We start from the raw sequence: 62,975 nt of genomic DNA on the forward strand, positions 1-62,975 counted from the left end.
CCGCCGTGTCGGCCTTCATCGCCGCTCGCTAACGGCACTTCATCCCAACCTGTGTGTTGCCTCTCTGTGTGAGTCGTCGAGAGGAGCTTCTGTTTGAGGATTATCGCACTGGCTGATCGAGCCGGCGGAGTCTCGAGGACGACGACGAGCTCAGAAGGCGTCGCGCGATGCGGCAGCGGCAGCAGCAGCGAGACGAACACCGCCACGGGCACGGGGGGCAACGCGTGGTGCTCGGTGGCCCTGAGCGGGCCTCCAACTCGGGTCGCCGGGTTCGTAGCGCAGCGTAGCGCTAACCACTGCGCCACCCACCAAAAGACACACACACACATATAGATACATCCAATTAACCACACCTACACCCCCCCCCCCCCCCCCATACGTGCTGACATACAAAGACAAAGATCCCCCGTATAGCCTGTAACAGACTGGTTGGGGCAAGTGCTGTTAGCGAGCACCTATGAAGGCCGGCTAGGCACACGAAGGGGTGGGTGGCCAGCACCACGCCCGGCCGCATTTGTCTCCCCAGTGGCGACGTTCACACACCGCGCCAGGTGCTCATTTGAAGCTGAGTCGACCTAGGGTGAGGCCCAGGACCGGTTCAGATAATCGTCACCGGTGTTGGCCGTGAGCGGCAATCGAACTCGGGTCGCCGGGTTCGTAGCGCAGCGTAGCGCTAACCGCTACACCACAAACAAGACAGGCGAAGGAGAGAGAGGGGAGGGGGAGAGACACAATGAAGAGACGCAGAGGCACACAGAGAGAAAGAGAGACGGGGATGGGGGGGAGATGAACAGACAGACAGAGATAGACGCAGAGAGTCACCATCGCGTGACACAGCGACACAATTAATTCATTGCCACTTCTTTGTCGAGGGGAGCCACACCAAGCCGCACGGCTATTGCTCGAGCGGGTCCTGCTGTTGTCGCATTGGAGTTGGTATTGTAAGACGTTTTTCAACCCCTCCACCCCAATTAGCGACGAGTAGCGATGTTCGTATCGCCGTCTCATCTCGACTGCGCCCTCCTCCCCGCTCGTCTGTGGTTTCTCTCTCCCCTCCCTCTCCCCTCCCTCTCCCCTCCCTCTCTCTCTCTCGATGAGAGCGAGCGAACACACTGCGGTAGCCGCGCGTGACAAGAAGATGACGTTCCTTGTATTGTTCTCATTTTAATTGAGGTTCTGCGTTGGCGAGGAAGACAAGATGAGGGAGGGAGGAGGATCGTTTGTAGGAGCCAGGAGCCGCGGTCCGAGTTCACGTGGGAGGTTGTGAGCCCAACAGACCAACGTCGGCCCAACGTCGGTCCCCAACGTTGGCCCCGACGTTCACATTGTTCACTGGAGGCTGGCTCAGGCTTTGCATTGAGCGTCAGCAGCCTCCGGTGAGGTTCACGTCCATCGGTGGAGCAGAGGAGCAGGGATCTCCCTGTGATGGTGAGGTCGAGGATGCTGCTGCTGGTGGTGGTGGTAGGGGGCGGTACGAGGGGGGGGGGGAATCCTCGTTGCCTCTGTCGCCATGGGAACCGTGCAAACGCCGGTAGAGGGGGGGGGGGGTTCATTTAAACAACAAATTTAAAAAAGGGAGCCACACAACATCGCGTCACGTGACGACGCCGCGGGGCGATTACCCCGGAGAGGGCCGCAGAGATCAACACCGAGATTCGGATGATTACTCCGCGACCCCAGCCCCTCCCCTCCTGACCCCCTCATTCCCCTGTCCCCCCCCGCCCCCCGAAGCCCTCCTACCCCCCCATCTCACCCACCAAAGACAAAGCCCCCCCCCCACCCCGTGTAGCCTTAACAGACGGTTGAGGGCAAGTGCGGTTAGCGAGTAGCGCCTACGAAGGCCGGCAACGACCACACCACGCCCGGCCGCCTTTGTCTCCCGAGTGGCGATGTTGTCTACAACCCCGACGCACCGAATACTCATTTGAGGCTGAGGCGACCTAGGGGAGGCCCAGAACCGGTTCAGATAATCACATTTATACCCCCACCACCTCCTCCCCCCTAACCCCTCCCCCATAACCCCCCCCCCCCCCCCCTTGACGCCTCCGCCTCTGCTCCTCGAGTGGCCTCACGTGGACGAGTTGACAGAACCCCAAGGGGCGGGGGTGGTGGGGGGAGGGCGAAGGGGGCGGAGGGGCACAATAGTGGGGGAAGGGACATGAGAGGAGTAAAGGGAGGGGTGGGGGTGGTGATGTCACTGTGGGGGTGGTGATGTCACTGTGGGGGCGGGAGGGGGAGGAGGGGGTGGGGGCTATGTAAGGGTTGACCCGCGCCCATCCTGGCCACCTGTGAAAAAGAGCTTCATAGCTCATCGGATTCCTCCTCCAGTCTAAATTAAAATGTTGATTCTGATCAAATGTCCACGTTGGTGGCTTTTGATTTTATTCGAGTTGTTTTGTCAAAGCGTCTGCGAGACAGGGTAGTCTATAGGGGGCGCGGGGGGGTTCCGGGCCCGGGGCGACCCACCGTGCCCCCCCCCACCCCCCCGGCACCTTCATACCGTGACATCGAAGCGCGCCCCCCCCCCCCGCCCAAAGCACGGGGCCCGGGGCGGTCACCCCGATTCGTAACTTCTTTTTCGAAAGCCGCGCTTAGCCAGAGGTCGGCAAACCAAAACAGCAACAAGAAGAGCATTTTTTTTTATTCTGTACAAATAATACTCAGTACGACTTATCAAGAGCCCGCTATGCACTGTCGTGGATACGAGACGGCGGTCCTTGATAAATCACATCCCGAGGCAGTTCATGAAAGAGCCGGTGATGGAATAAATTGCATAAACTGTGTTTCGATTTAAAGCTTTCGTGACTGCAGGGATTCATCTTCTTGGTTCTTTCAGACGCTGTCTTTCTGACAGACCTGTTCTTCACCTGAGGACGGCTGCTTGCGTTGTAGCCGAAACGTCGTGAGAATTGTATTTTATTATGTTGTATTTTTATTATTTTATTATTTCCCTTCTACGTGACTTTACCGAAAGAACCAAGAAGAAGATAAACTGTGTTTATTCCATCCCCTGCGCTAGGGCGGTGAATTCTGGGGGTAGATTCTCGGATGGTGTTTAACGGGAGCTTTCGCGGACCCTACAGCTCCCCCGCGAATAAATCGGAGTCGGCGGGCAGGTGACGGGGCGAGGGGTATGGGCAGTTACCCGCGCCACGGCGTTCGTTATCTCATTACGGTCAAGTGGTGACATCCATTCCACCGCTTGCGTGCCTCTGGGGATGAGAATCCGCTGATGGGGATCGATCGATCGGGTCGATGGGTTGGTTCGTCTCCGTCCTCCCGCGTGAATTGGCCACCGTGGACGGTTGAACGACTTTTTGGAGGGTTTGTTGTTGTTGTTGTTTTTCTTTGGCTGCCCGCCCTCTTGCGTACCAACGTCGCAGGGCAAAGGCTGGGGATGGCCTCCCGTGGTTCAAGTTCAAGTTCATTTATTAGGTATAGCCCTGTGAGCCATTCGGCTCTTGAATCGAGTGCAACCGCAACAAACAAAAACAAAAACATGAACAAGAAAACATCTTAAAGTGACTATGTGCAAACAGAAAATCTAAGAAAAGACAGCAAAATATTGCAGAAAAAGCACCGTACACCAACACTGTGTGCAAAAATCCCAGTGGGATGCAAGTCAAACAACAACAACCACAAGACAACTTAGATTAAGGCCATCAGTCTAACTCTGTACTACAACAAACAAACATGGCCAAACCGAATTTTTTTTCGAAAATCACCAAAATAAAGCCATAAAAGCAATGAAACAGTGATCATAGGAACTGTGACCGAATTTTCACAATAAACGACGTAAACAACATGTACTACCAAACTCTGCAGCGATAGCTGGCTGCATGAGTCACTCTACAACAGCAGGAGCATCAGTCGGAGTGTCAACATTTGTCAATGCACCTTTAAGATCAGCACACTAAATCAAAACACAGATCATACTTTGCAGCGATCATCCGGAGCGAAACACTGTATGTTCGTGTTGCCACCAATTTTATCCATAATACAGATTTTTCTTATTAGGGTTAGATCGTGTAAATCTATAAATGTGTCTCTATTTAAAGCTTTCGTGACTGCTGGGATTCATATTATTGGTTATTTCGGTATGACTGCTGGGATTCATATTATTGGTTATACTGGTAGGAACGAAGTGGACCAGACCACCAATAGATTAATGTGTCCGTCCGTCCGTCCGTGTATCAACATCGCCCCCTACTGCAAACACTTGGCATGACCCTGTCCGACAAGATGGCCGCCCGCTCCCCCTGCGATGTGAATTAAACAAGATGGCCGTCGCTTCCGGTGCATCACGGCAAAACTTTAAACTTCGCTTCAAAATTACTTTACTGAAACGCAGCACGTTTTTTTAACACAGAGACAAGAAACATTTATTAACACAGAGATGACATACATTTAATCGCCTTATTTGTGCACGAAAAGCACGGCGCGAGGCCTAGTGCGGCAGGCTTCGCGAGGCCTAGTGCGGCAGGCTTATTAACACAGAGATGAAACACAGCACGTTTATTAAAAAAAATTACTTTACTGAAACGCAGCACGTTTTTTAACACAGAGACAAGAAACATTTATTAACACAGAAACGAGATACATTTAATCGCCTTATTTGTGCACAAAAAGCACGGCGCGAGGCCTAGTGCGGCAGGCTTCGCGAGGCCTAGTGCCGCAGGCTTATTGACACAGAGATGAAACGCAGCACGTTTATTAAAAAAAATTACTTTACTGAAACGCAGCACGTTTTTTTTAACACAGAGACAAGAAACATTTATTAACACAGAGACGAGATACATTTAATCGCCTTATTTGTGCACGAAAAGCACGGCGCGAGGCCTAGTGCGGCAGGCTTCGCAAGGCCTAGTGCGGCAGGCTTCGCGAGGCCTAGTGCAGAAGGTGGTGGTGGGGGCTGGTGGTGGGGGGTCTTTAAATCTCACAGCATTTCTTGTCAAAACAAACACTTTTAATTAACGTTACACTAGAATACAGTAATTTTGTCTTTAACTCCTCTATACCCGGTCGATATCCCTGTACCGGTACTAAGTATTATTCCTACCAGCCCACCCCGCAGGGTCCTGTTTTCGGTAAAGTCACGTAGAAGGGAAATAACAAAATAATAAAAATAAAACAATAAAATTCTCACGACGTTTCGATTGCAACACAAACAATCATCGCCAGGTGTGAAAACCACAGCAAGAAAATTTGAAAAAAGTATTTTTCACACCTGATGATGATTGCTTGTGTTGCAATCGAAACGTCGTGATAATTTTATTGTTTTATTTTTATTATGTATTATTATTTCCCTTCTACGTGACTTTACCGAAAGAACCAATAATATATAAATGTGCCGTTAAATCCATTACCACCCGACACAGCCAATTAGTAAGGTTTGTCACGTAAACAGAACATGCCAATTGGTTACTAATACATCACATCGGTGTGTTGGAGAGAAAATCTACAACATTTACAATCTGAGTCATCTGAGTTTGCAATCTGAGTACTTAGATTACACCCCCCCCCCGCCGCCCCCTCCTGTATTGTTAAAGAATAACTTCGGTGGGGCGTGGAACTAAAGCGGCGCAGTTAATTCCATCACCTATTTTGTTTATTCAAGTCAGAATGTGTTTGACATCTGCTGCCTAGCTGCTGCTGCTGCTGTATGTTGTGCACATGTAGCCCTGCGACGACGAGTCGTGCGGCTCTCCAACTATTTTGATCAAAAACAAAAACTAAAATAATAATTGCTGCTCTCTTCTTCTTCTTCTTTGAAAGGGTCGCCGACCCCTGTCATCGGCTGGCCGGCATTTCTGCACCACAGTGTGTCTGTCCGTGTGTTTGTTTGTCTGTGTGTCTGTCTGTGTGTCTGTCTGTATGTCTGTCCGTGTGTTTGTCTGTCTGTCTGTGTGTTTGTGTGTGTCTGTGCGTCTGTCAGTGTGTCTGTCAGTGTGTGTGTCAGTGTGTGTGTGTGAGTGTGTATGTCAGTGTGTCTGTCTGTGTGTGTGTCTGTGTGTGTCTGTGTGTCTGTCTGTGTGTCTGTGTGTCTGTCTGTCTGTGTGTCTGTCCGTGTGTCTGTCCGTGTGTCTGTCCGTATGTCTGTGTGTCTGTCTGTCTGTGTGTATGTCAGTGTGTGTGACCGTGTGTCTGTCTGTGTGTCTGTCCGTGTGTCTGTCAGTGTGTCTGTCCGTATGTCTGTGTGTCTGTCTGTGTGTCTGGCTGTGTGTCTGTCCGTGTGTCTGTCAGTGTGTCTGTCTGTGTGTCTGTCCGTGTGTCTGTCCGTGTGTCTGTCTCTCTGTGTGTAGTCAGTTGGGAGCACAGGTTTATGCATCTGCCAGTCATCTCAGTTGGTCTGTTGTCTGTGTGTTTGTCTGTGTGTCTGTGTGTGTCTGTGTGTCTGTGTGTCTGTCTGTGTGTGTCTGTGTGTCTGTCTGTGTGGAGTCACAGGTTTATGCATCTGCCAGTCGTCCCAGGCAGCCAATCCACGGCACCCCCTGGGTCTGTTCCCTGACCTCCTGCCAACGTCGGGACTTGTGTCAGTGTGTGTGTCAGTCGGTCTGTGTGTGTAGCCGGTCTGTAGGTATGCAAGTGTAAATCTATCTGTGTATCAGTCGGTCTGTCTGTGTGTATGTGTCAGTCGGTCTGTGTGTGTATCAGTCGGGTTGTGTGTGCGTGTCTGTGTCAATCTGTCTGTCTATATGTGTGTTAGTCGGTCTGTCTGTGTCAGTCATCGTGATTTATAGGCTTCCTGTATTTTGCAAGATAGAGTCACAATTTTTATTTGGGGCAAATTACTTCCCCACCCCCCACCCGTTCGCCCCCCCCCGCCCCCTCCCGGTCCATCTCCCCCACGTCCTCATCCCCCCCTCCCCCCTCCCACCATCCCCTCCCTTCCCCTCCCATCCACGCGTCCTCTCAGTTATTTCGGGACTAAAAACGGGCTCTGCGATTGTTTCCATGGAGACCAGATTTGTCTCTTGCTTGCTTCCCCCGCTGGGGCTGGCGGGGGGGGGGGGAGACAGAGGTGAGGGTGGCGAGTGAGGGGAGGGAGGGAGGGAGAGCGAACGAGGGAGGGAGAGCGAAGCGTGGTGAGTATGGTGAGTCGCGTGAGTTAGGGTGAGCGGAGTTCGACAATGAGAGGAGTGAGTGAGGGGGGTGAGCGGCGGCTGATGTAGATGCAGAGCAAAGACTACAATGTCACACTCACGTGGCCAAGCCCAGGTAACCGCGTCAGGTGTGGCGGAGTTGTCGTGTATCATCATCGCTGTGATGTCTCCTTCGTATTTGCACCTTATGGCGGGACCCCGGGGTCCCAGAATAAACGGAAGTCAAAATCGTAATCCATTAATTCATTTTTGGCGACTCCGTCCCACCGCGCACATAAACGCCGCGAGACCCACCAGAAATCAATCCTCTCGTTCTTCGCCAAGCGCCCGTCGTTGCCAGAATTGCCGTAGTCATAAACAAAACGTTGAAACTTTGATTAGCGCATCATGTAGAGCTAGTCGAGAGGAATAGATCTCCGTGTCGTTCGCCTTCAACAGACATAAAATGACGTCGCAACGCAGTTTACGCGAGACCCGGCGGATTATGGGACCCGCCATAAGGTTCAGTTGTGGATCGGGGCATTGCGTCGTCCCACGTGTAACTGCGGTCTGTTCTGGATGACCACAGTCGCACACCACTGCGAGAGTTTGTGTTTAATTCTCCACGTGTTGCGTCGTCAGGTATCCGCATTCACTGCCGCCGTGGTTTGTGCAGCGGATGCGGTTTAGGGTGGACCGTGAGCAGCTTCGTGGGAGATCAAACCCCAGGCATCTTCTGCGTTGGGTCCATCACGACAGGGAGTGCGCATTGTGAGTTATTTTGAACTCCATTCCCCTCTCCACGCTTCATCGGCGTTGAAATCGCATTAAGTGGCGAGTGGTGAGAGTGGTGAGTGAGATTGGAGTCAACGGAGTGAGAGTGGTGAGTGAGTGAGTGAGAGGTGAGCGCGGTTAGGTCAGTGGGAGTGGTGAGTGAGCGAGCGGTGAAATAAAAAAAAAATTCAAGAGCAAAGACAGAGCGAGAGAGCGAGCGATGGGACATTTCATCTCAACTGTAACGCGTTGACCCAGTCCGCAACCATACCCTTACCATCCGTAGTGGGGGATACAAAGACGGTCGGGCGTGGTGCTAGTCCCACCGTCACCTCGTGCACCGGGGCGGCCTTAAATAGGTGCTCGCTAACAATACAGCACTTGCCCCAATCGTCTGTGTAAAGGCTATCCGGGGGATCTTTGTCTTGTGTGACTGCGGTGCTGCGTGTGTTTGTCTGGCCAGTGACAAAGTCCATGATGCGATATATAATCAGCCATGACGAATCCACTGCTGGATGAAAAGTATAAATATGTCATACTCTTTGGTTCTTTCGGTAAAGTCACGTGGGTATAAAATAAAATAAATGACGACGTTTCGATCGCAACACAAGCGGCCGTCCTCCAGCAGCTCCACTGCTGGATGATATTTTTTCCACCTGAGGACGACCAGTTGTGTTGCGATCGAAACGTCGTCATTTATTTTATTTTATACCTACGTGTAACTTTACCGAAAGAACCAAAGAGTATGGATTCCTGCAGTTACGAAAGCTTCAAATCAAGATATAAAAATTTCATCCATCCAACGAAACGTCCAGGAGACGATTAAGGCACGGCGCTCGGTTTACAGCCGGAGTCAATTACGACGGTGGGGTTATGACGTCATACGCCACGGGGATTGTGACGTCATCTCGCCAGCCGAGTGCACGTGGCCGTCAGGACCCGGGGTTTCAATTCGAGGGCTTCTGGCTCCTTAAATCCGTGGTGGCGCTTAATCACGCGACGTGGAATTCCGGTCACACAGCAGCACAGCGCAGGATGTGTGACGTGGATTGACATTATTTAGATTATTGCGGTGCTAGAAATGTCCAAATGATGGACCACTTTGTTGAGCTTTCAATTTGTGGCCGCTTCTGTAAAAATAAGTTAATACCTCAGTGGGCTCCGCCTGGTAGGATGGGGATGATTTAGTTTTACTTGAATGTGTTCGGGTGATTTGGTTAACTTTCTTGTACTTTTCACTCCTATCGTGTTTTCTACTCTTTGTTGTTGTAACGTTATCACCCGAGCCGACTGGACATCTGTGAAAAAGAGCTTTATAGCTCATCGGATTTCTCCAGGATACATAAATATTCTGATTCTATTTATTCTCACCAGAAGGAGCATCATCAGCAGTATTATCAGCAGCAAAAAACATCATCAACATTTGCAGTTATAATCAGCAGCAGCAGCATCAGTATCAGCACTGTAGTTGTCATGCACCCATAATTGTTTTTTTTTATTCAGCCACGTGGTAGTTTTATACCCCAAATTCTCGTTATTAACCCCTCCACCAAGCGACACGATGGAGACCTCTACAGTCAATACGTAGCAGCGACGATCTTGTCGGGTGGTGGAGGGTTTTAACGACACAAATGTTGGCATATCCTCGCCCAAAAACAACGACGGTTCTCAGTAGTAGTTGCTGCTGCGAAAACCTCGACTTTAGTTGTCATTATCACGCTGATCGGCAGCAGAATCATAATCGTCATCAGCAGCGTAATCATCATCGTCATCAGCAGCATAATCAGCATCATAACAATCGCCATCAGCAGCAGCTCGCAACGCCGCTGCTGATGGCTCTCCCGCTGGGACCGGTGACCTCACGCCCCCACGTGGCGCGCCTCACGCTCTGCCCGTGTGTCGTCTGTGCCGTCTGCGGCTCCGTCTGTAGCCGCCTCTCTCTGGTGAACTGTCTCCGTCTGTGGGGTCGTCCATAAATGACGTCACACGATTTTTTACCCCCCCCCCCCCTAGTCACACGGCGTCACAAAAAGTCAGACCCCCCCTCAAATATAACGTCACAAAGCTCTGCCCCACCCCCCCCCCCCAAATAAAACATGCTTCAAATCGCTTTAAACTATTGTCATTGTAGTGCGTATTTAATGTGGCGCTGCACTCTGATGTTGTAGGAGAAAACATTTATTAAAAAGTCTATTTAATTAAGTAGAACGTGTTGTCTATATTCATTTAAAGTTAAGCATTTTGATGTGACGTCACATTTCTCAAACCCCCCCCCCCCCCCCCCTTCGTCACACACGCTGTCTTTCCGACAGACCTGTTCTTCACCTGAGGACGGCTGCTTGCGTTGTGGCCGAAACGTCGTGAGAATTGTATTTTATTATGTTTTATTTTTATTATTTTATTATTTCCCTTCTACGTGACTTTACCGAAAGAACCAAGAAGAAGCGTTCATAGGTAAAGTGACAGCCGTTGTTCAGTCGTCGTGTAGAGTAGAATGATCGACATCAAGTCACGTGGGGTTGCCCGCCAAAAGGCATTTGGAAATGCTATGCGGTCCTATGGAAAGGGATGCATTCCACGACCCTGCCCTCAAGGTGAAACAGACTTCAGTACTCGCTTATATCGTGAGGGTGAGAATATAATGATGTAGTTTGACGTTTAATACAGGCTTGCCTCGATTGGACACGGGTTCGGTTTGTGTGATTTCGCGCTGTGCATGCGGCTCACCAAATTCTACACAGAATTCGCTATTGTATGTGGTTTGAAATCACTCTACATGCGGTGACTTTGCGCTCGAATTGTGTGTGTGCTGTATGCGCTACTAAGCTGGTGTCACACCCAGATGTTACATACAGAGACACAACATTGTGTGTGGTGTGTGCTGTATGCGCTTCTAAGCTGGCAGCTGTGTCACACCCAGATGTTACATACAGAGACACAACATTGTGTGTGTGTGCTGTGTGTGGACTGTGTGTGTGCTGTATGCGCTACTAAGCTGGCAGCTGTGTCACACCCAGATGTTACATACAGAGACACAACATTGTGTGTGGTGTGTGCTGTATGCGCTTCTAAGCTGGCAGCTGTGTCACACCCAGATGTTACATACAGAGACACAACATTGTGTGTGTGTGCTGTGTGTGGACTGTGTGTGTGCTGTATGCGCTACTAAGCTGGCAGCTGTGTCACACCCCGATGTTACATACAGAGACACCACATTGTGTAGTGTGTGTGCTGTGTGTGGACTCTGTGTGGTGTGCTGTATGCGCTACTTGGCAGGCAGCTATCTCCTCGTGTGGTGCATTGTGGGTTGGCAATTTCGCTTTGTGCGCCCCCCCCCCCCCGGTTTTGTTTTTTAGAACGCATCTACTACTGTCCCGCACGAAGCGTGGGGGGACAACCTGTCGATTGCGTCTGCGATGTCCTCGTTGTTGTAAGAGAGGCGAGGAGTTGTGCCCCGTGCATCCGGCGGGGGGCGCCACTGCTCAAGCGAGACCACCTCGCGCACTGCCTCGGGGAAGATTTGTGGAGAATTCCACATTCGTATGCCGGAGACCGGGTGGAGATCCGACCCGTTAATCATGCCGTCGTCAGAATTGCTTTGTTGTCGTCATTAGCATCGACAGCCGCGGTCGATCCACTTCTGGACGAAAAAAACGTCCTCCGCAAATGGCGCCTCCATCTTCATTCAGCAGTGGAGAGATCACAGCCGCATCATCTGGCTGACGATGATCGCTGTCATCAAAGTGATTCAGCGTTTAACCAACTGAAGTCATTTAAGCTCGTGAGCCGCACTGCTTGAAATGTCAAACTCAGCGCGTCCTTTTGTGATCAAATCACGTGAGGCACGTGAAGCTGTCCAGCTTGAGACACCTGGCGGTAATTGTGAGTAATTGCAAGCAGTGGCTAGGAGATATTAACTACCTCGCCTGGTATACAGGAGGTCGTGGGTTCGATCCCGACCCTGACGCCTGCTGCTGTATATTTGGAGTTTGCGTGTTCTCCGCGTAGTCGCTAGGATTTTTCTCCGGGTCCTCCACGTGAGAAGCCACTTCGTTGAGCTGATCATTTGTGGCCAGGTCGCTTCTGAAAAAGAAATATATAGCTGAGTGGGACTTATTTGGTAAAATGCAACATAGTTTTAGTAGTTTTAGTTTAAAGTTCAATTGCCGGCCAGCTCCCATCATGGGTGGAAAAAACTCGATTTTTCCAGCGGAAGGCATCGTTTTGTTTTTTTAACCAATTAAACCGGATTTCTCCCAATCTCAGATGATCGGGTTTAATATAAAAGACAATTAAACCCGATTGTAAAAAACCCAACTGTGCCACCCTTGGCTCCCATCACCACCAACCCGCAATCATCATCATCAGCCTTGGCCAATGCACTGCTGGATGAAAAAGGCCTACGCAAATTCGCCTCCCTCTCTGGCAATGTATGTACAGTATACAGTGTGTAATAGACGACGTTTTGGGCCATGGCCCTTCTACGTAGCACTCAAATAGAGAGGCCAGAGAGAGAGAGAGAAAGTGGATGTGCATTGCAGACGGTTTGGGGAGGCCTCCTTCATCCAGCAGTGGATCGACCAAGGCTGCTGTTGATGATGAATAAGCCACACTGCTTTTTGCGTCTAGTTTGTTGTCCTTTCCCCGCACCTCCAATGAGCGCGGTGGGCTACGTACGGTGCGAAAGAGGTTCGACACACGTGCACTGCATGAATAACCACTCCACCCCACACCACCCCACCCCACACCACCCCACTCCACACCACCCCTACCACACCACCTATCACCCCGAGGTCAGTGACGGGCGCCACAGCGGCGCCCGTCTGCCTGGTGGACCACAGCAATAGAAGGGAGGCTTCGTTATTTGTCAATGAAATGTGGGTAACGTGGGGGGGGAGGGAGGGGACGGAAATGACTTTAATGTGGCTTAAACGCTGAATCACGTTGATAGCCATCGTCGTCGTCGTCGTCAGCTGTGATCTTTCCACTGCAGGATGACGACCTCCATCCACTTCCTCCGCAAAGCCGTCGCCATCGCATTCGCAGGGTTGGGGTTGGGGAGCGGCTCCGTAGCGCCGTGCGCTAACCGTTGCGCCACCGCTCCACCCGTCTTGTTACGCGGTCTTAAGGAAGTTGATTTTGAAATGAATAAATAAAAGTGGGACGATGCTCACACCAATCCGGCGGCGATGAGTCAGCGGTGGAAATTCCACATTTGCGTGCGAGTACATCTGTAGTGGCATAGCGCTGGCTGCTGTCTCTCTCTCACCATCTTTATAATCACGGTGGCTAGGAGATGTTAACTACCTCGCCTGGTTTACAGGAGGTATTGGGTTTGATCCCGATTCTTACGCCTGCTGTATATGTGGAGTTTGCGGTCTCTCTCTCTCGGCCCGTGGCCACGTGGATTTTTCTCCGGATCCCCTGTTTATCCCTCCACATTTAGAATCAACGTGTCTTTTTTTGGAGTGTATCGTTGCTATAAATATTGACACGATAAGCCAATTCCTTGATCTATCATTTGTGTCCCAGGTCGCTTCTAAAAAACAGCTACATAGCTCGGTGGGCCTTACCTGGTGAAATAAAACAAATTCTTCTTGGTTCTTTCGGTAAAGTCACGTAGAAGGGAAGTAATAAAATAATAAAAATAAAACATAGCAAAATAATTCTCACGACGTTTCGGCCACAACGCAAGCAGCCGTCTTCAGGTAGAGAACAGGTCTGTTACCGAAAGACCCAAGAAGATGAATCCCTGCAGTCACGAAAGCTTTAAATCGAAATAAAACAAAATGTTTGTTGAACTTCTCTCGCACGTAGCCAACCGTGCTAATCGGAAGTGTTTGGTGGGTGAGTGGGGGCCGTGGAGGGGGGCTGTGGAGGCAGGTGGAGGGTGGAGGTAGGGGGGGGGCGCGTGGGCTGCTGGCTGGGATGTCGTGGAGCGGGTGGAGAGGTGTGATGCAGTGCAAGGCGGGGTGATGAGGCTAGTTGCCATGGTAATGGGGGATGAGAAGAGGAGGAAGGGGCTGATGGCTGGTGGAGGAGGAGGACGAGGGACACGGGAGGGACTTTGTATGGCTGAGCGGGGGCGGGAGTGGTGATGATTGGGGGGGTCGTTGTCAAGGCGACGGTGGATGGATGAAGGAGGGAGGGTGGCAGCGAGAGAGGGAGGGGGTGGGTGAGCCGTTACCATGGATACGCGGTCCCCCTCCCCCCGTCCAGCCGCGTGCTGTTGACTCAGCGTGACTTGGCACCTTTGCGCTGAGTCGCGTCATCAGCTGCAGCACCGCATGGGCACGGCCGGTGATGATGGTGATCACGAGCCACTGGAGCAGCAGCAGCAGCTGATTAGCGCTGTTAATATGTAGCCCAAATCAATGTCACGTTGCCTTCCTGGCCCAGACAAACCTTATCTGGTGGTGTTACTTCCACATTCCTATGGCGGGGTCAGTTTAAGTATATATGTTGAGCTTACTTCGCACCGTACGTAGCCAACCGTGCTAATCGGAGGCACAATCTGTACTTATGTATGGCTCTGGGATAAGCAACCACTGTGTTGATTTTTTCATAGGCTGCTCAGCGCATCGCTACAGACCCCCCTCCCCCCAAAACGCCAACAGGCCAGCAATAAACAGTACTCTTAAGAGTAGTACGCTTAGGTGTGTAACAGAGAATAAAAACCCAACGCATTCGTAACTAACACTCCCCTTAAAGAGGTAACATTGTATATTTGCAGGATCTTAAAAGGGGGATTCCAACTTCTTCCAACATTTACCCAGCGTTAAAATGTGTGTTGATTGACTTTATGTTATCGCTTTAAAGAGTTGATGACCTGGCACTAAAGCTAAATACGGTGCTGAACTTCTCACGTAGCAAAGTGAAATCGTCACAGATCCCAATGCAGGAATCGTCCACGAAGTACGAATGCGTAGCTGGGAAACTCCTGTCACTCTATAAACTCAACGACTAAAACAAATGTTTTACCAGGTCCTTACCTGAGCTGTAAAGCTGTTTGAGAAACGACCTGGCCACAATGATAGCTCAACGAAGTGGCTCATGAATCAGCAATTTCTTGCTGTGGTTGTTCCACCTGATGAAGATCGCTTGTGTCGCAATCCAAACGTTGTGATTTGTTTAATTTTATTTTATTTTATTCCTACCTACGTGACTTTACCGAAGAAACCAAAGAGTATGAAGTGGCTAATCATTGGGAAATTTATAGCAGCCAAATACTGTAAACCAGTGGTTGCTTAACCTTTACTGCAGCCTTGCATCCATTCTCAATCGTTAAATTTGTTTTATAATGTTAATAAATACACATGGTTTGATGAAACAAAGTAGTTGTACTTACCTGCCCGTGCTTAATTTGTGTTTCGATTATTTACCGACTGAAACAATCTGGAATGTCTCGCACCCCCAGAAAGGGCATCTGCACCCCCCCCCCGCCCCAGGGGTTGCGTGCACCCCAGATTAAGAAGAGCCGCTGCTCTAAGCGCATCGTTCATTCTACATGTGGAGGGAACCACGGATAAGAAGCCACGTGACCACGGGGGAAAAAAAGAGAGCGAGACACGCATACTCCAAACATACAGCGGGCGTCACGGTAGGAATCGAACCCACGACCTCGTGCATACCAGGCGATTACCTCCTGCAATTACCGAACCACATTCTGGGTCGAGCCTTGACGTTTCGTAAATATTTAATCCCCAGTAACCAACACACAAACTACAAACACGAATCCTCTCTCCTCCCTCCCTCCCGTGTTCTTTATCTGTTGTGCAATTATGGGAGGAGCAAGTGACTCCACCTGTTGGCTCAGCCCGCTGCGAAGCCGTCGGCTAACATCAGTCACAGCGCGACATCTGATCCGGTAGCTGGACAAAGCAAACAACACTGACCCAGAATGGTAAAGTATGGTCAAGCAGCACCCCCCACGCGCCCACCTCCGCCCACCATACCCAATAGGGCGTGGGGGAGCGGGGCGCTTTCCTTCATCCAGCAGTGGACTGACACAGAACTGACTATTATTCGTCTGTAATGATAGACTGTGTACTCTTGAAACGACACGCGATTGTGACGTTTTATTTCTAAATCAAATAATAGTATAAAGCAGGCGGAAGCTATGTGGAAACTTCTCGTAAAAAAATGCCTGTTAATGGACAACTGCTCACGAGTTCTCAACCGGTTGCGAGCGTTTCCGCCTTCATCGCTTACGTAAGACAACGTTGACCCAACGTTCCGTGTTTATTGAAACCACGGCCACCAAAAAAACATTGTTACTCCCATCGTCATCATCATCAATACCATTATCATCACCACTATCACCATCGCCACTACCACCATCATCACTGTCACCACCACTATCACCATAGCCACTGCCATCATCATCACTCTCACTATCACCAGCACCGCTACCATCATTACTGTCACCACCACTAAAACGACTTCCACTGGTGATGGTGGTGATGGTGGCATTAGTGGCAGTAATTTTAGTGATGGTGGTGGTTTTGTTGGTGGTGATGGTGGTAGTTTTGCTCGTGTTGGTGGTGGTAGTAGTTTGTAATGGTGATGGTGGTTTTGCTGGTGGTGATGGTGGTAGTTTTGCTCGTGTTGGTGGTAGTAGTTTGTATTGGTGATGGTGGTTTTGCTGGTGGTGATGGTCGTGGTTTTGCTGGTGTTGTTGGTGGTAGTAGCTTTAATGGTGGTGGTGGTTGTGGTTTTTCTGGTGATGAGAGGTTTGCTGGTGTTGTTGGTGGTGGTAGTAGCTTTAATGGTGGTGGTGGTTTTGCTGGTAGTGAGAGGTTTGCTGTTGTTGTTGGTGCTGGTGGTAGTTTTCATGGTGGTTGTGGTTTTTCTGGTGGTGAGAGGTTTGCTGGTGTTGGTGGTGGTAGTTTTAATTGCGGTGGTGATGATGGAGCAGTAGCAGTCGTTGTGGTGGTGGTGGTGGTGGTGTGGACCCCTGGGCGAGGAGGCGAGGGTCAGTGCTTGACGAGGGCTCGGCGCGGGCCCTGTGAGCGGTGCGTGGGGTCACGCGGGGTCAGGGACGCGTGTGTGGGAGCGGATATTGGGGAGGACGCGCGTAAAGGCGCGGCGGGGTGGTGACCGATGGATCGCACATTTTTTCTAAATCACTTTGTGGTGGTGCAGTTGCCATTGGTGCTGCTGCGCTGGCAGTGACGCCACACAAGCACGAACAACAACGCATCTCAACGCATAATAAGTAAACAAAAAAACACTGTGGCCTTAAATCGGAAAAAGTATAAAATAGGTGGCGTTTCGAGTAACGACCCTTCTTCACAGCACACGGAGAAGCCACTCGTCCCTTCTTGCCTCTCTACGTGCTGTGAAGAAGGGTCATTTCCCGAAACGTCACCTGTTATATATTTATTTTTAAGGCCACAGCATTATTGACGAATGTGATGAGTTTTCATTTATTATTGTTGTTGATGCATTCCTAAAATCACAGCAGGACACGGGACACCGCTCAATGATAATATCGACTCGACTCCCTCCACGAAAACCCAACAGTGCATCATAAAGCGACTGCTGGATGAACGTCTACCCCGCGCTCGGTCGGTCACAGGGGAGCTGTTCGGCTATACGACCCTGATGAACTCGACCCTGATAAGCTCAGGACCGCCCACTGAAGTGAGTTAGGCCATAGCCGGGAGATAACTTAATTTCTCAGATAACCGAGCTCTAAATACAGCACATCGCGTGAATAACTGCGCTGCCGCTCCCCGATGATTCATGGTGTCTCGCTGTGTTGCACGTGATCGCAATTACCCACAGGTGTCTCTACCTGGTCAGCTCCACCTGCAGTACGCTCCCTCCTCCACCTGTCGCCCCGAGGTCATTGATCAACGCCACAGCGTCCGGTTGCCGACAGCACATTAAGAGGCTTAGTTTGACAATTCAAGCATTGTGGCTAACGGCGTGGGGGGGGGGGAAATGACTTCATGTGGTTTAAACGCGTTGAATCACGCAGAATGAAGACCTACCTTCTTCCTCCGTGACGTCGTCACATCCCCTCGTGGTTTTCGCATCGCAGCAACACATACCTCTGATTTCGCCCTCCTCCCCCCCATCACGCACCTTCGGTGATTACACTGGTAAACACACTTTTTCTGGCATAAGCTATTCCAACGGGTTTAATGTAATTTTGGGGTGCTGATTCCAAATCTGGCATCAGTTTTTGTCTATCACATCAGGTTTTTGAGATATCAAATATTACATTTTCAATAAAAACTGCAGATGAAAAATATTAAATACATGTGGATATCTACATAAAATTATATTATAAACACACTATCCTAAAAATACAGCACCATATTTTAACACTAAAGCAGTCACTGACTCGGACAACGAACTAAACACCGTGCAGTAAGCCACTGTAGTATGCGCTCGTTCAGTGGAATAGAAACAGGAACACATTCCTGCGGAGGGAACTGGTAGGAACGTTGGGTTGCTCGGTCAATGGCCAGGATCAACGGCGGCGTGGTGTATTCCGCAAATATGGCCGACTGTGAGGGCGGGCACAAGCCGGCGTGAGTAGGTTAAACGTTGAGTTTTATAAGGGCACCACGGGGTGACCAGCCCCTCCCCACCCAGCCCCACCCCTCCCACCCTCCCTACCCAGCCCCTCCCCACCCTCCCCTCCCTACCCAGCCCCTCTTCACCCTCCCCACCCAGCCCATCCCTCCCCACCCAGCCCCTCCCCACTCTCCCCACCTAGCCCCTCCCCTACCTCCCCACCCAGCCCCTCCCCAACCTCCCCTCCCCACCCAGCCCCTCCCTCCCCACCCAGCCCCTCCCTGCACGACGGACACACTAATCCCCTGTGGGCTGGTGTAACCAGGAGGTTCCTACCAGTAAAACGACACGAACTCTCTCTCTCTCTCTGCTGAAGCCCTCTCGTCGTGACCAGCAGCAAACGTCGACATTGGCGTCGAGCTCCTGAACCATATTGCTGCCATCGAACGCACGCGTAGAAAAAAATATGCATTGATTACAACGTTTATCGCCTCGGCACATCGGTCTGTCGGCGATGATAAATGGGAGAGGACAGATGACAGAGAAGATAGGGGACGCGGGGAATGCGAGATGACAGTTGGGAGTTGGGGAAGAGAATGAGAGATAATGAGATAGCTGGGAGATGGGAGCTGCTGTCAAATAACCTCTGGAACATCAGCATCATCAGTGTCACCGCCACCACCATCATCACCACCTCGTCCGATTAGCGCCGTTGGCTACGTACGGTGCGAAAGAAGTTCAAAATACATACAAAATCACTATTACCACCATTGCTATCATCATCATCACCACCATCGCCATCATCATCACCGTTATCCGCACCACCACCGTCATCATCATTCTCGTCATCATCATCACCGTCACAACCATCATCACCAGAACCATCGTCACCATCATCATCACCGCCAGCGTTATCGTCCCCATCATCATCACTTTTTACGACTTTAAAAAATATACTTCCACCCATTATCCGTGCCCCGAATCTTCCATACCCACCAATCCCCTCCCCATAGCCACCGCCCTCACCCCGCCATCCCCTCGACGTCGTCAAACTGAGCACGGGGGGTGCCTTGCGAAATCCGTGTTGTCGATGCATCTACAACGGCTGCGTTCACACGGTCCGGGTTTCCTCATGCGACAGGCGAGCTTGTGTTGATGGGGAGGGAGGGCGCGGCAGAGGGGGGGGGGATGTGTGTGTGGGGGGTGCAGAGAGGGGGTAGGGAGTGGTGATGGGAAGGGCGTAGTCCGGTTGAAAATGATGAGAAAATAAACAGAAGTCGACAGAGTTCTAGAAAACCACAGAGCGACACGCGAACAGAGAGACGAGGCGATCGGGCGGATGCGGCAGAGAGGGTGGGGTTATGGTTGGTGGATCACTGCACGAACGCTGTGAAACTCCCTTCCCGTGGGCGTCGAGGAGACGCTAACACCCTGGATCGCCAGGATAAATCAGTACAGTACAGCAAGCGGACTAACTAATCGCCATCTGTTTCTATCTGTACGGGGGATCGAGTGTTGTTTCCCCCTCGCGCAAGGCGTGGGTTTCTCCGGGTGCTCCGGTTTCCTCCTCCCACGTGGTATAAGAAACTCAACTCATGATTAATTGGGGGCTGCAAACAAAGCGTCATAGGACTCAGTGTGGCCATCCTTGGTAAATAAATTAGCAAACAAGTAAAATAAAAGGTAGGCTGAGAGGTAGGGCTATTTCTAGAGGCTCATTCAGGACTGTTGATGTTGACGTTATTTTTTCAGGGCCGTCTCGTATTCACCACGTGCAGTGCGTCTTTAGAAATATTGAGGGTTTTTTTTTACCGAATTCGGGAAAAACTGGCTCTCCTTCTTGTTTGCGTTGCCGACCCCTGGGTGAGGGGCAGGGCTGGCGTTGGTGTGGCTATGCCATTAGGGTACGGTCGGAAAAGTTCGAAAGATGCGTATGTGACCGACTTTTTCATGGAAATCAAAACCAAAACATCTTGCAATCCTTGGAGCTGGTACCTTTTTTTAATAGACTTACATATTCGTCAGCCAAGATCAAGGCACTGCAGCTTGAATCCGAAACCATTTTTTTAATGTATTAAAGTGCAGCCAGTTTTTAGGTTGTGTTCCGTTTTAGCGCGCGATGGCATCAGTATGTGACTGAGTTTTGCATGGCAATCAAAACCAAAACATTTCGCAATCCTTGGAGCTGGAACCTTTTTTACTCGAATTACGTCATCGTCAGCCAAGATCAATGATTGCTGGATGAAGTCCTCTGGAATCCGAAACCACGTTTAATTTTGTTTTATGTGCAGCCAGTTTTGAGGTTCCGTTCCGTTCTGGCGCACGACTGCACCAGCGATGTGGTTCAGGAGCGCACGATGCCAAAGTCGCGGTCTGCTGCTAGCCACGACGAAAGGGCTTCAGCAGAGAAAGAGAGTTCGTGTAACTTCGCTATTCCCCCTCCTGTGTTCAAGGAGTGCACACCTACAGCGGTTGAGTTGGCCGCGTTCAGACCACCAAACTTATAGTTTACTTCTTTGTGCAGGAAAGCAACACTTTCATCCCACAATTAATGATGAGTTATGATTCTTATACCACGCGGCATGATACCGGAGCATCCGGGGGTTGGGGGGGCAACACTCCTATCGCCGTATAGATGGAAAACAGATTGCCAGTAGAGAACATTTTAAATCATCTGTGTGTGGTGATTGACCAACCCTCGCTGCTGTCTCCACAGTGCTGGGTTACAGGCAGCCACGTGGGGCACCATTTCCACCCTTCGTATAATGCCTTCCTTTATGCGTATACATTTCCAATACATTTTTTGGTCAATTCGCAGTCCTTTCACGGCCACCATCCCCGCCACTTAACAGCAACATCAGCGGCAACCTTGGCTCTTCTGTTGTTCTCTGCGGAGTAAACTCCCCACGATGTAACCAACGCACGGGCCCCAGCTGCGCCCGCGGCCTTTGCAAGGACCACTCCCATCCTGCAATCTCGTTCCTCCACCTTCTGGCCGCAGGTGCCTATAGGAATGCTCTGCTCTCTTGACCACCACCCTCCGTTGTTTTAGAACCGGCTGAGACCCCCCACCACCCTCCCTCCGCCCACCCACCCCCGCACGCCCCCAGCCTTTGGCCACAATATTTTTTTTAAATAGAATAATTCTTATTTTCAATTACTACCACTTGTTTACCTAGGAAAGCCTCACTGAGTCTCGTGGCCTTTTTATTAGGAGGGCCCTGTCAACGTTTATTTATTTATTGTACTGTACACTCTTAATTGAGTAAGGTAATTTGCAGGGTCATTGATTAAAAACATGCTAATTTGGACCGTGATGCGGCACACAGTGAAACGTAAATTGTTGCGAGTGACGTCGCTGGCTCTTTAACGTCAAACTTAGTATTTGGATGGGTAACCATCCCAGGGCTAACATTTCAACCGGGTCTGGCCTGGGTAGGCGACCCATAATATATGTCCGTACCTGGCACACCACAGTCAGTGTCTATAACCATTGTTCTCTCTGTGGCTGTGACTACTACTACCGGTCATGTGCCGCCGACACCAACCTCGTAGCAACCCAGAAATACACGAATTACTTATTTAGTGGTGAGTCTAGGAATCTCAATCTCTCTTTACATGACTGTGCCTCTCTATGAGAAGCGGTCCTGCGCCTCTCCAAGATCGAGTGAGTAACCGGTGCGGTGTCTGTAAAATATAGCCACTGGGGAGACAAAAGTGGCCGGGAGTGGTTGCCGGTCACCCACCCCCCTCGTTTTCCCATGCCGGCCTTCAATGGTGCTCGCTAACAGCACTTGCCCCAAAAATGATGTTAAGGCTATACGGGGATCTTTGTCTTGTTGTCTATGCAAGCCTTTGTAGTCGATACGTGAGCCCCAGCTTAGCAGAACGCGACGGCTTTGCACACCTCATTAGCTGATCATTCATGTGAGGCTGAGAACGTATTACTCAGCGCGTTTAGCATAGACACAAAGATAAAGATCCCCTGTAAAGTCTCAACAGGCGAACACGGCAAGTTACCGTCACCAAGCTCCTATGAAATTACTCAATCGGAAGGAGAAATAGAAATCATCCGTTTGCAACCCCCACCCCCATCGTACTGCGAAGAAAACGCGATCTAACCCAAAAAAAACCTATATTATCACTGGTCCAAAAAAAAAAAATTCTGGCTTGGCTCTTTTGCAGCTGTTTTAGACTAATTTCAGGGTGCTGATTCCAAATCTGATCTCAGATTTGCTCTATCACATCTCATTTTATGCTATCAACATACCCCATTTTCATTGATTTTACCCGAAATTAACTCTGTCACTTATGATTGCAAGTTGTTGCGAGTCAGTGACTGCTTTAGTGTTAAAATATGGTGCTGTATTTTTAGGATAGTGTATTTATAATATCATTTTATGTAGATATCCACATCTATTTAATATTTTTCTTCCGCAGTTTTTATTGAAAATGCAATATTTGATATCTCAAAAACTGATGTCAGATTTGGAATCAGCACCCCAAAATTACCTTAAACCCGTTGGAATACCTTATGCCAGAAAAAGTGTGTTGACCAGTGTTATGGATGATATTGGTCGCGAAGGCCTACGCGTTGAACAGGATTCTCTTTAACAAGAGTCACGACCCTCAGGGAGGTTTTCCTGGGCCCCCTTCAGGCCGAAAGGAGCACTGATTATGGCTGTGGTCAGGACCACACCCGGCCGCCTTAATACTATACTACATATTTTTTTTATTTTACCAAGTAAATCCTACTGAGCTATATAGCTCATTATCAGAAGCGACCTGGCCACAAATGATACCTCAACGAAGTGGCTTATCACGTGGACATGCAGAGCAGCACGATTCTAAATGTGGAGGGCAAAAACCGGAGGACCCGGAGAAAAATCCACGCGACCACGGGGAGAGAAAGTGAGACACCGCAAACTCCAAATATAGAGCAGCAGGCGTCAGGGTCGGGATCGGGATCGAACCCACGACTTCCTGTATACCAGGCGAGGTAGTTAACATCTCGCCACCTTGGCACCCACTGCCCAGTGCTCATGTTTTACAACACGGCACCACGTGCCTCCACGTAAGGCTGAGTCGACCTCGGGGAGGCTGGGGACCGGTTCTGATATCACTCGCCACTGATTGTTTTGGCGGTGGCTCACACGTTATCGTGCACACACATCACCCCACAACAGCCGCCATTCTCCACACAGTGACGATGACGTTCCCACAGCTATTGTGCCAGGCTCGGTGCACTTCGAGGCCACCGTGTGAGGCGTCAAAGGCTCGCTTGGCAGGTGGTCACTTGGCGAGACCTTCGTTGACCCATAGCACCTATAACACACATTAACCCGTTACAATACCGGATATTGAACCACAAATGCCCGTGTAGAATATATAGGCTGTTGGGGAACACGACACCCGAGGAGGGGGTGATGTGGCTCGGACCACGCGTGGCCGTCTTTGTCTTCCCAATGCTGATGTGTACCCAGGCCAAACGTTAGTATGTGGTTGGACCAACATTGGCCCAACGCTGCGTGTTTACTGGGTACACACCGCACCAGGTAATACATTTTGAGGCTAAATCGATCTAGGGGAGGACCGTGATCAGTCAATGAGCCATGGGCGGGAATCAAACTCGGGTGGCCGAGTTTTTAGAGCAGTGTGGGGGTGTCCCTTAGGCGACACGACTGCTCACCACAAAGACAAAGATCCCCCTTATAGCCCGAACAGACTTTTGGGACAATGCTGTTCGCGAGCACCTATGAAGGCTATCAATCACCACACTCTGCCGCTTTTGTCTCCGTAGTTGTGATGTTTACTCATCTGAGGCTGAGTCGACCTAGGGGAGGCCCAGTACCATTTCAGATATTCGTCACCGGTGTTGGCGGTGAGCGCGAATCGAGCTCGGGTGTCGGGGTTCGTAGCGCAAGAGCCTCCATTCACCACTAAGTGGTGGTGATGTAACCACGACGCCTGAAGAGTCGATGACTCGCTTACAAACGTGGAAAAAATTAAGACAAAGATCTCCCGTGTCGCCTTAACAGACTGTTGGGGCAAGTGCTGTTAGCGAGTAGCGCCTATGAAGGCCGGCACGTCACACGAGGGAGATGGGTGGCCAGCACCACGCCCGGCCGCCTTTGTCTCCCTCGTGGCGATGATTTAACGCACTGCACCAGGTACTCAGTCGACCTAGGGGAGACCCCAAGGACCGGTTCAGATAATTGCCACCGGTGTCGGCCGTGAGCGGGAACCGAACTCGGGGTCATAGCCGGGATTCGAAGTCCGAAGTGCGCTAACCTCCACTAAGCTACCGCTCCCCCACAATTGGCACGAACTCGCGCCTGCCCCAACTGCCCCCCTCCATCTCTGCAGAACCAAGGGTGGCACAGTCGGGTTTTTTACAATCGGGTTTAATTGTCTTTTTATATTAACCCCGGTCATCTGAGATTGGGAGAAATCCGGTTTAATTGGTTCTAATTGCAGAACCGCACTTCGCCAACTTCTCAACGATGGGCTTCATCCATTCCAAGCTCAGGAACTCACTGGCGGTGCCCACGATTGTGGAGGAGAAGCTCGTGTTCATCAAGACCAACCTGCCCGCCGCATTCTACGACTACCCCGTGCCCGACGCCCCCCCCCCCCCGAGTACGATAGCAGCACCGACGAGGAAGCAGCCTAAGCCTATCAGAGTTTCGTATTCATGAAACCAGGTTTTAATTACGCGAAATCGGGTTTAATTGTATTAAAGAAAAACCCCGATGCCTGCCGCTGGAAAAATCGGGTTTTTTCCACCCACGGGCAGAACAAACAACGCTCTCGCAAGCACGTCGAGGCGGCACGGTGCCGTCTAACGGCGGCGGAACTTGCCCAATCATCCTCTTCAGTCCCTGTTTTGAGCTCATTTTTCGAGAGCGCCCTTCGTAAGCCTCTGCACAAGAGAGAGAGCACACGGGGACTCAGCGAACCGAGAAGAGGGTGGCCGGGAGGGTTTGTGGATGGAGTGGGGAGGGCATTGGGGGTCAAGGATATTGCCACTGCGGGTGTCTGGGCGAGGGGTCTGGACACCCATAACAATTGCCCCATATAAGAGACGTCTGTGGACTTTTGGGTTACAATTATTATTTTTCTCCCTTCAGCAAGGTCACGGCTTGCATTGTAAATAGATGCCGATTCTGCTGACGACAAAAAACATGTTGAATACACAGCCGCGGGCACGACCCGTGTACTCACACGCATCAGCGGTGAGTCAGCAGCCAAAGGTTTGCTCAAGCAACCACCGTGACTTACACGGTGGGGCGGCGTGGGGTGGGGGGGGTCATCCAGCAGTGGATGGCCAAAGGGGGTGGTTATTTTTGTATTTTCTTAACATATCCAGGGGTGAGCCACGCTAACTTGCTACATTTGGTTTTTCATTTCATATATATTTTCAGCCTATTAATGACTTGTTTATGCGGAGACAACCCACCGACGCACGAGGGGGAAACACTCTATCCCCGTACAGATGGAAACAAGACGGAGATGAGTCCACTTGCTTTACTGCCTACTCCTGGCGAGCCAGGGTACATAGGCGCTTTCTCGACGCCCCACAGGAAGGGAGTTTACAACATCCATGTGTGATCCACCAACCATAACCCAGCGCTGGAACACAGGCCACTTGCATCATAGGCAACACCGCGCAGCCGACTGAACGGTATTATGATTTCAGTATTGGCTAAATGTGACGTGAAAAACTCACGTGGATATTAACAGCTTCATGATGACTACCGTATCATACTTTACGTGCAGCTCCTTGATCAATCCACTGCTGGAATGAAGAACTTCCCCGCGCCATGTCAGTGTTGGGTTGGTGAAGGAAAGGTTGCCCAAGGACCTGTTCCGATATCGCCATTTGCCACCGATGTTCGCCTTGGTTGGGAATCAAACTCCGGGTCACCGCGTTAGTCGATTGAGTTCGCTGACCAAAGTGAAACCGTTGTTCAAACACAGTGTGGACAACGTGATTTACTGTCTGCATCTTTTTGTATTGATATTAATCGATGGTCTAGTGAGGTAATTAACCGGGCCGTGGCTTTTAATGTTCCGTGTGATGACCAAATCCCCGAGGGTCCGTTGTGCTTCTTGTCGGCACAATGCAGAGATACGAGTGGGGTTCAGAATCACAATCTTTCTTTGAGAACAGAGGAATCCGATGAGCTGTGAGCCTCTTTTTCACAGATTCCCAGTCGAGGCGGGTCACCAAGTTGCAACAAACAATACAAAAAACGATAGGAGTGCAAGAGAGAAAAAAAGGTAAGCCACTAAATGGAAATAAAAAAAGAAAGTGTTTTATATATATAAAAGGAAAAGTGCTGTTTATTGAAGTAACAAAAAAACACACGGAAAAGTAATAATTCCATAAACATAATTACATGATTACTCCTTTTTAAAAAAAAACAAGCCAATCCAAAATATCCCAGGACGTAATGTTCTCTCACCGTGCTTGTACGTTCCCTGAACATTTTACTGGGGGGAGCGGTGGTTCGTGGTGCTTCACATTGGGTGTTTATCCCAACGTTGGGCCAAGGTTTGTCATGCGGTTGGGACCATGACACCAACGTTGGGCCAAGGTTTGTCATGCGGTTGGGACCATGACACCAACGTTGGGCCAAGGTTTGTCATGCGGTTGGGATCATGACACCAACGTTGGGCCAAGGTTTGTCATGCGGTTGGGACCATGACACCAACGTTGGGCCAAGGTTTGTCATGCGGTTGGGATCATGACACCAACGTTGGTTAAGGTTTGTCATGCGGTTGGGACCATGACACCAACGTTGGGCCCCAACGTTCCCTGTTTACTGGGTTGAATCAAAGCGAGCCGCATGTTACAGCACATTGAACCTCTTTCGTACCGTACGTAGCCAACCGTGGTAATGGGTGGTGTTGAGGGCGTGGAAGTACAACAAACTAAACACAAAAAAGCAGTTCTAAAGAAATGAGTCTTCAATCTGGATGATTTAAAAGTGTACAGCTCCAGTGGCTTCCTAATATCGGAAGAGCGTTCCAGACGGCCGCAGTCGGGCATCTGAAAGCGCGCGATGTGGTGACCGTCTTTGTTCGACGGCTAGCCAAAAGTTCGATTCCCAGCCACGGATATCATCAGTGGTGAGCGTTATACGAACCTGTCCGGGGTTACCACATTACCCTCCCCACAATGTCCAAACAGCACTAACCAGCTGACAATGTTATCATTAAACGGTTGAATCGTTAGCAAAATGGAAAGTTGGTTACAGTATTATTATATTGTATTGTTTTTGTATTGTTTATACGCACAAAAAAAACAAGCAAAACACAAACGGTGCTAATAAAAAAAGGGGTCAAAATAAGGTGTGCAGGTAAGGTTGGGAACCCAAGAGGGCTTATATAAAAAGCACACCAGAAAAAAGACAAATGTATATACAAAACTGATGATTATGAAGGTTCAAATATTAATAATATAGTTTAGAATTAAAACGTGAGGTAAATATTTTTTGTTAAAGTCTCATGAAATGAATTAAATAAGTACATCATGGCGTGAGACGTGTTTATTTTGCTCTTTAAAGGGGGGGGGGCGAAGCAATAATTCGTGTTTTAAAACGGTGGAGAAAAAAACAACAACAACGTTTAACCAAAACAACAATTTCCCGCCTTAATAAAAAGGCAGAAGAATAACTTGGGGCGAGTCACGTGACCGCCAAATCTAAACCCACAGGCGATGACGGTTGCAAACGGTTAAGCTCTCGATACTTAAACAATTTTATTGTTTTATTTGTATTATTGTATTATTTCCCTTCTACATTACTTTACCGAAAGAACCAAGAATATACTTAAACTAAAGAAGCCGTTATTTTAGCTATCGACTAGTTGGGATTCTAGTCGATAGCCGCTAGTTCCAGTAGGTTCCAAATTCACGTTGCTTTGGGGACGTCCATAAATGACGTCACGCACCTAGGGGGGGGGGTCAGACATTATAGATTTTAAGCTTTCGTGACTGCAAGGATGCATACTCTTAGGTTTTTTCGGTTAAGTCACGTGGGTAAAAATAAATAATAAAAATAATAGAAATAATAATAGAAATAAAGTAATAAGTATTTTATTTTTATTTTATTTCTATTATTTGTATTATTTCTTTTTACCTACGTGACGATGTGTGACGGGGGGAGGGAGTTTGAGAAATGTGACGTCACATCAAAATGCGCAACTTTAAATAAATATAGACAACACGTTCTACTTAATTAAATAGACTTTTTAATAAATGTTTTCTCCTACAACATCAGAGTGCAGCGCCACATTGAATACGCACTACAATGACAATAGTTTAAAGCGATTTGAAGCATGTTTTATTTGGGGGGGGGGGGGCAGAGCTTTGTGACGTCATATTTGAGGGGGGGGTCTGACTTTGTGACGCCGTGTGACGATGGGGCGCGGTCAAAAATCGCGTGACGTCATTTATGGACAGCCCCTTAGAGCAATTTGACATTAAATAATCGATTCTGGAATTGCATCGTGGCATAAATTAACGGTATAGAGCGGGGTAACAAATTTTTATGTTATTTATATTACTGGCCTGGATATATTTCGTTCACGAGGGAAAACTATTCTGCACGATTCGATTGTAAACAAATCGTATTGCACAAACAGATAAAATAATCGATGTTGCCACTTTGTTGAGATATCATTTGTGTGCCAGGTCGCTTGTGAAAAATAAGTTAATGCCTCAGTGGACTTTACCTGGGAAGATAAAGACGTAATTTCGTTGTATCCGTATACATTTAAAGTGATTTGTTTACGTTTCCTTTCGTGTTTTTGCATCGATAGTTGTAACATTCCGAGCCCGTGCCTCTACTGGACATATATGAGGGGGGGAAAGAGCTTCATAGCTCATCGGATTCCTCTCCTGAAGTATACATATTCAGATTCAATTTGCGCGCTGTTTGCACGAATTGCAAAAAAATCGATTCTTATTGTGAGAATCGATAACGAAACTCACGAGCACGGAGAATCGATTCGGCCCACGCACGTCTCGTGGAAAATGTTGAGAGAGGAAGTGGGGGGGAGGGGGGATTGGGGGGGTGCAGAGGGGAGGGGGTTGGGGGGTGAAAGGGGAGGGGATTGGGGGGGGTGAAAGGGGCGGGGTTGGGGGTAAAGAGGGGTGGGGTTGGGGGGTGAAAGGGGAGGGGCTTGGGGTGAAAGGGGTGGGGTTGGGGGTGAAAGGGGAGGGGCTTGGGGGGTGAAAAGGTTGGGGTTGGGGGTAAAGAGGGGAGGGGGTGGTGAGAAGTGAGGGGTTGAAGAGACTAGGGGGTGGGGCTAGAAGGGGGGGTTACGTCACGTGCCCTCACTGAACCCCCACCCCCACCCCCCACTGTACCCTCTCGACCCTTACCCCTCCAAATTTCACTGCTGCCCACGTGACCGATATTATTTATGTCGGTGGGCGGGGCAGTAACAAGCCCCGCCTCCCTCTCCCCATCACTCTCATCCCTCCCCATCACTCACCCCGCCACCACTCGACCTCCCGTCTCTCTCACGCCACACAAACCCTTCGCAGCTTCCCTCTGCCGCTCTCTCTCTCTCTGCCCTCTGTTCTCCCCCTACCCCTCGAGCTCTCTCCCTCCCTCTCTCCCTCCCTCCCTCTCTCACCCTCGAGTATCGTTGAGTAACGCGAGCGGCTCCATTCATTCACGCGGCAAGCAGCCCTTAGGGGAGGGAGTGTGCATGAACACCACACGCCACACACCACGCCGCACGTATATAGACGCAACACACGGAGCGAGGCCAGGGCTGTCAGACAGAGAGAGAGAGGAGAGAGCGAGAGGAAACAAACAGCGCGGCGAAGGGGCGTGGGACGAGCGAGATACATATCGGGTAGAAGCGGACGAGACTCAGGAATCGAGATAAGAGAAGTCGTGGATACAGACACGAGGCTGTCGAGATAGACATCTGGCGGCAGGATCAGTGTGATAGATCGACACGGACAGCAGCGTGCTTGAAAGAGACGGCCACACGACAGCCGCCATTCGCCACTCGAGTGGCCGTAGCGTCATCACGGCGTCTGTACCAGGCTAGGTGCGCTTTGGCAACAACCGAAACATACGACTCGCATGGGGATGGGCGCCCAGGGCAAGCGCAGGTCTGGTGAGGGGCTGGTGACCAACGGGGATCTGGGGACCGTGACCCCGATGACCAACGGGGGGGTCACGGGGTCCCCTCTGCCCGCCGCCGCCGCTGCTCCTCCTGCCGCCGCTCCGACCCCGCTGCCCGGGTCCCCTACGCGGGAGACGTGGAGCCGCAAAATCGAGTTCACTTTGGCGTGCGTGGGCTACGCCGTGGGGCTCGGGAACGTGTGGCGATTCCCTTACCTGTGCTACCGGAGTGGGGGAGGTGAGTGGCATCCACGTCAATACCCTCGCTGGCTGGCTACCCCTTGGCTCCTATCTGCTACCCACCCCCGACGTTTCTATCCATTCCCACCCCCACCCCGTCTCTCTCCTACTGCCGTATCACCAGCGGTGGTTATTGGGGTCCTTACTGCACGCAGGCCGCGAATTTCGTTCCTCTAGTAAATTATTTATTGCACTTTTTTTTTAATCCAGCAGAGGCGCACTTTAAAGACGTGTGGACTTGTTCAGGAGGAGGCTGCTGCTGCTGACACTGCTACGTTGAGTGTTTGTGGTTCAGGACGTTTTCAGGCCCCCAATTTGTGACGATGATGATGACGAGTTGTGTTTGCCAGAGGTGGGACAAAGTCATTGTTATGCAAGTCCAAGTCGAGTCTGAAGTCATCAAATTCATGACTCGAGTCTGACTCGAGTCCAAGTCACATGACTCGAGTCCGCACCTCAGAGGTGGGACAAAGTCATTGTTATGCAAGTCCAAGTCGAGTCTGAAGTCATCAAATTCATGACTCGAGTCTGACTCGAGTCCAAGTCACATGACTCGAGTCCACACCTCTGGTGTTTGCTATACCACCTCAGAGCTCTACATCCTCCCTGACCTGTCCAGTGTGCCACAGAGAATCCCGGGCTCCGATTGGCCTCTTCAGCCATCTGCGCACTCATCAAAACCCAACACAATAACAAACGTGCCATGGTCATCATCAACTATGATGGACGAACAATAGAGAGAGAGGGAGGAGGTAACCCACGACCCTTGCGCGAGGGGGCAACACTCTATCCCCCGTACAGATGGAAACAGGTGGCGATCAGTCCACGCTTTGCTGTAACCTCATTCTCCTGGCGAGCCCTGGGGCATGATGGCAACCACCTCGACGGCTAACGGCCCGAGGGAGTTTCACAACATCCGTGTGTGGTCCACCAATCCTCGCTGTCTCCACGGCGCTGGGTTACATTGCAGGCAGCATCGCCACAACCGCCCGGTTGACTTGGTAGGTTACGAGTTCGGATCATAGTTGGAGGTTGACTCAGCCCAACATCAACACCGCAGATCGATAAAAAAGGAAGAAGTCACTTTGTGAAAAGAAAAAACAGGCTAGCGGTGGTTCTCTTATGGCGATGTTCGCCCCCGCCATAGGAATGTCGAATTATCCCCACATGCTCAGGGCAATGCGCATTTTGAGCAGGAAAATTTTCCGATTTAGTTTTTGTATAATTATCGTGCGCTCCTCTTGCCGAGCAAAGCGACAACCGCATCCTCAGCAGCAGCAGCGTGGAGGTAAGGGCCCTGAGAATATTGTGTATTTGACCAGGTAAGGCCCACTGAGCTGCTATATACAGTAGCTCTTTTTCAGAAGCCCACAGCCCACAAATGATAGCTCATCAAAGTGGGTTATCACGTGGAAATGTACAGCAACACACTAACTCTAAACGTACGTTGCTTCTAAATGTGGAAAAAAATCCACACGATCACGGGGAGAACGTGGTTGTTGTTGTAGTTTGACTTGCATCCCACTGGGATTTTTGCACAGCGTTGGTGTACAGTGTTTTTTTTCTGGAAGACTTTGCAGTTTTTTCCTGGATTTTTCTGTTTGCGCATAGTTACTTTAAGATGTTTTCTTGTTCATTTTTTTGTTTGTTGCGGTTGCACCCGATTCAAGAGCCAAATGGCTCACAGGGCTATACCAAATAAATGCAACTGAAAAAAAAACTGAATATACAGCAGGCGTCAGGGGTTGGGATCAAACCCACGCCCTCCTGTATACCGGGCGAGGTGTTTAACATCTCGTCACCGTGACACCTGAGTCCACTCGTTGTCGACAAGGTGCGATGGACACGGTCTATTGCTGACCACATCCACAGTTGCGATCGCGTTGGCCACGGGCGTAGAGGGGGAGGGAGGGGAGGTTGTATGTTGATGTATGTTGAACTTCTTTCACGCCGTACGTAGCCAACAGCGATAATCGTAGGTGCGGGGGGTAGGGGAAGGACAACAAACTAAACACAAAAAGCAGTTTTAAATAAATGAGTTTGTTAATCTAGATTATTTAAAAGTGTATAACTCGAGTGGCTTCCTCGTATCGGAAGAAAGAACGTTCCAGACGGTCACAGAAGCACGTCTGAAAGCGTGCGATGCCGGTGACCGTCTTTGATGACCAGCCAAAACCCTCCGCTAGTATGACCGGTTGGCAGAAGACTTGAACGGCGGCGATGAGGAATGTAAATTCTGTGAAAAATCAGGTCATTGCAATGCCCACTGCACGCGCCTGATGATTGCTAGACAGCCCCCCCCCCCCCACGTGGTGCCTGGCGGTGCGTATGCGTGTCCCACGTGCCCTTAAACTCACGCCCGATGCCAACTACTGCCACGTGTGTAACTGTGACCTGCAGCAGTGATTTTGTTCACATCCGTGGTTTTTGTGCGTGTAATCATGCTATATTTATCAAAACGTGTGCAGGCTGGATTCCTGCCAGGCTGTCTGGCTTGCTTGCAGCCAAGTTTGCGTGAGCGAATGAGACGCCACTGCAGACGTCTCCGTGATGTTGAGACACGCAGTTAAACTATCACATATTCTATGCAGTACAGTATTATAAATAACACGTTTTTCTGGCTGACTGGCTGGAGGGACGGACGGTCACGACCAAGGCACGTGTGGAGCTGATCGTTTAATCACGATAACAGCATTAGGTAACAAAAATAAATCACTTAGTGGATGTATATTTTTTACTTTGCGGAGAAATGTGACGTCACGTCAAAATGCGCAACTTCAAATAAATATAGACTTAATTAAATAGACTTTTTTATAAATGTTTTCTCCTACAACAGAGTGCAACGCCACATTAAATACGCACTATAATGACAATAGTTTAAAGCGATATGAAGCATGTTTTATTTTTTCGGCGGAGGGGGGTGGGCAGAGCTTTGTGATGTCATATTTGAGGGGGGGTCTGACTTTTTGTGACGCCGTGTGACGAAGGGGGGGGGGTCAAAAATCGTCAAAAATCGCGTGACGTCATTTATGGACGGCCCCTTTTTGCCGTTGTATGTTTTCTATTTGATTGTTGTTTTTGGTAGCGTTTACGTGCATTTGGGGTTGAACATCTGTGAAAATCGAGCCACATCGCTCATCAGGGGTCTTTCGAGCTTGAATCAAACGTCTGTGTCATTAGTAATGCCTTTTGGTCGGGCACACGCAACAACAGCACATGCAACGTTCCCTACTGTATCTTAATTTGAAACATGCATAAGCTCTCCACTACTCGCTGATGTAAGCGCCTCCACAAGAATCTCCCCCCCCCCCCTAGTGGAGGGTCCCTCCTAGAGGGTATTTGGCCTACTCTTCCACGCTGGCCAAACGTCTTGGAAGATGGTGGCAGTGCCCCACATTTTACCCCACCATAGGTGACATTTTCCCATCAAATAGCTTCTGTTGTACCCATTTGCACTGCTGAATGAACAGAGGCGTTTGGGTTTGGCCAGGGTGGTTAGACCGGGAAAGAGAAAGCATGGTTTGTCATCTACAGGGTGTTTGTGCCAAGTGGTCTCATCGCGTGTGTCCTGTCACTGTGTGTGTCATCTTGTCACTGTGTGTCCGTCACGTCGCCGTGTCAATTATGTCACTGTGTGTAAGTCATGTCGGTGTGCGTGAGTCATTTTACTGCTTGTGTAAGTCACTGTGCGTAAATCATGTCACTAGGTGTATGTCATGTGACCTATGTGTCATCATAGGTAGATCGGTGGCGCAATGGTTGGTGCTCTTTGAACCTGGATTTGATTCCTGGCCATGGTTGACATCTGCGCCGAGTAATATCAGAATCAGAGCTGAGCCTCCGCGAAGTCGACTCACCCTTAAACATAGTGTCGTACACAAACCCGCTTATCATATGCTGCTGCGGAGCTGTGGACAGCAGAGAGCCGGGCACTAAACTAACGTCTGCACTCCCTTTCTCCCTGCCTGCACCCACCCGCATCGACCAGCTTGATGAAGTATGGCCAATGTAACCTTAAATGGGAACGGACTGTACACGATGTGAATGACCATGACTCCAGCAGAGAATGGTACCAGGAGAGAAACAAAAATCTATTCTTGTACCGTCCTTCAATACAGGGTTGCACCCAGATGTGAGTGCAGGCCCAAAGGCTGGAGGGCAGAATATGATCACGTGAGGTCAACCTGATTGTTATCAACTTGTTGGAAATGCGTAGTTGTCGTCGTCTTGAGCTACCGCTATAGGTTGTGGACTTACGAAATATAAACTTTATGTGTGCCAGTGTGAGTGTGCCTCAGTGGGGAGCGGTGGTGCATCGGTTAGGGCGCTGCGCTACGCAAACCCAGCGACTCCGAGTTCCGTTCCTGCTCACGGCCACCAACTCCGGTGACGATTATCTGAACCGGTCCTGGGCCTCCCCTAGGTCAGAATCGAATGAGTACCTGGTGAAGTGTGTAAACATCGCCACTAGCGAGACAAAGGGAGCCGGCCGTGGTGCTGTCATCCCACCCCCTCGAGTGCTGCGGCTCATTCATCAGGTGCTGCTCGCTAACAGCACTTGAACCAAAAGTCTGTTAAGGCTATCCGAGGGATCTTTGTCTTTTTGTGTATCTTTGATTGGGAGTGCTCCGGCCGTAACATGTGCTCACTAACAGCACTTACCATCATTCCTGTTAAAAGGCTCTGACTTTTTGTCTTTGTACCCTTGTGTGTGTGGTCATGGAGAGTGTGTGTGCGTGTGCCCATCGAAAGTGTTGAAATTCAAGGTGCCTGGCACAAGCGCCCTGGTAACGTGGGCGTGTATACTTGAGTGTTTATATAAATGTGTGTGTGTGTGTAACTTTGTGTGTAAGTGCGTGTGAGTGCCTTTGAATATTCAGTATTGTGTGTGTATTGTGTGTGGGCTTAAGTGGACGGGATTGTGTGTAGAGCTCGCATATCTCTTGAGAGGTCTGGACGCGGTCCAATTATCAGTGGGCGGCGATGCTGCGCGGTGGCTGCGTTTTGAAGCCCCCATGCCCAGCTGCCTCATGCTGCCCATCTAAGCAGCTTCTTGTTTTGCCGGATAGAGGGGGCGAAAAGGGGCAGAGCACGGGAGAATGTGGATCTCAGTAGACTTTGCCAAAACTAATGGTATACCAGCAGTTCTTAGGTTTTTTCGGTAAAGTCACGTAGGTAAAACATTTAAATTAATAAAAGTAAAATAAAAAAAATCACGACGTTTGGGAGGCAACACAAGCTTCCGTCTTCAGGTGGAACCGTCACAGCACGATTAATTTTAATTTTTTACCTAAGTGACTTTACCGAAAAAACCTAAGAATATGAATCCTTGCAGTCACGAAAGCTTCAAATCTAGAATTATACCAGCAGTGTGAAGATCATCCATCCTCTGTGGAGAAGGCTCGTGAAGGACGTTACTGGGCAGTTGGAGGAAGTCGCCCTCCAACAAAGTGCAGGGCAGAGAAGCGACGCTCACAAGAACGAGCGGCGTGCCAGGCGGCTAAAACGCAGCAAATTGGCACAGTATGGGGCACAGCTGGTGCATCAGCCAGCCATCTCAGTCAGTCAACCGATGGCATCTGGGTCTGTCCCGTGATCTCTTGCCAGCGAGCCTTCAACACTTCACTTGGCCTCTGCACATAGCCTGCCACAACCGCCTTTGACATCACCGCCACTGTGTGGCGAATGGCGGCTGGAGTGTGTTTATGTGGAGGGTGCACATGTGTGTACCTAACTGGGCATTTGTGTACCTGTGTGTAAGTGTGTATATCTGTGTTAACTATGTAACAACCACGCAGGTACACACACATCACGTACATACGTGATGAGATCAGCTGATGTGCAGGAGTGAAATTGGATTATAGGAACGTGAGATTGTGATGAATTTCAACATTATCAGGAGGAATTCAACCAGCAGTGGCTAGGTCGTGGCTGCTGTTGATGGTGATGCTGTCAACTATATCATGATTTTTTTTTGTATTTAGTAAAACGGTATAACACTCAATATGGTGTAAATATAAAGTGGCAATCTTTTGCATAAACTGCATCCCGCCAGAATGTGGAGTTTTACTCCTCGGGAGGAGGTGGCAGATCCATTGTTCTGTGTTGCGTAACTGTCCTGGGAGCTAGGCTCTTCAAGTCTGGATCTGTAGCACCATGTGGGAATGCCGCATAATCCACGGATTGTGTACCTGATGCCCTGCACTTGGAGGACTCATTCAGAATTCGTTATGAAATGGGCTTCTTTGCTCTCACTCCCTCTCTCTATCCCTCACTTCTTACTCTCCCTCACTCGCTCAACCCGAGCTCTTAATGGGTTGGTGTTTGCATTGCTTTTGTGCGTTGGTCTTTTGGCAATTTGCTGTGGTCTACATGGCCATAAAGGAGGCCGTCTCTGGTGTAGGGCGATCAGTTTCAAAGACAATGCATACATTATGATTATAATTATCAAAGCACGTTTAGTTTGCAGGTTTTGCCTCAAGCATGTGCAGTTAATGCAGCCTTGATGCTTCCTGCAAAATAAGGTGCCTATTTGGTGTCTGAACATTGTACCACTTCCTCTGTGTTATTGTCAGAAAGTGTTAAGCCTTTTCGTTTTTCGTCACGCCTGATGGTGACGACGAAGACGACGACTTGCCATGGGCGTTGACGAGACGATTATCGTAACCACGATTCGAGACGATGATCTCGCGCAAGCCCGCTCCGCTCGTTCGTACTAAATGTGCAAACGCACACGTGAATAGTCCTTCACTTAAATAATAGCCCCATATTTACTTACAGCTAGACAATACACGCATAACCGAGCCCCATGCATGTTTAATAGACATCTTTTTTACGACGACAAGGCGCTGTCCCACTCACGATGTACCTGGCACCTTGTTGAATTACCCACTCCGATGGCACACTGAAAGGTACATATTTCACCAGGTGCAAATTGTTTCCTTGCCAACGGTACCCAGGCACGAACATGAGTTTTCTCAATTGTTAGGCACAAGTGTTTCCCACGCATTGGCGGCGATATGTTAACTACCACGCCTGGTGTGCAGGAGGTCGTGGGTTCAATCTTGACCCTGACGCCTGTAAATTTAGAGTTTGGGTGTTCTCCCTGGGTTTGTGTGGATTTTTCTCCGGATCCTCCGGTTTTTCCCTCCGACATTTAGAATCAACATGCGTTTAGAGTTTTAGAATCAAATCGGAATATTTATTTATACTGGAGGAATCCGATGAGCTATAAAGCTCTTTTTCACAGATGTCCAATAGGGGCATGGGGTCAGTATTTGGCTGCTATAAATTTCAACATATGACACTTTCTTGAGCTATCATTTGGGGATAGGTCGCTTCTGAAAAATAGCTAGAGAAGCTCAGAGGCCTTACCTGGTAAAATAAAAATGAGTTTGTTTACTTTGGCATTATACGAATGAACGCATGAAGCGTATCGGGCGCGTGGGCGGTTATGTGGCCGGACAGTGGACGGTTTGAAAATAAATATTATTGCAAATTACTAAATGGCGTAAACGCGTAACAACGTCACTCATTCCTCCATCTGACAGCGTATACCTGTCTGCGAAACATAGCGCTTCAGTGGCAAGCCTTGCACTCTTTAAGAATTGTGCGAATGCAAATTGTGGACAAATGTAATTGGATGCATTATCTATATACAGAGACGAATAATAAATGAAAAAGGACTATCCCATACAATGATCGATTTAGGAATTGTGGAATTGGGCAACTGTTCTTTGCGCCCACCACCCCAACCCCCACCCCACCCACCAGCCAACCGGTTTACAAAAAAAAACAAGTCGCCAAAAAAGTACAGACGATAACGATGTCTCTCCGTGGCCTCGTTCCGCCGTGGTCTGGTTTTGGGGGAACAAAAACAAAACCACAGTGGGAACATAAATAAAAATGGACCTGCATTCTTGAGCCAAGTGTTAGGTCTGTGCAGGAGTCTGTGTATGGATTTCAGCGCAGGTCCGGTTCCTGCCAGTCCTGACCGGGTTTACGGTGGGCCACCAACCCCGCGCAGGATACAGAGGTTTATACGTCGTTATTACCAGCGGCCATGGTCAGTCCGCTGCTGGATGAAGGCCTCCCCAGGCTGCCACCATCTCTCACGATGCTGCGATGTAATGATCCACCCAGCAGCCCACACACCACGAGCCGATTTCATAATTGCTCTATCTCCCTTGGGTGGATGTCTTCTCAGGTAGCTTCCATTTTTTGGCTGCCACTCCCATCGTTATTCTCAACTGTCGAGCATCATCCCTTTCGGGCAGTGCGCTAAACAACTGCGCCACACCTCCACAAACCCCCGCCACTCCCCACAGCCTCCACGTACAAGAGGTGGCAGGAAAAAGTATTAACGGAGTCTCAGGAGGCTCCAGCATTGCAACGTTTGGGGAGAATGAATTGACAGTTATCGAATGCAATTTACAGATTTGAGGCTTAGCACATTTACAAAGCTTTTCTGATAAAAAAAAATCAAATGTTACCATTCATAAAAAGTAATTAATTGTAATGAGAGATGGCCACCCATTGGGGAGTCCTTCATCCAGCAGCAGTGTTATTAACCATGACTGATAATGATGAGTTCACAAACTCCAGAGGGACTGCTCTCGATCGCCGCTCCCAACTTTTAAATACAAGCCTGCAAATGTTATAATCGCGCGAACAACAAGTTGGGGGCAAATCCACTAAAAAAAATCGTCATTTGTAAAACCCCTGCGAATGTTCACGGTTTACTGTACCTCCGAATAGATTCATTTCATCCTACGCAATGTTGCCTGAGGCCATTTGAACACCTCTTTCTTGAGAAAGACTGTTTGTTTGGATTGTGCCACGTAGGGTGCGAAACAAGTTTTACATATGTAGTGTCTTCAAAAATTACTCACACCGACACAATGTAACAAGTCACCTGCTTACACTTTATTCACCTGTTTTTGCGTCAGTTATAGGCACTCTAACTATCTGTATCACATATACTTAACTTCTCCCCGCTCCTATCTATTTTGCACCTCACTTATCCTGCACTCAGCAGCTCTGCTCTCAGCGACTCCGCACACAGCGTCTTCGCACTCAGCGACTTCACATCTCCACCGCTGCCCTCACCTACGCTCCCTCAGACCCGCTCACCCGTCTGTCCCGGGCGGGGGGTTCAGCCAACTCCGGCCCGGCGACGGCGTGAGGGTTGAGGTCCCGTTGACGGCTGGAGCGGCAGCGGCGAGATGTCTTCAATTTTGGTTCCCGGCAACAACTCCCTTCGCTCACACACACTCCCGCTTATATCCCCCTGCTCATCCCAAGACCTCACGTGCTTTCACTTAAGCATGGCGCCAGTTGTCACATTAATCTCTTGTCATCACCCACCATCTCCCGCCGAGGCCTCCGGTCACAGCGTAACACCTGTTTGCCCTTCATTGCACCCGCTTAACTGTGCGCACCTCGTATTTCTCTCGTCTACACATACCATGAACAACGTACGCAGCCAATGGCACAGCATGGAAATATACAGTCCCAGTCCCTAGGTTACATAAGAACATACATAATCATAATATTGTTTCGGCTTGTAACGTGCCCCTGCAGCAGCATTGCCTTTGCGCTTGCAGAGAAGGGATGAAACTTGGCAGTGACTATTCTTTGGTTTTTTCGGTAAAGTCACGTATAAAGATAAAATAATAAATTAAATTAAATAATAGCATACGACGCTTCGATTGCAACACAAGCAATCATCATCAGGTATAATGAAATAGCGACATAGAATCTAACCAGAAAACTATAGACAGACATATAAGCAGACATATCACCAAGATACATATTTAAGGCCACCCCACAGAGACGATCACCCCTCTCTGTACCTGGGTTGCTCTCTCTATGTATCTTGGTGATATCTGTCTGCTTATATGTCTGTCTATAGTTTTCTGGTTAGATTCTATGTCGCTATTTCATTATACCTGATGATGATTGCTTGTGTTGCAATCGAAACGTCGTATGCTATTATTTAATTTAATTTATTATTTTATCTTTATACGTGACTTTACCTGAAAAAACCAAAGAATAATTCCTGCAGTCACGAAAGCTCCAAAATTAAACTTGGCAGTGACGTTTGACTACAAGTAGCAGCAGTGACAACAACTCACGCCGTGGTCTTGTTGCCCGTCTGGCGATCATTGTGAAGGATATTGAGAGGAATGGATGCACGTGATTCGGAGGCATTGACTTGACTCTTGTACAAGCTCTTGATTTGGATTTGAGTCAACTTATGCTTGCTGGCTAATGGTTGATTTTTGGGTCAGGTTACACAGGGGCCCCACCACCCTGGCCGATTACAATGCCAATGATGTGTCGTACACCCTCCTCCACCCGATGATGGCAGCCAAACCAATTTCTTTGTCACGTGTTGAACAATAACGTTGGTCTGCAAATAAAATATAACGATAAGCTAAAAAATATACAGGGACTTCTCTACTTACAAACGAGTTAGGTTCCAGAGGTCTGTTCGTAAGTCGATTTGTCCAACTTTACTCCTGTCGATTCCAAACAAGTTGTATGGCATGTACACTAAACACGAGAAATGGCTTTATAAGTTGCATAATCTCCTGTAGATGCCACTGGTTCATCACATTCTGCAGATGCCACTGGTTTCTCACGTTCTGCAGATGTAGATGCCACCACCGCCATCTATTGCACGACGTTTGAACGTACGACTCCCGGGTGGGTCCGAACAGACAACTGGACATGCGAGACAAGTTTGTTCGTATCTCTGAAAGTCCGTAAGTCGGGTGTTTGTAAGTTGAGGAGTCCCTGTATTTTTTGTTTATGGGTGACAGGCGCCACCAGTGACTCGCAGAGAGCAAAAGCCTGGGTTCGATTCCCGACTCGGACGAATTTATGTGTGGAGTTTGTTCTCTCCCCGTTCTACATGGGTTTTCGTTCAATAACTAACAAAAAAAATAATCATTATCTACCCGTGTTGGCAAAACTTTCCAATACTAATCAACATACCTGCAAATTACTACAATTGCGATCGCACACAGCGGCAACAGCAACATCGCCACCTTTCTGCGGGAACTTGACAGAACCCTCCTGAATAAGAGAGTCTTGAGATTCGGTGGGGCTTCCCTGGGTAAACAAGCGTAGTAGAGTAATAATAATTCAACAATATATGGAGACAGCATGAAGTTATGGTCACATGAGTCCCTGCAATGATGTCACTGGGATACTTCAGTGATTTTGAAGTTTTTTTTTATTATCATGAATGAAGGTTCAAACTCCTATGGGACATCCAAGGACACAGCCTTCTTTTTTGTAGCTACAAGATAAGAGTTGTTTGTTTTGTGGGTTGAGTGTGTATCAATGTGTGTGTGTGTTTTGTATGTTTTGGAGGAGCAGTAGTCTAGCGGTTAGAGCCCTTGAGTGCTGTGCTACGAACCCGGGTACCCGAGGTTGATTCCTGCTCGCGGCCAACGCCAGTGGCTTATTATCTGGACCGCTCCTGGGCCTCCCCTAGGTCGACTCAGCCTCAAATGAGTACCTGGTGCGGTGTGCAAACATCGCCACTAGGGAGACAAAGGCAGCCGGGCGCAGTGCTGGCCTCCCACCCCCTCAAGTGCTGTGCCTCCTTCATAGGTGCTCGCTAACAGCACTTGCCCCAACAGTCTGTTTTGGCTATGCGGGGGATCTTTGTCATTGTGTGTTTGTGTGGGGAGCAGTAATGTAGCGGTAAGCGTGCTGTACTGTGAACCCAGCGACCCGAGTTCGATTCCCACTCTGGGCCAACATCGGTGACGAATATCTGAACCAGTCCTGGTTCTTCTGAACAAAATAATGAAAGGGGGCGTGAAGGCGCGGAGGGGAGGTATGGGAAGCTGTGAGTCCCAGGCTACTGTGGGCTCGCCTTCCCACTGAAGATGAACAACATTTAAACCCGCAATAGCCTGGTCACGGCTACCTGATGAAAGTTGAAAATTTCACCATCGCTTGCAGTTGGGGTTGGCATCGTACCCCCCCCCCCCCCATTCCCCCTCCTCCCCGCCTTCTTATGCCGATGAGAAATAGGTGGGGTTCAGGGCTGTTGCTGCATTGGGCACACAGTCAGACCTTCTCAGAAAGCCTGGCTGATGGAGGATGTGTTCCCAGTAGCTGAGAGAAAGCGACAGGCCCACTCCCACCATCTCCGACAATCAACTTTTGAGAGTGAGGAGGTTTACCACAGCCTTCGCTCAAAGGTTCGGAGAACCATGCGGCGCTGCAAGGATGAGTGGTGGTGGCGGGTTGCAGAGGAGATGGAAACTGCCTCAGCTGCTTGTGGTCACCAATCGCTTTTCAATTCCATCACAAAAATTACTGGCAGTGCCCCACCTATCACTGTCATGGAGTGAAAGGGTAGGAATCCAATCTCCAACCCACAGGAACGGTTCTTCAGGTTTGCTGATAATTTTTGTGAGGTCTTGGAGAAGGGAAAACTCCTTAGCCCAGATACTAATCGTGAGGTAAAGGTGGGACTGACCCTGCTGGAGCTGTTGTACCTCACATTTTGGAGGAAGTAGTCACCCCCTGTGAGTGGTCGGCTGATGTGCAATCTGTTGAAGTACAAATAAGGATCCTCAGACTGAGATGAGGGAAAGTGTTGGGCAGAGATTACCTCCCAAGTGAACTGCTGAGGGAAGGTGCAATTTTATTCAGGCTGCCATATAATTGCAACCGTCTGGACCAGAAGAGCAATTCAGCAGGATTGGAAGGATACCATGGTGATCCACTTTTTTAAGAAGAGTGACCACACTGATTGTAACAACTACCGCAGCATCTCCCTCCAGTGTGTCGGGAAAGGTGCTGGCAAGGATTGTTCAACATTGCCTTGCCAGGCACGCTTTGGAAAGGCTTGCGGAGACCCAATGTGAGTTCAGGTCAGGTCAGTCCTGCACACATGCCATATTATCTGTCCATCTGCTGCAACAGAGGTGGAAGGAACTTCTAACCAGACCTAGATCTCTATTTTTATTGACCTGGTCAAGGCCGTGACCTCCTGTCGGCAAGCCTTCGACAACTTCACGTGATGGCCTCAAGCTGCACCTAGCCTGGCACAAGCTCTGCGGTGATGTCACTGCCACTTTGTGGCGATCAGCGGCTGTTGTTTGTTCTGTGCGTGTCTATTTTGGTGAACGGTCTCTTGTGTCATTGTGTGTCTGAGCATTCCATGGTGGGGAGTAGTACTGTAGAGGTTAGTGCGCTGCACTACAAGCCCGGCGACCCGGTTTCAATTTGCCGTGCCAGCCTTGATAGGTGCTACTCACTAACAGCACTTGTCCCAACAGTCTGTCAAGGCTATATGGAGGATCTTTGTCTTTGCATTGCACCCCTGAGCCTGTTTCCCTATGGTGTTGTCTTCCTTTGCATCTATTAATAGAGGCGCTTACGAGCTGCACTTTCCCTCGTGATCTGTCATGGTTCTTGCCTTTGTCACTTGTCTGCGTGTCAGTGCGTGGTTCTGTGGTCAGGAAGGCGTGTTTGTGTGTGGGTGTGTACGCGCGTGGGCTTGCCGGCATGTGTAACAAGTGTGTTTGTGTGCAGTCTTATGTTCAGGTTTGGTTTATTTTTTGCTGTAACCAGGTTTTTCTGGTGTATGTAACCAGGTCTCCATAAAAAATTACATTTATTGCACAGTGGGTTTTACCTGTGCCAAAATAGTCTTACCAACCAAAATGTGTGTTTCTTTGTGTGTGTATGTATATAGCATATCTGTGGGGAGCAGTTGTTTATGCGCTGCCCTACGAACCCGGCGTCACATTTACATTTCCCGCTCATGATCAATAACAGTGGTGAATATTTGAACTGGTCCTGGGCCTCCCCTAAGTCGACTCTGCTTTAAATGAGTACGCGGTGCATTGTATAAACATCAGCACTGGGGAGACAAAGGCGCACCTGCCGTGGTGCTGCCCATCCACTTCTCTCGTTTGCCGTGCCGGCCTTCACAGGGTGCCACTCGCTCACGGCGCTTGCTCCAACAGACTGTTGAGGCTGTATGGGGGATCTTTGGTTTTATCATACTTGTATCAGGATCAGAATATTTATTCATACTGCAGCAATCCGATGGGCTATAAAGCTCTTTTTCATAGATGTCCAGTTGGGGCTCAAAGGGCTTTACTCGTAAAATAGACTTTTAATTGCGGCTGGGTGGCACAGTGGTAATCCTCATGCCGCGCGGCAAGAAGGGCCTGGGTTCGACTCCTGTCTCTTGCGTGCATTGAGACTCAGTGAGAATTTCCCAGGTAAACAAGCTGTAGTAAAAAAAAAAGTTATTATTAAATTACGCGCATCAGTTAGTTGGCAGACGCAGAGTGCAGTTGCCGTATTTTCCAACATAAATCTCAGTCCTTAAATCCATAACACCGGAGTCTGTCTTACATGATCTTGCCAAGTTCTTGGAGCCTTGGGGGCGTTTGCCCCCGCCCACCCCCCCGGCTTTTGGCGAGACTGGGTGGAGAGAACTCTGTATACGCGCAGCCTTCGTAGCCCCCGCTGGATGCGTAACCTCTACCCCACCCACATCGACTTTGAGAACAATTCCCAGGTTGCCCTGCATGGTTTCACAGAAACAGCAGTGGCTGGGACAGAGAGGGAGGTGACGTGGGGGGGGAAGTGATGGTGGATGGGGAGATTGGGGGAGAGCGAGTGTGGTAAGGCAGAGTGAGATAACGGTGAAGGAGAGAGAGAGACTGAGAGTTGGTGAGATTGTGGGATGGATGGACACAAGGAAGGGGAGAGAGAGTGAATTTGCACGCTGATTCCATCCGATTCAGAGTTTCCTAACCCCTACCCCCAACCGTGACCCCTACACTGACACCAGCCCAGACTCTGGCCTCAAACATGTGGTGACATTGACACACACGTGCCCCAGGTTCGTATACCCACACCAATGTACACGTGTGTGTGTGTGTTCCTCGCCCCACCGTGTACCCCTCGTGTGCTAGGTGCATTCCTGGTGCCGTACGTGGTGATGCTGGCGCTGTGCGGGATCCCGCTGCTCTTCATGGAGCTCTCCGTGGGGCAGTACACGCGCCTGGGCCCCGTGCACGCACTCGCCAGGCTCTGTCCACTGCTCAAAGGTGCCCAAAGAGGACGAAGGCAAAAGTCCCCCCCTCCACCCATATATCCCTTACGCAAGGTGTTGGGGCAAGTGCTCTATAGGCGTGCACCTATTTAGAAACGTGCTTTTAGAGTATTTGGCTGCTATACATTTCCACATGATAAGCCACTTCGTTGAGCTCTCATTTGTGGCAGCCAGGTCGCTTCTGTAACAGAGCGATATAGCCCAGTGGGCCTTCCCTGCTTAAAAAAAATCAATTGATAATTTTAAGTCCGGCACGGCGTAGCGATTGGGTAGTGTGGCCAGCTGCCTTACCTCTCCAGCGGTGATGTTTACAGCACCGTGTCAGGTACTCGATTAAATGTGAGTCGACTTAGGGATGACCCAGGACCGCTTCAAATATTTTGACGCCGATGTTGGCCGTGAGCGGGAATCGAACTCGACGCGCCGGGTCCATAGCTCGGAGCGCCAACTGTTGCGCTACGTCTCTCCATACACGCGGATGGATGTAGATTCACACGCAAGCACACGCACCCACCAAAACACACACACACGTACAATAACAAAGACCAATACACAGGCGACCTCGGTTTGAGCGAGTGCCTGGTGTGGTATGTAAACATCGCCAATGGGGGGGGGGGCGTAGCCAGGCCTGACGTGACTGACGACACCACCACTTTCGTGCTTGCGCTGCCGTGGTGACCTTTACAGTTGTTTCGCTAACTCGGGAAACACACAAAGACAGAGATTCCCCAGAGAGCCTTAAATGACCGTTGGGGCAAGTGCTGTTAGCTCGCATCTATGAAGGCCAGCACGGCACATGAGGGGGTGGGTGGCCAGAATCACGCCCGGCCGCCTTTGTCTCCCCATGGGCAATGTTTACACATTGCTCTCGGTACTCATTTGAGGCTGACCTAGGGGAGGCCATTGACCGGTTCCAATAATCGTCAACGGTGTTGGCCGTGAGCCTGATTGTAATAAAGCAGCTGCTGCTGGTAGTGAAAATAAAACATAATGACTGCTGGCCGGTTTTGCACTTGGGCTTTAAACTTTTGATTCTGATAAAGCTGCTGCTGCTGCTGATGGACGGTCACGACGCTGACAGTGCTGGTGGATGTGTTTTGCGACGGCATGCGCACGCAGGCGTGGGCGTGGCCACGGTGGCGATCTCCTTCCTGCTGTGCACCTACTACAATGTGATCGTCACGTGGGCGCTCTACTACCTCTTCCGCTCCTTCCAGAGCCCCCTGCCCTGGTTTTCGCCAGCCGGGAGCACGGCGGCGACAGCTAATGGAAGCGCCGCCATCGCCGCGATGCTGGCAAATGCGAGCAGCGTGGCGATGTCGCGGAACCAGAGCTTGGGCATCTCCGCCAGCCAGCACTACTTCGAGTGAGCGCACGGTGGAAACTTCTGCTTGCGCCAGCGTAAAGTAAAAAAATAAATGTATAATTAAAAATAATCTGATCTTTTTTAGTATAGTGTCATTCAAGATAATTGCATCTTGGAACCAATTGCAATTGTATGTATGTGTAATGTGAGGATATATCCGGGTGGTTGATGGATCACACCTCGTTACGATGATTGGCTCTACCGGTCCTGGCCCATAGCCAATGGGGGGAAGTCTAGGGGCGTGGCCCTGACATAATGGGAAGGTGACATCTGTAAGTAGAGGATTGGATCTGCTGGCTTTAGCCACAGCCAATGGGGGGACGAGTCAGGGGCGTGGTCCTGGGATCGTACGATGGAGTCTAGAAGATTCCATGGAGGTTAACCAGGTTTGGTGGAAAGGTACCACGTGACCCGGGTATTAAAAGGGGTGGAGACGGACAACACGTGGTCAGATCTCGAACGAACGGAGGGTGAGGTCACGCTGGAGCGGGGTCCAGGCTGCCACGTGGCCGCGCGTGTCTCTCTCCCTCTCACGCTGTCTGTCAGCAGCGTGAAGGAGTAAGACAGGAGTGTTGTGAACGAAAGACAAATAAAGACCGGATTCCAGAAGTCGCTTCCACGACCTTTATTACATATGTTTAACTTATTTCGCACCGTTCGTACCCAACCGTGCGAATCAGAGATGATATGTATCCTTCACATATCCGTCCAATTAGCACGGTTGGCTACGTACGGTGCGAAAGAAGTCTCACACAACTCATTGGCCCCCGACGGCCATCGAGGAATTAATTGCATACTTTTGGGGCGGCATTGATTAGGTAAGAGTAAAAATTTGGACCAGATTCAACATTGAGGGCTTCATCAGCAGAGTCAGACTTGTTGGAATATACGCTGGTGAGCTGCCAGATGTTACAGGCAAAGTCTCTTTTTTTAAGATGCGGGTCCTAGTTCCATGCAAGATTATGTAATTTGGTTGTTGCGGTGAATACAAATAAGGTCGCTGTACATAGGTGTAAATTTTATGACGTGCACGGTTTTCGCCCCGAGGCATGGGGGAGAAAAACCACAGACCGAGCAGGCAGGCAGCTAGTACTAGCGCCAAAGATTATTCAAGCTCTGCCATCCTACCATAGACAAAAAAAAAACTATTGAGCTGTATAGTTTTTTTTCAGAAGTTGTCCTGACCACAAATCATAGCTCAACGAAGTGGCTTATCACGTGGAAATTTATCGCAGCCAAATACTCTAAATGCGTGGTGATGTCGATTCTAAATGTGGAGGGAAAAACCGGAGGACCCGGAGAGAACATGCAAATTCCAAATATACAACAGGTGTCAAGGTCGGGATCGAACCCACAACTCCCTGTATACCAAGCGATGTAGTTAACATCTTCCCACCATGGTGCCCTCAAAGCAGGAAGGCAGCCCGTACCGGCGTAAAAAACTTGCACAAACTCTGGCGTCCTACCATTCTTCATCACCTCCTCCTTAACCGCCCGCCCTCCCACCCTCCTCCCGTTGTGGTGGTGGTTTCCCTTGATACCCCCCCCCCCCCCCACAGCCACACGGTGCTGCAGATGACGGCGGGTGTGGAGGACCTGGGCGGCATGCGCTGGGAGCTGCTGGGGCTGCTGCTGCTCGCGTGGGTCCTCGTCTACTTCTGCATCTTCCGCGGCGTGAAGTCCACGGGCAAGGTGAAGGCGGCAGGCGGCAGCACCCCCTGGGGGGGCCGTCGGCCAATCGGAACAGCCGATGATCGGTCAACTGAAAAATTATAATGGATTACTTTGTTGTGGTCGACTGTTTGTTGTTTTAAATTCGGTTGTTGTTTTTTTAATGAGGTTCATTTTATCATCTCAATATATACATGTTGAACTGTGTAATACTCTTTTTTACTGTTTTGTGTATCTCAAATGTTAATGATGTCATGTTGTTACGTTTACGTGTGAAACGCTGAGTGACGATTGCATTGTAAAGTGGCTCTATGTTAAATAATTCAAGTTTGATTGATTTTTTGATTGATTACTGGGGCCCCCTTTAAAAAAATTGAGGGTACCCCCCCCCCACATCCTGGCCACTCCACACCAAGACAGACAGAAGGCTGGAAACCCCCCGTGGTTCTGGCCACACTGTGGCTCTGGCCACACCGCCATTCCAGGTCCAACGGTGTGCGTGGCCCACACGGAGGATCTTTGTCTGCACGCAGGTGGTGTACTTCACGGCGCTCTTCCCGTACGTGGTGCTTTTGGCGCTGCTCATCAACAACGTGCAGCTGCCGGGCGCCATGAACGGCATCCACTACTTCCTCACCCCCGTGTGGGGGCGCCTCACCGAAGTGCAGGTGGGTGAGAGCCCAGCCCAGCCCAGCCCCCCCCCCCTTCACTTCCCTCACTCACCCAGGGGAAGACTAAACTATAAACTAAACAATTTTTAGATTTTTACCAGGTAAGGCCCACTGAGCTACGTAGCTCTTTTTTCAAAAGTTATAACTCAGCGAAGTGGCTTATCGTGTGGAAATGTATTGCAACGCATTACGTTGATTCTAAATGTGGAGGGTAAAACCAGAGGACCCGGGGAAAAATCCACGCGGCCACATGGCGATAGGCGCACTGCAAACTCCAAATATATAGGCGTCAAAGTCGGGATCGAACCTACGACCTCCTGTATACCAGGCAAGGTAGTTAACCTCTTGTCACCGTGGCAGCAGGTGATTGGGGGGGGGGCAAAAGGGCTGCGTGCATTCCTCATCGTCACCATCGTGGTCACCATCGTGGTCACCATAGTTACCATCATCGTCGTCCTCGCCATCGTAGTCACCATCAGGGCCGGCACGGTGCGTGAGGAGGTGGACGTTGTGTCTAGCTTATCCAGAGCACTGAAACCCAGGGCCCCCCCTAATACTTACCCCCCACCGCACCCCCACCCCACCAGGTGTGGGTGAATGCCGCCGCTCAGGTGTTCAACTCGATTGGCGTGAGCTTCGGCTCTCTCATCTCGCTGTCGAGCTACAACAAGTTCAACAACAACATCCTGCGGTGAGTGGCCCAGCCACTAGAGGCCGCTGTTTCCACCGCAGGTGAATCAAGTCACGAGTGCGGGTCGGACTGAATCGCGGGGGCCCCCTAAGTCGCAGGTGGGGGGGGGGGGGGGGCGCGCTGTGTGTGCAATGATTGGTGGGCCGCCGTGTCCGTTCGTCGTACCGCGTGCGTCGCCGGATCACATGGGGATCTGCGAAACTGCCAGATCACAGTGGGCCAAGAGGTGGCAGTACAGCAAGTGGGTTCGTGAACCACCCATCGGAAACGTGGGAACTCCTCGAGTGTCACACGCTCGTATGTGAAGCGTTAGTAAACTGGCCACGTTGAGCTCATTGCGCAGCAACTTTAATGGTCGCATCGGGTGGCGGAGGGGTTTACAACTCACACCATTGACCTACGCGACTATCTGATCTGAAAAAATCGATTACGAATCGTGATTGTTAGGGGGCTCGCCTAGAGAAACAAAACGGCCACGTTGATCGGAGAGTTGTTCCCACGGCCTCCCCGGCAGAGCCGCTATCCCAGCCTCCCCGGGGCCTCCACGATGCCTACGGACGACACCGCCTCCCGTGCTGTGCCTGGCGCGCGAGGCGCTATGGTTATCATCAGCTGATTTGAACACTCCCGAGGGCGAGCATCACAGAATCGTCTATGCGTGTGCGTGATTGTTCTGCCATGTTGTCGTCGTTGCGGTTGTCTGTTGTTGTAGGGACACCCTGGTGGTCTCCCTCGCCAACTCGGCCACCAGCATCTTCGCAGGTTTCGTCATTTTCTCGGCCATCGGCTACATGGCCCACATCCACGGCCTTCCCGTCAGTAACATCGCCACCGACGGTATGGCCCTGCCATCACCCACTACGCACCTCTACTCACCACTACTCATCACTACTTCCCGCACCTCCGATTAGCACTTGTTGGCTACGTACGGTGCGAGAGAAGTGAAACATACATCCTCGATAACCTCTGCCCTCCTCTCCACTCACCCACTGCACTCCTCTATACTCACCTCTACTCTCTACCCTCACCTCTAGCTTCCTCTACACTCAACCACTACTCTGTACACTCAGCTCTGCCCTCCTCTAAATTCTTCTAATTGCATGTGTTGATTTTGTTGTGTGCTATGAAGAAGGGCCATTGCGTGAAACGTCACCTATATAATATATATACCCCCCCCCTCCCCCCATTTTAAGGCCATGGTGTTATTGCCGAATGGAAATTGAGCTGCCGTGCAACACCTGCCACCCCACCTCTCCTTCCTTCCATGAGCTCTGTGCCGACTTGAAGCCTCCAAGCGAGGCCTGGTGTCGCCCTCCCAGTTGAGCTGTGTACGCACAAGCGGCCCTAACCCAGTGCCCGCACCACCTCCACTCACCTGGATGGGCGATATGCCCACCCCCTAAACCCCGTTGTGCCGCTGGGGAGGTGTTTAACGGCTGACACTCATCGACTGCCTCCCCGCCGTAGAGAATGGGGCGGCACATCCGAATTTTTGCAGCCAAAATCTGAACTGGGTTCACGATACGGGAAAAAATATTTTACTCCCCACACCCAGCACACCACATCCACCATGCCTTTCGCTATGGCCGTTTATGATTCATCACCGCCATACTTACTAGAGTTACGAAACTCCAAGAATGGTTGTCTAATGCGTCCATGTGCTCCCCCACATTGTGCGATGATTACGGCTGCGGCTGCTGCTGCATCATGGAATTTTGTCTTGGCTTTCTAATCTAGGCCTAGGCCGCCCTCCGCGATCCTATCCCTTCTCCTGTCGGCCAGTCTACCCGGGGGAATATTCAGTGAGAAACACGAATGCCTCCCGTATGCACACTCTCAGCACGCACCCAGCTTTGTTGATTCGTCATCGATTTTTTTTTGGGGTCGCATCATTCGCGTGAAGTAAAACGTCATGTCGTTACACACCCCTCATTCCCGACGCGACCAGTTAATCAAGTTGTCACGTGATGGAACAAAACGAAGTGGCTTATCGCGTAGAAGTGGATCTAAATGTGGAGGAAAAGACTGGAGGACCCGAAGAACGTGCAAACTTCAAATATAGAGCAGCAGGTGTCAGGGTCGGGATCGAACCCACCATCCCCTGTATACCAGGCGAGGTAGTTAACATCTCGCCACAATGGCGCCCCTGCCTAATGGTGCTGGTTGTAGCCACCAGCGAAAGGTCAGTACTCAATTGTTAAACCGTGTGCGGATAGCTCTCCAGCATCGTCCCCAACAGTGGTACTGCGGAAGCAGTTGCACATCAGCCGCATTTGTTCGTCACGTGACAATGTTATCAATCGGCCGTGTCGGATGGTGGAGGGTGTACAACACGACGTTTTACTCAACGCAAACGATCGGACCCCAAAAAAAATCAAACGCGACTCACGATATCGGTTGCAAAAGACGACTTGCCGTATTAAATCTACCCCGCTTGTGATGTCCGACTTCGCGAGCGTTCATTGTCCATGCTGCGAGATTGTGGCGGGGGGGGGGGCTCGGTGGGGTTTGGGGACTGGGGCGGTGTAGCAGGAGAGCGGGGGAGATGCTAAAAGGGGGGGGGGCATCGTGTGCGTGTGTCCCTCAGGCCCGGGGCTCGTGTTCGTCGTGTACCCGGAGGCGTTCGTCACGATGCCCGTGTCTCCCTTCTGGGCGGTCTCCTTTTTCTTCATGCTGCTCTGCCTGGGCCTCGACTCTCAGGTGAGTTTTGGTTGGCTTCAGTGGAGGGTGGTCGTGCTGCCGAATGCCTCCAAATGAGTGCCTGGTGCGGCGGTGTGCAGTAAATATCGCCACTAGGGAGACAGAAGGCGGGCCGGACGTGCCGGCCTTCAGAGGTACTCGCTTAACAGCACTTTCACCCAAAAGTCTGTTAAGGTTACGCAGGGGATCTTTGTCTTTGTGGTGAATGTGTTTGCAGGCCAGCACCTGCCATCATATGTGTGTGTAAGATTTGCATGGTGGAGGTGATGGTATATGAGTGAGTGCGTGCGTGCGTGTCCGTGTATGTATGGCACAAGCGTCGTGGTGACGTCACCGCCGCTTAGTGGCGAATGGCGGTTGTTGTTGTTATATGATCTCTATGGTGGAGGTGATGGTTTATGAGTGTGCGTGCTTGCATACGTGTGCATGCATGTACAATCTCCATGGTTGAGGTGATGGTGAGTGCGTGTGCATGTGTGTGTGTATGATCTCCATGGTGGAGGTGATGGTATGTGAGTGAGTGCGTGCGTGTGTGTGTATGATCTCCATGGTGGAGGTGATGGTATATGAGTGAGTGCGTGCGTGTGTATGTATGATCTCCATGGTGGAGGTGATGGTATATGAGTGTGTGTGTGTGTATGTGTGTATGATCTCCATGGTGGAGGTGATGGTATATGAGTGTGTGTGTGTGTATGTATGTATGATCTCCATGGTGGAGGTGATGGTATATGAGTGTGTGTGTGTATGTGTGTGTATGTGTGTATGTGTGTGCATAAGTTCGCCATGGTGGAGGTGATGGTATATGAGTGTGTGTGTGTGTGTGTATGTGTGTGTATGTGTGTATGATCTCCATGGTGGAGGTGATGGTATATGCGTGTGTGTGTGTATGTGTGTGTGCGTGTGTATGTGTGTATGATCTCCATGGTGGAGGTGATGGTATATGAGTGTGTGTGTGTGTATGTGTGTATGTGTGTATGTGTGTGTATGTGTGTATGTGTGTGTATGTGTGTGCATAAGTTCGCCATGGTGGAGGTGATGGTGAGTGCGTGCGTGTGTGTGTATGATCTCCATGGTGGAGGTGATGGTATATGAGTGTGTGTGTATGTGTGTATGTGTGTGCATAAGTTCGCCATGGTGGAGGTGATGGTGACGAGCCTCATGGATGGCTGCGGCCCAGCGCTGCTGCGCCGTCTCAAGCGCAAGGAGCTCGTCGTGCTGCTCGTCTGCTTCGTCGCCTTCCTGCTCGGCCTGCCCAACGTCACGCAGGTGCCGCCCACTCTGACCACCAGCGCTGACCGCTGACACCAACACTCGTTCCAACATCGACACAAGCACTATCCCCAATACTGACTTTGGCACGAACACTCGTACTAACGCCAGCAATATCCGCTACCGTTAACGTGGTGAACAGCGACCATCGCTCACAAGGATCCCTACACGGACACTGAAGCTTAACGCTGTTTAACACTCAAACCGATTGCTGTCACCAATACTTAAGCTAGCCTCGACACTTATCACTGACACCACGAAGTAGCGTACTCGTACCGATGAAACTATGCCAAGCACCCACATGAGCATTAATAATCGCACCGGCATTGACCCTGTCATCCACGCCCAGTCAGGTTTCAGGTTCACGCTACAAACCTACTTCCTCTGCACCTGTCGGCCTGGGGAAGCGTCGCGATCTCACGACGGCGATCTCCGTGCAATCCACCAACCCCGCTGTGTGTGCCCCCTTGCCATCCTGCAGGGAGGGATTTACGTGTTCCAGCTGATGGACCACTACACGGCGGTGACGTCGCTCATGTTCCTCGCGTTCTTCGAGGTGGTGGCCATCTGCTGGCTTTATGGTACGTGCGGCGAGATGTTAACCACCTCGCCTGGTATGCAGGTGGTCGTGGGTTCGATCCTGACTCTGACGCCTGCTGTGTATTTGGAGTTTGTGTGTGCTCTTTCTCCTCATGGTCGCGTGGATTTTTCTCCGGGTCCTCCGGTTTTTCCCTCCACGTCTAGAATCAACATCACCACGCGTTTAGAGTATTTGGCTGCTGCTATAAATGTCCACGTGATGATAATAAGCCACTTCGTTGTGCTGTCATTTGTGATAGCCAGGCCGCTTCTGAAAAAGAGCTGTTTAGCTCGGTGGGCCTTCCCTGGTTAAAAAAAAACCAATTGTATATATATAGTTTATTCCCCTACGTCAGTGTGTTCTTTACTAATTTTCAGAGGAGGGGTGTGCAAGGGCCACCGCCACACATTTGAAACCATTGGGTTTTGACAGCATGATGGGGTAGCTTTGACATTTGTGTATTGTCGGGGGGCTGTATGTCAGGGGCTGCATTTAAGGCCACCAGGAGCTGCCAGTGGCCCGCGGGCCTTACAATAAAGACGATCGCTCTGTAACATCATCGTCATCCTCCAAGCTGTCGCCATATCCCTCGCGGTTCTGCGACACCACAATCCACCCGGGTACCTGCTCGGGAGCCACAGGGGTCGATCTCGGATGGATAATGAGTGAGCATGGCTCATTGCGCGTGTCCCTATTCAGGAGTGGACCGCCTCTCCAGTAACGTGCAGGAGATGTTGGGGCGACCGCCGAACATCTTCTTCCGCGTCTGCTGGCGGTTCTGTGCACCGGTGCTCGTCTCTGTGAGGACCTCTCCCCACACACGCAGAAAGACAAGAATTCCCTCCCCGTATAGCCTTCATTAGACCGCTGGGGCAAGTGCTGTTAGCAAGTAGCACCTATGAAGGCTGTAGGGGCACACGAAGACCAGAAGTCTTTTTCATAGACTCACACAGAGATCCATAGATTGCATATAAATGCATGATCTGTGTCGCCCAATGACACTGCTATAAAGAACGGTCGTTGCCAGAATAGCAGCCAATTTAATATTCATATATTTATACATTTTCAGTCAGGCTCATTCGACGGATCCTCCTGTATTTCCCTCCACATTTAGAATCAATATCATGCATTTAGACTATTTGGCGAGGTCGCTTCTGAAAAAGAGCTATATAGCTCAGTGGCTATTACCTGGTAAAATAAAAAATTGTACAGCTTGGGCCTAACTTGGCCCCCCACCTCACAGGGCATCTTGATGTTCAGCATCGTGCAGTACAAGCCGGCGCGCTACGGCCACTACGTGTATCCAGGCTGGGCCGAGGCACTGGGCTGGTGCATTTCGCTTCTGTCCATCATCTGGATCCCACTGGGCGCTGCCCACACGCTCTACACCATCCCCGGCTCGCTCAGAGAGGTATGCGCCCACACCGACGCTTGCCCACGCTCACCCACGCACCCACCCACGTGCTCAACAACAACCGCCATTCGCCACTAAGTGGCGGTGATGTCACCACGACGCTTGTGCCAGGCCATGTGCACCTTGAGGCCACGTGAAGTATCGAACACCCGCTGGCAGGAGGTCACGGGGCAGACCCAGGTGCCACGGGTCGACTGACTGAGATGATTGGCTGATGCACCACCTGTGCTCCCTACTGTGCCAACTTGCTGTGCTTTAGCCACCCACGTGCTCACCCACGTGCCCACCCACGTGCCCACCCACGCGCCCACCCACGCGCCCACGTGCCCATGCTCACGCCCACACCTGGGGTGGTTACACGGTCGCTGTGATGCGCCTCGAATTGGTAGGCGGATCTCTGCGTACGCTGGAGACTTTGCGCGCAAGTTTCTGAGTACACGAATGGGGTCAAATGCTAAAATACCGAGAAATCGTAGGTCATTTCAATGAACAGCTGTGTTAGTCGCCAAAGGTAAAGTCTTGGCGATACGAGATACAAACGCCAAGACAATGGCTGCAAGGGCTGGGTAAAACAAAACAGAAAGTGTCACGATGAGAATATGTATTTATTTTAAATGCTGTTCTTCCTCGAGAAATGAAATCTACGACGTAGAATAGCTCGACGCATCGCCGGATGCACTCGCCGCGCTTGTTGCCTCACTTTGCGTTTCAAACGCTGCGTGCAATTCGTGCTTTCAAATGGACAGATTGACCGCACACGACAGCCCCTCTGGGAAGCCGCTGCCCCCCGAGACGAGTCCACGGCGTCGCCCGTGTTACGGGAAGCGCATTCAGATTCATCATAACTACAGTTTATAATGTTAAGCTCGCCCACGCATACCAACAACCATTCGCTCGATCTCCCATGATGACTCGGGAGGCACGCCGAGGAACCGCAGAGGAACCGCAGAGGAGTGGGGTCGGGAAGATGGCAGTGGCCAGCCAGCCGTTGTACGTACGTTGAACTTCTTTTGCACCGTACCTAGCCAACGTGCCAATCGGAGGTGCGGGGGGAAGGACAACATACTAAACACAAAAAGCACTTTTTTTAAATCATCAATTTTGATGATTTAAAAGTGCGTTGCTCTCAGCGGCTTCCTCATTTCGCAAGGAAAAGTGTTCCAGACGGCCGCATCCGAAAGTGCGCGATGCAGTGACCGTCTTTGTAAATTTGGCGCCTTTAATCTTTTGTATTACTGTATTGTAAAGGGGGTTTTCGGGCAATGGGTTTTTACATGTACGAAGTACATATAGCTCGGTGGGCATTACCTGGTAAAATATAAATAGTTTAGTTTTAGTTTCATAATAATGACTCCTCCTACAGCGCCATAGCATGACACGGGTGTCTAGAGATACGGGTGTCTGCTGGGGGGCACGGGGCTGTTAGCGAGCGCCTGTTAAGGCCAGCACATGCTGGCGTTATCCGTTAACAACGCCGTACCCAGGCACCCAGTTTTAAGTCTGAGCCAGCGTGCACAGGGCCCAAGTTCAAGTATCAAACTCGCTGTGGCCAGAAATGTAACTCTGGTCACGGGGTTCGCAGTACATTGCGCGATTCGTTGCGCCACCGCTGCCCCCAACTGCCACACGCACACACACACACACGTGTGCCCAAGTTGCTTACTTGGAGACCTGAATGGAATGGATTGAGGGAGGGTGAAACGAGGGAGATGGGGGAGATGAGAGAGGGAGATTTAGTTGGAGGCAGATGGAGACAAGGGGAGGGGGATCGAAAGGGGGGGGGGGTGAGTGGAAGGGAAGCGGTGGGTGGGGTGGGGGCAGGGGGTGGGTGGTTGTGAAAATTGTCCGCCAATCCTGCACTTTACACCGAGGCTTTCTCGCATTACCAGCACGGTCCAAGTCTAATAGTAGTGCAGTGCGTGCCAATGTGTGTACGTGTGTGTGCCTGTGTGTGCCTGTGTGTGTGCCTGTGTGTGTGTGCCTCAGTGGGGAGTAGTAGTGTAGCGGTAAGCGCGCTGCGCTAAGAACCTGGCGATCTGGGTTCGATTCCCGCTCACGGCCAACACCCAGTGACGATTATCTGAACCGGTCCTGGGCCTCCCCTAGGACGACTCAGCCTGAAATGAGTACCTGGTGCGGTGTGCAAACATCGCTACTGGGAAGACAAAGGCGGTTGGGCGTGGTGCTGGCCACCCACTCCCTCGTGTGCCATTCTGGCCTTCATAGGTGCTACTTGCTAATAGCACTTTCCCCAACAGTCTGTTGAGGCTATATGGGGGATCTTTGTCTTTGTGTGTATGTTTACCAGTGTGTACGTGTGACATTGTATGGATGTGTATGTGTGCCAGTGTGGGTGTATGGGTGTACGGGTATGTATGTGTTCCATCAGTGTAGTGGTTAACACACTGCACTACAAACCCGGTGACCCAAGTTCCATTCCCACTCTCGATCATTAACAGTGGCTAATATATTACAACTGGTCCTGGGCTTTCCTTAGGTCACCTCGGCCTTAAAAATTAGTACCTGTTGTGGTGTGTAAACATCAGCGTGGTGTAGACCAACCACCCCCTTTATGTGCCGTGTCGGCCTTCATAGGTGCTACTCGCGAAAACAGCACTTTCCCAACAGTCTGTTAAGGCTATACGGGGAATCTTTATCTTTCTGTGTGTGTGTGTGTGCGTGTTCATGTGACTGCGGGTAATGTCGGCAGCCAACCCACGCTTAGACATTGCGCACACGCACGTGCTTATTTGTGAATGTTTTTGCGCTCCGTCTCTGGACATCTGTACGAGAGGCAAATTCCCCCCTGGGGGAAGTTACTCATTCCGCGCCTTCCATCACGCCACCGCCGAGTAATCATCGCCACCCCCCACTGCGGCAGATTCTTGGCAAACGACACGGGGGGGGGGGTGTGGCAGGTGGGGTGGGTTGGGGAGTGGTGAAGGGGAGTGCATCACCAACAAAAAAGCATCACGCCGCGTTTTTCTCCGTCTCAGCTTAAACGCCGGAGTCTCTGCCGGCTGCGCCAGTCGCGCGACCCATGTCAAGCCATGGTGGCGAGGAGATGTTATCTCTCTCGCCTCGTACACAGGAGGTCGTGGCTTCGATCCCGACCCTGACTCCTGCTGCATATTTGGAGTTTGCATGTTTCTCTCCCCGTGGTCGCGTGGATTTTTTCTCTGAGTCCTCTGGTTATGCCCTCCACGTTTAGTTAGAAACGTGCGTTTAGAGTATTTGACTGCTGCACATTTCCACGTGATAAGCCACTTCGTTGAGCTATCATTTGTGGCCAGGTCGCTTCTGAAAAAGAGCTATACAGCTCAGTGGGCCTTACCTGGTAAAATAAAAAGAGTAAATAGTTTAGTTTCTCATCAGACTCTCAGGTGCTAAAATTCTTGCGATTTCCAGCGGCCGCACTTTACATCTCCGCGATGAACCTCTCGAAACTGCGAGCTCGTCGGATTTTCTGAATTTCTGACATCGGCGTCAAACGCTGAGGATTCCTAAACGTTCCGAACTGAGTCGTGGGCAGCAGAGGGCAGTGCAGCAAAAATCTATCGTAATGTATTACGCTTCAGACGTCTATGCTCCCCCACCCCACGTGCTTAACCAATATGACGGAAGGGGCGCCCCCCCCCCCCCAAAGTACATTTAACTATCTCGCCTCGTATACACAGGTGCTACATGATGTCATCATCCAGGAGTGGATTTCCGTGTACGCGATGAACTAATAATGTTTGCCAAATAAAACAAAAACTTGCTCCCAAAATTACTTCCATTGTATCCCAGCTGATAGCAACATGACCCCCTATACTGGCAGGCCGAGGCCCACTCGCAGGCCCGGTGCTGGAGTCATTCTTGTGCTGCACAGGAGGGGCAGCTGCCACCGGGGGAGTCCCGAAGGCCAAAGACTACAGCTGGGCAGTGGAACGATTGCTATGAGAAGTGACGAGTGGTATGAGAAGTGACGATTGCTATGAGAAGTGAACGTATGACACTTTTGAATTGCTGGGGCAATTGTGCAACCTACTTCCTTCTGGGCACAACCCACATCGCCCCCGCCGTCCGGGACTCAAACCCCCTACGTACCCTCCCTGTTTCCCGCGCAGCGCCTCTTGATCTCCATCACCCCGCTGCCCATCCACGCGCCCCCCGCTGACCACGCCTCGCCCGTGGGCACCGCGGTCGCGGAGACCGAGGAGGAAGAGGAGCTGGGGAAGCTGCTGATGGTGTCGTCCACGGGCCAGGACTCGCCGCCTCCCCCTTACAAGGCTGACCCCTCGGGGGTCAGCATCCCCCTGCGTGACCTCCCCGGCCCCGTGCAGTCGTGATGGGTCGGGGAGCTCCTTTCTGGGAGCTCTGATGTTTCGTTTCCAAGGAAACTCTTATGATTTTTTCTCTCTCTGCGTTGTTGGCAGTGACATTTTTTTAGCGTGCGGTGTAGGTGTCCGGCGAGGGGGGGGGGGGTCAGGGGGGGTGGTGCCGTGCCGATTGCATGAAGGGGGATGAGATGGGGTGGGGGGGGGCGCAATTGATAAGAGGGTGGAGAGATGCGTGGAGGTGTAAGGCGTGTGCAGTGCTCTTGGCGCACCAAGTTTTTAAACGTGGGTCCAAACTCTGAGCTGTTTAGAGAATTTCTCAGAATTCCGATTTTATTTTTGCTGCCAAAACCCTCGCAGATTAGCACCGAATGAGCACCGGCACAAATCTGGTTTGATGTCGCATTTTCCGGATTATAAGATGCTCGGGAAAGTACGATGCACTCCAAACTTGTGGCTCGTATCATTAAAGCTGTATGAATCTGGACAGACGGGACACACGCACCAGATTTAAAATGGACAACCAACTTGTTCCGTAAAACACAGGGGGGGGGAAAGAGTGTGTCATCCAAGAATGCTGTAACCACACCCACCTCGAGGGGTGATGTCCAGATGCCTCAAGGTGAAAATCGAGACCATAGGATCAGTCATCCGATGATGCCTTTCGACGTCACATGACATCACAGTGCCCATACATAATGATGCGTTTAGGCCCTGTTGTTAGACCGCCGACTCTTTAAAGAGTTAAAATTGCGGACGCGTTCATTTTTACACAGCGACAGGACCGCAGTGCAAAAACCACCAAGGCCATGCCACGATTCTCGGCAGTTCGGTCGCGACGTGATGCCGGGGCACGGAGGGTTCTCGTCGCAGGATGACGAATAGCTCCACTTCCGCAGTTGAACTGGCGAATCGATTCTCTGTCCTGACCTCCCTGAGGAGCGATGCACGTACAACCGGCCAGCGTAATGGACATGCAGATTTTGTATTGTTTGCAGTTGCGAAGAACCCAGGATCGATCTATCGAATCGTGGTACAAAGAACGCACGCGAGTGTAAGGCTCGATATTGGTCGCCAAAATCGGTCACGTGGCCGTCTTCGGTTCGCCAGGCACCAGACCAGACACTTCCCCCATCGGTGTCAGCTGATGGGGATTGTATTTTTTTATGTATGTACAAGAATTACGTATGTCGGAAGTGACTGGCTGTTTTGGATAGTCGTCACGCATTCATTCGACTTTTTGCCTTACGGCTAAATTATGAACAAGCGACTTCGAGGGAGTCTGGCCACGTAGTTCTACCATGTCTACGAAACGGGGCTTCTGGACCAAAGTCAGCAGCACCTTTGATTAAAAATGTCGACAACACAACCCCTGATCCGGTTTCTCATCATCATGAGGGGCGGTGCGTGTTGTGTCAAAACAAATGCTGCCGGGTCGCCTGCTATTACGGTCAAGGGGGGGCACCCCCACGAAAACCTTGGTGGGGCGGGGCTGTTGCCCCCCCCCTTCCGTCATGAAACAGAACCAAAGTGTCGCTGCTTTAGCCGATACCATTTCCTACCATGGACACCTCACAGTGTGCAATGGTGGACGGGTAAACTCAGGAGGAGGAGGTGTAGGAGAGAGGAGGTGGAAGGGGGGGGAGATGTTTATGTGTGTGCGGGGGCATGGTTATGTGATGCAGTTTTGTCGTTCTTTCGTTTGTTTAATTGTGTCCACAACGCTGATTTTGTTTATTGTTATTTCCGCGAAATCGCTTGCCCGCAGTAGGTTTTGTCGTGTTACCGTTTCGTGCTTTATATGGAAATCATCGTAGGCCTCTGGGCCAGCCTTTACCCAATGTTCGCGTGGCGTTTGAAATTTAGACCGAGCGTTGTTTACACAAAACAATATATATATGATTCCATCGTTTCACCCTTTGCATTGTTGTTGTCTGTCTCGATGTTTTAATTTATACACGTTTCACACCGACGGCGATTGGCGTGTCTCTCTCTGTCATCGTGTCATGCGGGCGCGCAAAGTTCACATTCTGTCTGAGCTATAGAATGTTTTGCACTAAAATAAATCGCCAATCGGCAAATGACTTTGTTGATGATGATGACGACGACGACGTTAATGATGATTACAATTATGGTGATGTCACCCTTTTGATACTTTCAGAATACGATAGAATCTGAATCAGAATCTGTATTTGTACTGGAGGAATCCGATTAGCTGTAACGCTCTTTTTCACAGATGTCCAGTAGGCTCGTGAGATTGGTTGCATGTAATGCATCACTGTCGGTTTAAATACCCTTCGTTTGAAATCTTGTAACTCCCAGGGGGGCAGTTGAAACAATGGCCCAATTTATTACTCCTCCCCGAACTCCGCAGCAGAATAAACTAGCTGCTATACCACCATTCGTCAGG

At 50.4% G+C, this 62,975-nt stretch overlaps 1 protein-coding gene across 1 annotated transcript; it reads left to right on the forward strand.

The window, feature by feature from the left end:
* The first annotated feature begins 29,890 nt into the window (after window positions 1-29,890).
* Window positions 29,891-60,724, forward strand: LOC133348330 (sodium- and chloride-dependent GABA transporter 1-like). Its single transcript, XM_061561071.1, has 13 exons — window positions 29,891-30,776; window positions 45,745-45,879; window positions 47,004-47,250; window positions 48,810-48,942; window positions 49,455-49,589; window positions 50,180-50,283; window positions 50,996-51,120; window positions 52,871-52,983; window positions 54,109-54,249; window positions 54,734-54,833; window positions 55,532-55,632; window positions 56,076-56,243; window positions 60,356-60,724. The coding sequence occupies exons 1-13, from the start codon at window positions 30,497-30,499 to the stop codon at window positions 60,575-60,577; spliced, it is 2,004 nt and encodes a 667-aa protein (XP_061417055.1). The 5' UTR covers window positions 29,891-30,496; the 3' UTR covers window positions 60,578-60,724.
* Window positions 60,725-62,975: the final 2,251 nt, after the last annotated feature.

Source organism: Lethenteron reissneri, chromosome 27, assembly GCF_015708825.2.
Source record: "Lethenteron reissneri isolate LAM-NWPU_2019-01 chromosome 27, ASM1570882v1, whole genome shotgun sequence".
Classification (NCBI taxonomy): domain Eukaryota; kingdom Metazoa; phylum Chordata; class Hyperoartia; order Petromyzontiformes; family Petromyzontidae; genus Lethenteron; species Lethenteron reissneri.

Bases quoted from the DNA above. Each gene is read 5' to 3' on its own strand.
- LOC133348330 (XM_061561071.1), top strand. From the start codon at position 30,497: ATGGGGATGGGCGCCCAGGGCAAGCGCAGGTCTGGTGAGGGGCTGGTG. The intron at 45,880-47,003 runs GTGCCCAAAGAG...ATGCGCACGCAG, and splicing joins GCTCTGTCCACTGCTCAAAG to GCGTGGGCGTGGCCACGGTG. The intron at 47,251-48,809 runs GTGAGCGCACGG...CCCCCCCCACAG, and splicing joins GCCAGCCAGCACTACTTCGA to CCACACGGTGCTGCAGATGA.